Source organism: Citrus sinensis, chromosome 8, assembly GCF_022201045.2.
Source record: "Citrus sinensis cultivar Valencia sweet orange chromosome 8, DVS_A1.0, whole genome shotgun sequence".
Taxonomy (NCBI): Eukaryota; Viridiplantae; Streptophyta; class Magnoliopsida; order Sapindales; family Rutaceae; genus Citrus; species Citrus sinensis.
This window is the reverse complement of record NC_068563.1, coordinates 23384083-23451700: the sequence shown is the minus strand read 5'-3', so window position 1 is coordinate 23451700 and position 67618 is coordinate 23384083. Positions and strand designations below refer to the sequence as shown.

The window sequence follows — 67618 nt, the reverse complement described above, 5'->3', positions numbered from 1 at the left end:
TCGTCTATTCTTCAAGGAAGTCTGTAGATTGCGTGGCTTATCGAGTTCTATAATATCTAACCAGGATACACAATTTCTTAGCCATTTTTGGAAGACATTATGGAAGTTGACTAACACTCACCTGAATTTCAGAAGTGCTTATAACTCATAAATATATAGTTAAAGCGAAGTTGTCAGCTGTTATTTAGGAAACCATACACGTAGTCTAGTTGGCGATATCCTAAGGATATGAGATAAGAAGTTATACCAAGTCGAATTTGCTTATAACCAAAGATAAAAAGCATCATTGAAGAAGACTACCGAAGGTTATAAAATTGTGGCAGACAAAAAGCGTCGAATTTTAGAATTTTAAGTGGGAGATCTTATGTGGGCTGTCCTAACCAAAGATAGGTTCTCCGTTGGAGAGTATAACAAGCTTTCTGCCAAGAAAATCATATCTTTAGATATTATTGAGAAGATAAATCCTAATACATACAGACTGAAACTTCCTAGTGATATCCGCACAGTAGATGTGTTCAATATCAAGTATCTTATTCCTTACAGAGGTGATCATGATGAATAATTGAATATGAGGCTGTTGACTCTCCATCCTAGGGGGAATGATGCAGATTAGGAATCTATGTTATACTAGGATATGTTTCCTAATTGACTAATGTTAAGGACTTTTAAGTTCTTTTCCAAATTAGAATTTTGTTTCCTTTTCAATTTAGAATTTTGTTTCCTTTGTGATTTAGGTTAATTAATACTACTATAAATAGCTTCCTTTTGTAGCCTTTGAAGGCAGATTCGAGTTCAATAATATTTTTAGATTTCAAATCTTTGTGTAAGTATTTGAGTTTAGTTCATTCTCGGTTTTATACGGAATCAACGAGTTTCAACCCCTAAATTTGCGATATTCTCTTGAATTAACATTAATTTAGTTTGTTCTTTTATTCTAATATTTTTAAAAATCAACGGAATATTGAAACTATAAACTTTTGCTACATCATAGATGAAAGTTTGAATATTATTAAAATTTAAAAGAAAAAACCATGTAGCTTGTTGCATTTTGATAACATATGTATAGACTCTAGCACCGTGGCATATGAACAAGACCCAATTGAAAAGAAGGAAACTTTTTGAAATGTAAACTTACAACATGTTCTCAGTTTATTTGAGATAAATCACTAAAGAAATTAGCAAACGTCACATATTTAAACATCTTTAATAGGCTATGCATAAATCATTCATTTGTTACAACAAGCAAATTTAATTTAGTAGGAAATTATAGTTCATTTGTTACAGTGATATTACTTTTGTACTGTTACTGCACAAAGCATGCCTAGATCTCCTTATTCCTTGCTTCCATCACTCCCTTCCCCTGATTAAGTAAGCTATTTCCAAAAAGAAACCCCGTTCCTTGGAAAGCATATGTCAACAAGGCCATAAATACGAACGTTTACTCAAACCAAACAATTTCCACTCAATGAAAAGGCCAGTTACTACCTTTACGAGTAGCTATCGAGGTGGATTCAGATCCTCAACTGTGATAGGACAGACCATAAATTGTGAACCGACTTCAAATGCCCAAGTCGTCCCTCCCTCAAAGTTATCTTTTAAAAGCAAACCGCCTTCCTTGCTGATTACTGCAAGTTCAGGCAAGATGATTGCCTCAAAGCTATCTTAGACTCCTTTGTTTGTTTTAGCTTGTTAACGTGCTTTTTCACACTTTGCAAGAATTGCATGCGCTTGATGGTACTTCTAGAATTACATCTATGCTATATTGTTGAACCATACAAGGGAATAAAGAACATCATCAGCATTAAAACATGAATTACTATTGACAAAATGCAGATAAAGTTAAAATCATTAGTGAAAAAAAAAAATGCACTTACTTTTGCCCTATTTTGTAAAATTTCTTGCAACTCCTTTACGCCCTCTTAATCATCTAACGATCTTTAGGCCTTGCTCCAAGGTTCTCACCGAGTTTAAGACTTTTGCGATGTGATACAGTTGTTTCATCATTTTTCTTAGAATATGCAGTCGAGACTAGGGATGACAATGGGGCAGATATGGGTTGGATCTACTCTACTCCAGAGCCAAATTCATAATAAAAATTAAGATTCGTATCTGCTCCAGATCCGTCATGAATCCATATTTTTTGCTCTATATACAGATCCAAAAAAGAAATAAATATCTATATCTACTCCAAATCCAAAAAAATAAAATAAAATCCAAATCTGCTCTAGATCCGTCATGAATTCTAAAATTCAGTAACAAAAAAGTAATAATTTTTCTCAAAAATATAATAAATATTGTAGCTTATACTTTTACACCAAAACAACAAATAAGAAAGATAATAAAATATCATTTAGAAGTAATTACAGAAGTAAGATCAATCTCATATTATATTGTTTCCTTCATCATTCTAATATCCACGATACACCTACCCTCATTCCTACAACATTAGATAATGACATATAAATTAAATATGATTTATATTCAGTCCTTTATTATTTTTATTATGACCATATTTGACTAAATATATGAATAACTATATTCCTTAAAAATTATTTGGCCAATATAATAAAATAAATTGTCAGGTTATACTACTTGGCTTGCAATTTAAATATTGCATGTATATGCTTTGGGGCTGGCTGACCTTTAAATTTATAAAACTAACCTTTAAGTTTTAAGAGTTTAAATGCATGGTAAATACTACTAATATGCTATGAATAAAATTTATTATCATTATAATTCCACAATTATTAAGAAACTTTTAAAATTAAATTAAATTAAAAGATGAGTGGATATGAATATGGATTTAGATATTAAGATAGATCCATATTTGCTCCAGATCCATTTTGAATCCGCACATCAATATCAAAATCCGATCCAATTAGATTTGGATCACGTGGATCTTGGATCAGATCCAATCCATTGCCATCCCTAGTTCAGTAGTTTATGCTTCACACTTTGACCTTGTTGTGCCCAAGAACTGATAGGGGACCCATAAGTGGAACTATTATGGGAGCAATTTTCTCTATTATTCCTACTATAGCTAGACTGAAAAGAATTGGATACTGCAGCCCCTGCCTTGCCAAGGACTTAGTAAGGCCAAATAGCTCCACATGCATAAAGTTTCTTGCCAGACGAGGGAGAAATAGTGGGAATAGAGGAGCAACTGATTTGTGTCAACATTTTCCTGCAAGAGGCATTATCATACGAGTGCTGATTCGAGATAGTGTTAGCCCTAAAGATTATAGCTTTTAATTAAAAATGCATGGCATATTCCAGAGAAGGAAGTGCATGGAAACCTGCACTCACATCAGGAGCATTCATAAACATTGAACTACTTTCACTCATATGTTATCCATCAGCAAGCAAATTATTCCAATTTGCGTTGAGGAGTTTATTCTTAAATCCACAACCAAAATATCAAAAAAGTAGTCCACTGAAGGTGGTTCCATGCTTCTTGTTCAAAATCTAGCGAAAACTAGATTTTGAAGTCACATATTTCCATAGTCAGATGTTTGGCGGTCGTTAACAAAACCAAGCATTTGCCCACCAACGTATGTTGATCAAGTTGAGTTAGGGGGTTGTTAAGAGTTTGAAACAAATCATCATCCACCCTTCCCTTCTATGAAGCTAGATTATTTGGAGTATGATTAGCATCTCAAAAACTATGACCTTCATCACAGCCTCCTGAAAGCATGAAACTGGTGGTTGTATCCACCAGACTATACAAAGAAACCTCCTCTTCAAATGAATTAACATTTTAATCGCAAGAGCATGGGGTTTAAAATAGACTTATCTGATTACTGATCCCACCATGTAGGTCACCATTTACAGAATATTTTGTAGGAAGCAAACCTCTAACCAAGCACATAGTGGCCGTGATAAATGTCAACAAAAATTACCAGCACCAAATACATAGCACAAAGAGAAATCATGCATTTGGTACAGAGCAAATAAATGAATAAGTTTGAAAACGAACGGAGAAAAAGTTCAAGCTTTAAAGTACATTAATTTTGGCAACGATGGACTAAATTCTTAATATAAAACATTCACTAAACTAACATAATTCCCTAATTTCCAATCATAGAGAACACTAACAATACAATAGAAAGTGAACGCTAAACAAACTCTGAGAACTAATAAGAAAGTGAATTGCAAGCACCCATCACTAATTAGAAGATGTTAAAAGCTAATGCTCCTGTGAAACACAAAAATCTGAAGACAATCAGACCAGAAAATCAAATATGAAAGAGATGAAATGAGAACTAAAAAACTCGCCACTTCGAGAACAAGACTCATTAGCTGAAGTTTTCTTAATGCCAGTTAAGTTTCTGACAAACTATGACACTGATTGCTGACAGCACTCCGGCAATTATTGCCTACATTGGGTAATAAACATTCAAGCTTTCCTCAACTTTCTCAGCCGCCAAGCAAAAAAATATCCACAAAAAAAAACTCCAAAATGGAGATTAAATAAAACAACAAAACAAATAAGAAAAAAAGGACCTTTGTTCTAGAAGGGTGTTGTTGAAGCTGCGTCAATTACTGTTGCAATCCTTTCTTTGCAACTGATCTCATTTTCTTTGCACGGATGATAATAAAATGTCTTCCATAAAATAAAGTCCTGCCCCCATTAGTGTTTGAGGTCTCACATAACTACGGACAAGGGACAGATTCTTCAATAAATATGAAACATGTGTAGCGGAAAATGGAACAAATAGCCAACGACAAAAAGATGCTTAAGATAATAGGTAGTTAGAATGACTAAGTACATCCAATCCTATATAGTTAGTAACTGTTGGGAAAGGGACTACCACAAGCAGTTGTAAATTAAGCGGAAACAAACTTTTTCTTTTTTTGTGTAATTAAAAAAAAGATGTGCACCATAAATAAATAAGCAGAAAAATAAATCAATAAATCAAAAGTAAAAACCAACCACAAGAGACGCATATTTTACGTGAAAAACCCAAATCGAGAAAAATCACGAGACCGTAGTTCGATATAATCTTCCACTGTATTAATGGGATTACAGCATAAATTCTTTTCTAGATAATATTAGAAACTACCAACATCAATAATCTGACTATTTTTTACTGACAGTAATAATTTAATAATTATTTTTTTAATAAATGAGTATCTCAAATAATAGTCAAAGAGAAGATAAAATAAAAATTAAAACCAATAAAATTATAGAGGGCAATGCCAGAAATTTACCTTTAAAATTTAATAGAAAACAAAATTAATTTATCTTTAGTCGCTATTGAAATCACCATTCTTAAATAAAGGTATCCACTATCTTTTTCTCTCTCTACCGCCGCTACTTTTCACGCAGGCACACTTAGGCAGCGCCTTTCACTTGCTTTTATAAGCAAAATTTCATGGTAAATTTCATCGAAATCCAAGGCTTAGTAATAATTACAGACCAAGCAGAATTTATTTGAACTTTGAGCTTTTGGGCCCCAAATGAGGTGGATCCAACAGGAACAATATATAAAAGCAAAAAAAAAGTTCTCCATTTGAATCGAAAGATATCCTCAAAATCACTTCTGTAAAAGGAGCTATATGTGAAAGGAAAGACCCTATTTTCCATTTCATGTAAACGAAATGATGAAAAACATAATAGTCTATAGCAGGCGCAACATTATCCTGAATACAGCTCCAATTTGCAAAGCAATAAACTACAAGTAATGGTTACTTGACATTTCAGATTCTTCAGCCCCATCAACTTTGTTTGGTGCTGACCAGCTTAGCCTTGCTACTCCCAATCAACATCCTCCCACCCCTTCAGCCACTATAAATTCATAATGGAATACAATAATTGTTATTTTTTTAGGAAATTTTGAATTCAAAGAAATTAGCAAAAGAATTTCTGTGAAAACACCGACTGCATTACCTTTGGGACAACAGCATCAACATTATCTTTTAGCTTAATACCAAAACGAATTGCCAAAAAGTGACCATTTGAAACCACCACATCATGATAATAGTAAATTATGAGATAATTCTTCATGATTGGCACAAAAGTATTTATTAGAGTCATTAAGATATACTAGCATTTTATCACATAACAATATGAGTTTTTTAATTACTGCTATCTCAGTTTCACATACAAATTACAAGTATTCGATGGAGATGTATGATCTGTGTCGTCGATTATGTATTCTATGTATGCAGGCTATTTGTTACAACATGTCACTATTTTTTATTTAAATGGAACGAGTCATTCATTACATTAGTATTAATTTAACATACATAACCCGTATTAAATTTCTTCGTCAATCCCCGTGCATGGAATTTTATAGAACTAATGTTGACATTTTGTAATGAAAGTCATAGTCTTGGAAGCTAATCGTTGAAGCTAAAAGCAGCATATAATTCGAGGTCTGATTGGACAGAACAATTATATTATTAACCCCTTTAATTAGTTTAACAATAGTAAATCCATTATTATAAGTCAACAAATTACTGATGTATAATTTTTTTTTTTCGAACTATAAAAAAGGAGTACATTGATTCATCAATCAATTTTATAAATAGCAATCAAATTTAAAAAATTGAATAAGAAAATAATTTTTTAATATTTTTTAATAGTTCTTAAAATTTGTATTCTACAGTGCGCAAATCTTTGCCATTGTTTATAAGTTTCTGATACAAATAAATGACCAGCTGATGGCATGGTTCATTTATTTTACTTCACAAGTTTGTTTGTGGTTTTATGTACACAACTTGTCGGTCACTCAATCTTTCACATAATTTAAATTTGAGTCATTATTTAATAAGAAATTCTTTAAGTTATTAAGTTAAGAGATAAACTAAAAGATATATAAAATACAAATTCTAATACACTGTATTAGAGTATGTGCTTTTGTAACACCCCAAATCTAACACGTGCAGAGCACGCGATGAAGAAGTTTACTTACAAATCCAAATCCTTACACAAAAATCTTAAACTGAAATACTTCGAACTTTTAATCAACTAAAACATAAATCCACGTATCTAATACTAAATAATCTCTCCCGGAGGTATAAATATAACAAAAGTCTCAAAACTCCCAAATTATAAGTTTATAAAATAAACAAACTTAAGAGAGACATGAGTTTATTTTTTCTCTTATTCAACTAGTAAAAGGAAATAAGTCTCTAACTCAATGATAAGGACACCTCTCAACAAGGTACTTAATCTGCAAAAAGTAATGACGATGGGTGAACTGTCAACTCGATAAGTAAAATCATTCCCAACACACTAGGCTTATCGATACCAAAAATATTGCAAGCCTTCTTTTTAGTAAAACATATATTATAATTCATAAATTTCATAAAATGACATATCATGATAAGATGACAAATTTATAATAATCCAAAATATCAAAAGCATAGTTAATTATGAAAGCAAATAGTATAACAAATACGCAAAAAATAAAAGGTTAGCTCATGTCACATAATGTCACCTATACTCTTGGTAACCCGGCCAGAAAAAGAATCAAAATCAAAATCAAAATCTCACGTGCACACTCAAAATAGAAACCCACAAGTTCACATTATTTTAAAAAAAATATATAAATCAACAAGTTAGTCAGGACTCAGGATCCAATAAAAAGAGGTCAATTTGCCCATTAATTTTGATCACAAAATTAATTATATGTATCCGGAAAAGTGTTTAAGATCTTTTGGAAAATGTATAAAGGAGAAACTTTTTACGGCCAGTAAACAAGTTATTAGCTAGTCAGGATCAATCCAAAAAGGCAGAGGTCAATTTGCCCATTAATTTTGATCCCGGAATTAATTCTCTTCTAGGACTACTTAATTTTTAAGCTCTTTTGGAAAATAGATACAAGAATGAAGAATCGTTGTAGAAAAACTTCTGAGAATCAGTCAATTGTTTCATTGGAAAATCCAACCATTTTAACATGTTCTTGACTTAATGAAGACACTATCTCTTTTGTGGTTTTTATTCCGAAAAATGCTTTTTGAACATAATAGCGATAAAATTGTGACAAAAATACAATTAAAATTTTAAAAAGATCAAACAATACGATTTTTGTGTACTTGTTACCATTTTGTTCGGCGATTCATAATCTTTTAGATTTTCATTGAAGTTAAAAAGAAAGCATATATAATTCAAGGGCTGATTCGACAGAAGTCACAGAACAATACTATTACTACCCTCTCAGTTAAAATCTAAATGGCAACACATATGGACCAATTATTTTCTTTTGAATTTTGCTATTTGAACTAATAGACGACAAAGGGACGACAGAAACGGCAGCGCCCACTGCCGTTTCCTTAGGTCCCTTTGTCTGTTGCTTCATTATCCTTTGTCTGTTGCTTTTTTCATTTAAAAAATAAAATAATCAAAAGAAAATATTAAAATAATGAAAAGGAAACCAAAAGTAACAAAAAAAAAAGATGACAAAATAAGAAAGTTGACAAAAAGCTAAAATCGCCATTATCACTCAAATCCGACGAAGAAGCCAAACCAAATAAACTCAACTCAATCTGTATTTGTGTTAACAGAAGAAAACTGAAGTAAAACCAGGGGCCACAATCAGTTTAAAAAATTAAATTAAACATGGCACGTGAGTGAATATAGCATTTAACAATAGCAACACTTTTTTACAATCAATTTTTCTTCTTGTCCTCTCTCTCTCCATCTCTCACCTCTCATGTAATGTGAGCCATCTGCATTTAACAAAGAAAAATCAGTTCCCTGTCCTCTCTATCTCTCTGCATCTCGCTTATCACACAAGTAATTTCTGCATTTCCAACCGCTCGATTTCAGCAACCAAAAAAAAAAAAGCGGCCATAAGGAAGAAGTTAGATCTTGATATGCAAACAGAGGCAACTTGATAAAATTGGTACTAATTAATTGATAAGTTAGTGACTCTCATTACATTGAAATAAAATTTTTGTTGTGTTCTATATGTCGTCCGGTAACGAAGCAAATGGTTGGAAATGATGGGGATGAAGTTGCAAATCAAAAGAAAAAGAAAAGAAAAAAGAAGCGGCTGGGCGAGAACAAGAAGCGGGGATTAACGAAGTGCTACCGTTTCCAAACGAGGAAAATGAGTGGAGGGGGATTAAACTAAGGAAAATAAGTGGTTGGGGAGGGAGGAGATAACGTATAAAGAAAAGATAAAAGGAAGAAATTTGACATGCTTTCCATTTCTAAATTCTTTATTTTATTATTTATTGTGAGCCCACACAAAACTAAAGGAAGACTAAGGAAATGCATGAAACGGCAAGCCCACGCTGCGTTTCTGTCATCCTTTAATCTTCTTTTAGTTTGTTTATCATTTTCCTTTTCTTTTATAGTACTATACATTAAGCATGCGTCTAATAACTTAGATTACACTATATTGCATTGCATTAAAAAGATGATTAATGCATTGAAAGACGCAAAAAATAAATTTGGAAATAAAATTTATGTTGTATTGCATTAAATTTTTTTTTTTTTAAAGGAGAGTAAAGTTTATTAATTGAAGAGAGTGAGAGAAGAAAAAGTTAGGGCTTGTTCCTTGAAATTTGTATCCATAAAAGTAGAAGAGGGAAAAAGGCCCATAAGAAGAGACACAAAAAAAATGTATGCACTACCCATGGAATCTTTTATGAATTGGGCTTTTTAATTTGGGGTTTACTAATTAACAAAACCAAAAACAAGAGTCTCAGGCTGGCAAAAAATACACCTTATAATACCTTGATTTCATATCCTAGATGCTCTACACATTTGTTATCCACAAAACCCACCATTATGGAGCATATATGGCAAATAACCTATTCAATAATCAATTAATCATCCTAACATTCATATATACATCTCTAAAAGGAACATACATTGGAAAGTTGCTAATAAGGAGCTCACACTAAATGGAATTTTCTCTGCCCGTAAAAAAAGTGAGATTAGACATAATCTGTTTTGGGGGAGACGAGCAATAACGAGCTTGCTCTCGACATGTCCAGCGCCCAGAAAAAGTATAACTACTGGGCCTACCAGTTACTGCAATAGAAGTGGCTTGGGAAAAATTGTGATGAACCATCCCATCTGGCAGTTGGTGCGTATGGTAGGTGTAGACCGATTCCGATTGAGATCGAAAATTTGTTAGTGCGTTTGGTAGGGATAGAGATTGAAATTTTGTTGGTTCAATCAATCAGTACAATCCCAATTTTCTTGGTCAATCCTCTTTTATTTCTTGACTGAGAAATTTTGATCCAGTGCTGGAAAATGGATATCTTAAAATATGTGATGTAATGTAGAGGTGTTGACGCATTGACTAATTGACCTCTTGCAAGCTTGACTACATTCATTTGCTTTCTTGTGTATTTCTATAAATTTGGCTAAACTTTCTTATTGGTGTTCTTATCTTTAATTGTTTTCTAATGTTTCTATATCAAGTCTCAATGATGTGGTAAAATTTGGAAAATAATATACTAATTTTCTCATACGAGACTCCAGAGTCTAAACCAATTATAGATCAATATGCTGAGAATTTATAGTAATTTTCTCAGATGAACTTTGAGGCTTCGAGCCACATTATAATTGAATGATAATAAGAGTGATTTTAAATTTCTTTTTGTTTTAAAAAAAATTCATTAACTACGTACACAAAAGGAAAGATAATAGTGGAAAATTAATTGATTAATTTATTACTTTGTTTTTTTTTCTATTTTATCAGTTAATACTTGTTCCTTTTTTCATAAGAATTTACAGGATACTATTCAATTATAATCCCACATTAAAATTTAATTTTTTAATATTCTAATTATCAATAAAAGATCTTGAAAGTTAAAAAATCTTGTACAATGATTACCTATAGCTAATGCTACTTTAATACCAAAATTTAGTCATTAGAATCAATGTAAGACAAAGGACATGATACGTGTTATGCAAAATTTTCATATTTTATGTAATTATTTATAATAGTGATTGGGATTCTTACAGCTGAGTCAAATATTTATCTCAATGATGCACTGATTTTTCAAGAGTTTGCACGGGATGATATTGGGTGTATACGTGACGCTTTGCTGGTAATTGAAAATATAAAATAGTTATCTTGAAAGAACAGTTTTTTAAATTCTACAAATGATACATTGACATTTTGGAATTAATACCGTGACGGTTTACATTCTTGGTAGATATCCGCTGAAGCTAGAAGAAGCATGCAATTAAAGGCCTGATTGGATAGAAAAGTAATATTCAGTCCCCATTAATTAGTTAAGATATGTAAAATCTGAATGCCAACACAAACAGACCAATTAATGTTGCTTGCAAACTTTAGCGGGCCAGCTTTAGAGTTTTTGGCGTCTTAGGCGAAGTTTTATTATAGCCCTCTTTTTATTATGTAACTAGTAAATAGAACCGCACTTCGTGTGGCTTTAAAAAAAAAATTTAGTATTATTTTTTTTATTACTTTATACTTGATGAAATTGATAAAAAATATGAATTGATTTTTTTTTAAAGATGACGCAGCCTTATAAAACTAATGTTATTTATGAAAGTTAATTATTTTGTTGTTAACTTTAAAAATATATATTAATGTGTATAGTTAAGTGTACACAACTTTTTCATCAATAAAAATTATGTTCACACTAATAAACTCTCCATTCTTTTTTGTATTAACAGACTCCCACATCTTACAAAGTCTAACACTTATCAACCAACAATCTTTATCATTGTTTAACTCATGAAGAAAAGAATACTCCATGAAGTACACAATACAAAAAATTTAAATAAGTCAAAAAAATAAAAAAGTAAGAACATTTCTAAAGAGGATGCTAGTTAAATAATAAAAAAAAATCCAAACATAACAAATCTTAAATACTTAATATTTATAGAGTTTGAAGAAGGTAAAAGACACTAAATAAAAGGTTGCATAATTAAATATGAGATTATGGCATTAAAATTAAGTCCTAGTGGCATTGGTGAGGGAAGATGAAGGAACCTTCCTTCCTGTATTAATTAGTTGATGTATTTTAAACCACTAAAGTTTAGTTGTTGGCTTAATAAAATAAATGAATGTTTCAAAACTATAATTATTTTATTATTAATGGTTACATATTGTTAAATTTAAATAAAAGAAAAAGAGACATGTAATCTTTTATAATCTACTAATTATTTTCTATTTTTAGTATTTTGTAATGTAATTATTTTTTAATCTCAAACAATATATTAAATAATAGAGAATATAAAAAGATGAGAAATAATAATGCCACAAATCTTAACTACTTAATATTTATAGAGTTTGGAGAGGCAAAAAGACACTAAATAAAAGGTTGCATAATTAAATATGAGATTATGGCATTAAAATTAGGTCCTAGTGGCATTGGTGAGGGAAGATGAAGGAACCTTCCTTCCTATATTAATTAGTTGATGTATTTTAAACCACTAAAGTTTAGTTGTTGGCTTAATAAAATAAATGAATGTTTCAAAACTATAATTATTTTATTATTAATGGTTACATATTGTTAAATTTAAATAAAAGAAAAGGAGACATGTAATCTTTTATAATCTACTAATTATTTTCTATTTTTAGTATTTTGTAATGTAATTATTTTTTAATCTCAACCAATATATTAGATAATAGAGAATATAAAAAGATGAGAAGTAATAATGCCACAAATCTTAACTACTTAATATTTATAGAGTTTGAAGAAGCAAAAAGACACTAAATAAAAGGTTGCATAATTAAATATGAGATTATGACATTAAAATTAGGTCCTAGTGGCATTGGTGAGGGAAGATGAAGGAACCTTCCTTCCTATATTAATTATTTGATGTATTTTAAACCACTAAAGTTTAGTTGTTGGCTTAACAATATAAATGAATGTTTCAAAACTATAATTATTTTATTATTAATGGTTACACATTGTTAATTTTAAATAAAAGAAAAAGAGACATGTAATCTTTTATAATCTACTAATTATTTTCTATTTTTAGTATTTTGTAATGTAATTATTTTTTAATCTCAACCAATATATTAGATAATAGAGAATATAAAAAGATGAGAAGTAATAATGCCACAAATCTTAACTACTTAATATTTATAGAGTTTAAAGAGGCAAAAAGACACTAAATAAAAGGTTGCATAATTAAATATGAGATTATGGCATTAAAATTAGGTCCTAGTGGCATTGGTGAGGGAAGATGAAGGAACCTTCCTTCCTATATTAATTAGTTGATGTATTTTAAACCACTAAAGTTTAGTTGTTGGCTTAATAAAATAAATGAATGTTTCAAAACTATAATTATTTTATTATTAATGGTTACACATTGTTAAATTTAAATAAAAGAAAAAGAGACATGTAATCTTTTATAATCTACTAATTATTTTCTATTTTTAGTATTTTCTAACGTAATTATTTTTTAATCTCAACCAATATATTAGATAATAGAGAATATAAAAAGATGAGAAATAGTGATGCCACATCACCTCTTCTAGTCCCAACTTTATATATATATATATTTTGTAATGTAATTATTTTTTAATTTCAGCTAATATATTAGATAATAAAGAATATAAAAAGATGAGAAATAATGATGTCACAAATTTTAAATATTTAAGGGAAATTATCAGTCATATACCCTTAAATAACACCAGTATCAAACGTGTTACAACACTTTTCAAGTGTATCACTCGTATACCCTAAGTTCACAAAACACTTCTGCCGTCCACCGATCCGTTAACTGTCGTTTACGAGCGCTGACATCACAAGAGTAATTTAGTCTTTTTCTTAAAAACGACATGTCATCCCATTTACTTAGTAAAAAACGACATGTCATATGATATATTTTGATAAAAATGACATGTCATCCCATTTACTTTATTTTGAGTTTAAAGGGTAAAATAGTCATTTTACTCAAATTCTGTTAAGTTCTTAATGTTAGTAAATGGAAAGGTGGACGCTAGAACTCTTTTGTCAACTTAGGGTATACGAGTGATATAAGTGAAAAGTATTGTAATATGTTTGATAATTGTGACATTTAAGGGTATATCGGTGATAATTTCCCAATATTTAATGTTTATGGATTTGAAGAAGTTAAAAGGCACTAAACAAAAGATTGAATAATTAAATATGAGATTATGACATTAAAATTATGCTCTAATGACATTGTTGAGGGAAGATGAAGGAACATTCCTTCATATATTAATTAATTGATGTATTTTAAGCCACTAAAATTTAATTATTGGCATAATAAAATAAATGAATGTTTCAAGACTTATAATTAATTATTATTAATGGGTACATATTGTTGAATTTAAATAGAAAGAGGAAAAGACATGTAATCATTTATAATCTAATACTTATTTTTTATTTTAATATTTTGTAATGTAATTATTTTTTAATTTCAACCAATTTATTAAGTAATAGAGAATATGAGATGATGAGAAATGGTGATGTCACATTACCTCTTATAATCCCAACTTTATATATATACCAGGAAATAGAACCGCACTTCGTGCGGTTTTAAAAAAAGAATTTAGTATTTTCTTTTTTTATTACTTTGCACTTGATGAAACTAATAAAAAATATGAATTATCTTTTTTAAAGATGACGCAGCCTTATAAAACTAATGTTATTTATGAAAGTTAATTATTTTTTGTTAACATTAAAAATATATATTAATGTGTATAGTTAAGTGTACACAACCTTTTCATCAATAAAAATCATGTTCACACTAATCAACTCTCTATTTTTCTTGGTATTAACAGACTCCCACATCTTACAAAGCCTAACCCTTATCATCCAACTATCTTTATCATTATTTAACTTATGAAGAAAAGAGTACTCCATGAAGCACACAATACTAAAAATTTAAATAAGTCAAAAAAATAAAAACACAATAACATTTCTAAAGAGGATGTTGGCTAAATAATAAAAAAAAACCAAACATAACAAATCTTAAATACTTAATATTTATAGAGTTTGAAGAAGCCAAAAGACATTAAATAAAAAGTTGCATAATTAAATATGGGATTGTGACATTAAAATTAGGTTCTAATGGCATTGGTGAGGGAAGATGAAGGAACATTCCTTCCTATATTAATTAGTTGATATATTTTAAACCACTAAAAATTAATTGTTGGCTTAATAAAATAAATGAATGTTTCAAAACTTATAATTAATTTATTATTAATGGTTACATATTGTTGAATTTAAATCGAAAGAGGAAGAGACATGTAATCTTTTGTAATCTATTAATTATTCTCTATTTTTAATATTTTGTAATGTAATTATTTTTTAATCTCAACTAATATATTAGATAATAGAAAATATAAAAAGATGAGAAATAATAATGCCACAAATCTTAACTTATTAATATTTATAGAGTTTGAAGAAGCCAAAAGGCATTAAACAAAAGGTTGCATAATTAAAAATGAGATTATAGCATTAAAATTAGATCCTAATGGTATTATTGAAGGAAGATGAAGGAACATTCATTCCTATATTAATTAATTGATATATTTAAACCACTAAAGTTTAATTATTGGCATAATAAAATAGATAAATGTTTCAAGATTTATAATTAATTATTATTAATGGTTACATATTATTGAATTTAAATAGAAAGAGGAAGAGACATGTAATCTTTTATAATCTAATAATTATTTTTTATTTTTAATATTTTGTAATGTAATTATTTTTAATATCAACCAATTTATTAAATAATAGAGAATACAAGAAGATGAGAAATAGTGATGCCACATCACCTCCTCTAGTCCCAACTTTATATATATATATAATATTTTGTAATGTAATTATTTTTTAATCTCAACCAATATATTAGATAATAGAGAATAAAAAAAGATGAGAAATAATGATGCCACAAATCTTAAATATTTAATGTTTATGGAGTTTGAAGAAACCAAAAGGCACTAAACAAAAGATTGAATAATTAAATATGGGATTATGATATTAAAATTATGCTCAATGGCATTGTTGAGGGAAGATGAAAGAACCTTCCTTCTTATATTAATTAATTGATGTATTTTAAGCCACTAAAATTTAATTGTTTGCATAATAAAATAAATGAATGTTTCAAAACTTATAATTGTATATTATTAATGATTACATATTATTGAATTTAAATAGAAAGAGAAAAAGACATGTAATCATTTATAATCTAATAATTATTTTCTATTTTAATATTTTGTAATGTAATTATTTTTTAATTTCAACCAATTTATTAGATAATATAAAATATGAAATGATGAGAAATGGTGATGTCACATCACCTCTTGTAGTCTCAACTTTATATAGATATATAGATAGATTCATGTATTTTAAGCCACTAAAGTTCAATTGCTAGCATAATAAAATAAATGAATGTTTCAAAAGACTTATAATTAATTATTATTAATGATTACATATTGTTGAATTTAAATAGAAAGAGAAAAAAAAGTACAAAGAATACCCACCAATATTTTAGATATTTTAGATAATAGAAAATATAAAAATATGAGGAATGATATATATTAATAAAGTTATTATTTATTAAATGAGTTAAATACAATCAAATTAATTATGAGAAGATGAAAAGTCAAACCTAAAAAAAAATCTCTATTTATTAGATAATAGAGAATATACAAAGAAGCAAAATGGTGATGCCACATTACCTCCTCAAGTCCTAGCTTTATATATATATACTAGGAAATAGAACCGCACTTCGTGCGGCTTTAAAAAAAGAATTTAGTATTATCTTTTTTTATTACTTTGCACTTGATGAAACTGATAAAAAATATGAATTTACTTTTTAAAAATGACGCAGCCTTATAAAACTAATGTTATTTATGAAAGTTAATTATTTTTTTGTTAACATTAAAAATATATATTAATATATATAGTTAAGTGTACACAACCTTTTCATCAATAAAAATTATGTTCACACTAATCAACTCTCTATTTTTCTTGGTATTAACAGATTCCCATATCTTACAAAGCCTAATCCTTATCATCCAACTATCTTTATCATTGTTTAACTCATGAAGAAAATAATACTTAATGAAGCACACAATACAGAAAATTTAAATAAGTCAAAAAAAAAACACAAGAACATTTCTAAAGAGGATGTTGGTTAAATAATAAAAAAAATCCAAACATAACAAATCTTAAATACTTAATATTTATATAGTTTGAAGAAGCCAAAAGACACTAAATAAAAGGTTGCATAATAAAATATGAAATTATGACATTAAAATTAGGTCCTAGTGGTATTGGTGAGGGAAGATGAAAGAACCTTCTTTCCTATATTAATTAGTTGATGTATTTTAAACCACTAAAGTTTAGTTGTTGGCTTAATAAAATAAATGAATATTTCAAAACTTATAATTAATTTATTATTAATAGTTACATATTGTTGAATTTAAATAGAAAGAGGAAGAGACATGTAATCTTTTGTAATCTATTAATTATTTTCTATTTTTAATATTTTGTAATGTAATTGTTTTTTAATCTCAATCAATATATTAGATAATAGAGAATATAAAAAGATGAGAAATAATAATGCCACAAATCTTAACTACTTAATATTTATAGAGTTTGAAGAAGCCAAAAGGCACTAAACAAAAGGTTGCATAATTAAATATGAGATTATAGCATTAAAATTAGACCCTAATGATATTGTTGAGGGAAGATGAATGAACATTCATTCCTATATTAATTAATTGATATATTTAAGCCACTAAAGTTTAATTGTTGGCATAATAAAATAAATAAATGTTACAAGATTTATAATTAATTATTATTAATGGTTACATATTATTGAATTTAAATAGAAAGAGGAAGAGACATCTAATCTTTTATAATCTAATAATTATTGTTTATTTTTAATATTTTGTAATGTAATTATTTTTTTAATATCAACCAATTTATTAGATAATAGAAAATACAAGAAGATGAGAAATAGTGATACCACATCACCTCCTCTAGTCCCAACTTTATATATATATATATATATATATATATACACATAGATATAGATATAGATTTTTAATATTTTGTAATGTAATTATTTTTTAATCTCAACCAATATATTAGATTATAGAGAATATAAAAAGATGAGAAATAATAATGCCACAAATCTGAACTGCTTAATATTTATAAAGTTTGAAGAAGCCAAAAGACACTAAACAAAAGGTTGCATAATTAAATATGAAATTATGACATTAAAATTAGGTCCTAGTGGTATTGGTGAGGGAAGATGAAAGAACCTTCTTTCCTATATTAATTAGTTGATGTATTTTAAACCACTAAAGTTTAGTTGTTGGCTTAATAAAATAAATTAATGTTTGAAGACTTATAATTATTTATTATTAATCGTTACATATTATTGAATTTAAATGGAAAGAGGAAGAGACATATAATCTTTTATAATCTAATAATTATTTTTTATTTTTAATATATTGTAATGTAATTATTTTTTTAATATCAACCAATTTATTAGATAATAGAGAATACAAGAAGATGAGAAATAGTGATGCCACATCACCTCCTCTAGTCCCAACTTTATATATATATATATATATATATATAGATTTTTAATATTTTGTAATGTAATTATTTTTTAATCTCAACCAATATATTAGATAATAGAGAATATAAAAAGATGAGAAATAATGATGCCACAAATCTTAAATATTTAATGTTTATGGAGTTTGAAGAAGCCAAAATGCACTAAACAAAAGATTGAATAATTAAATATGGGATTATGACATTAAAATTAGGCTTTAATGGCATTGTTGAGGGAAGATGAAGAAACCTTCCTTCATATATTAATATTAATTAATTGATGTATTTTAAGCCACTAAAATTTAATTGTTGGCATAATAAAATAAATGAATGTTTCAAGACTTATAATTAATTATTATTAATTGTTACATATTGTTGAATTTAAATAGAAAGAGGAAAAGACATGTAATCATTTATAATATAATAATTATCTTCTATTTTAATATTTTGTAATGTAATTATTTTTTAATTTCAACCAATTTATTAGATAATAGAGAATATGAGATTATGAGAAATGGTGATGCCACATCACTTCCTCAAGTCCCAACTTTATATATATATATAGATATATAGATAGATTTTAATATTTAAATAAACATAAAAGGATTCAAAATTAATTCCATCTTTAATTCTTGAATTTGAACAAATTAAAAGGGTCATTCACATTTGATTTGATGGTCAGAGGCAAATTGAAAGTTAAGCAGTGGTAATAATAATTCAAAAGATTTCCAGAGAAAAAATAGAAATGTCTTCTATACGTTCAAAACAGTAAAAAAAATCAAGAAGATTTCTTTTTTACTTTCATTAGAATCATTACAAATAAATATGACTAATATTAATTTCAAATATAATATTTAGAATAGTAACACATAAAAAGTTGAGATGATCAGTTGATGATCAAATAATAGATGTTGACTTTTTGTTTTAAGAAATTAATTTTTTCTTTTTAAATGAACTAGTGAATTTAATAATTTTCTTTATAGAGAAAGAAGTAAGAATTTTTTTTTATCTATTGATTTTTGAGATTGTAAGATTTTTAATAAAAATTAAAAGGAATACTAAAAGTCAATGATTCTTACGTTAAATAATAAATTTTTTTTAGGAAATTGAAAAGGTGAAGAACCTAATTTTTTTCCTTGGAAAGAATAATAATGAATTAATTAATAGTTAGACAACATTATTAATCATATTTCTTAACACTAAGTTTACCAAATATTGATTTTCTATTAAATAATGATTCTTAATTGTAGGATTATTATTAATTATAAAGATGTTTAATAGGCTTTCTTACAATACATAATTAAAAAAAAATCTTTATTAATTAGAAAATTATCAACCAACTACTAAAAACAGAGGCATTCACAAAATATGGGGCTTTAAGCGACCACCTTATTAGCTTATAATTAAACTACAGTGTGTTGCTTTGATTTCTCGATTTACTAACACAGATATAATCTTTCGAGAGACAAATGCCCAGTAAACAATTTTGCTAGTCAGGATCCAGAAAACAGAGGTCGATTTCACCCATGAATGTTTGTGGAAAAAATTTTGCGAGTTGACTCTATTGAAAAGGCAAATAGCATCAGCTAGCCCCCAACCACGAAGCATAGAGCAATATTTCATTCAAATTTGTGATTTTTTCTTTTCTAACAAAAGAATAATGTATGAAAGAAAGAGTACGTTTTCCATCTTCATATAAACCAAATGATGAAAAACTTAATAGAATCTTTAGCAGGCAAAACATCGTCCCGAATACAGTTCCTTGACTTTTCCAAAAGAATAAACTACAGTGACAAGTTCTGTCCCGAAATTGAGCACTGCCTAAGTTTAAGAATTGATAGAAGAGTAAGGATCTAACAATAAAATCAGCTACTTGTCCATGAGTAAGTTCCAAATCAGCTACTTAAACTAACTGGTCTACCTGAACACCTGAACCAGCTTCAAATAAAAATCTAACAAATTAAGATATATTCTTGTGAACATTAAGCCCAAAATTTTAGCTTAATAAATATCAAAGGATCATGTGCTGTCATCATACAAATTGTACATTAACTAAGCTCTCCAGATCAGTATAGCAAAAATTTTAAACTTTCATTAATTTGAAACAAGATTAGGAGAAAATTTAAAAATTATGCAATAATAAAACCAAAAACGAAAGATTAAAAGATTTGAAGTTTTACCCTCGTTCATCTGTATGAGAAAGGAGCAGAGACAAATTGTCAATGTAATTATTATTGGCGATGTCATCGACTGATATGGCCTATCGGATAGGATTCTTATAAGTAAATTGATTGATTTGTACCTTTGATATTAACCGAATTTTTTTTTACCCCTTAAATGTCAAATATTTTGAATCGTATAGAGAAGCTTGCCGATCCAACCATGAATCTGAACTCGAGGAGATATCCCAGTTTTAGGATTCAACACTTCACATAGTGGCTTGGAAGGATAAACTCAATGCCCCAATTCCACTTCCTAATTTGACCAACTTAACTGTCTTGTATTTTTATAAAAATTCACTTTTTGATTTAATTTCGAATGAAATAGAATTTTTTTCAAATAATGATAAATATTTTAAATTTCATCTTAAATAATGTGTTATTCATTAAATAGTTAATAATTCTTTACAAGAATCAAATAAATTAATTGTATTTCCTATCAATCAATTGACAAATACTACATAATTTAAGATAATTTTTAAAATAAAAAAGTTAAAATATATAGCACTACTCGGATTTGTTTTTTTTACATCACTCGCTTGTTACAAAAGAATTAATTTAACATACGTAACCAGTATTTAATTTCTTCGTCAATCCTCGTGCATTGATTTTTTAAATCAACTGAGGTTGACATTTGGAATTTGATACCGTGACGGTTCATAATCCTGGTAGGTATCCGTCAAAGCTAAAAGAAGCATATAATTAAAGGTCTGATTAGACAGAAAGGCGTTATTTAGTCCCATTTAATTAGTTAAGATATATAAAATCTAAATGGCAACACATATGGTCCAATTAATGTAGCTGGCCAGCCTACTGTAGAAGTCTTAACACATGATGCCATGCATTGACTTTTCCACCTCCCGTGGATAACTTGTTTGCCGTGCATTACAGAAGAAGCATATACATTCAATTAATGTGGCCTCAATTGACAGATCACCCACTAGTAGCTAGGGTCTTCCTACTATGCACCCGGTGTATGCATGGTTCACTGTGACATGACATAAAGCCAATTAAATTTTGACATGTGTGCAATAAGCATTGCAAAGTAACCGGTTATTCCGGTTGAATTCACAACTGCCTTTATTCGTGTGTTTGTGTTCTAAGTTGCGTACACCATGTCACAAGTTCTCTAGTTACTCTCTTATTATCACAACTGTTGCTCAATAATGTCACAGGTAATCTACTACATGTCACAAGTACTGTAATTGTGTTTTTTCGTCTTAAGTGGCGAACTGAGGTACAAATTTTGTAAGAAACGTTTCTAATAAAATAAAATATTTAATTAATTTAATTAGAATAAAATTATTTTGTGAAAGAAATTAAAATTTAATTTTGAATGATTTTGACCAAAATTTAAGTTATTCTATGTGTTTAAGAAAATGAATTGTAATTGTTTTAATTAATTGGAAATAATTAATAAATTATGCAACCAAAAAAAAAAAAAGCAAAACGGTTAGTTTTGGATAGATTCGAATATCTCCCTCCACCAAACTGCAAAAAATTATCAAAAATCACTAAATCATTTATTTTTTAACTTAAAAAATCTGAAACTCGTATTTTTATATTTGTGCCCTTATAAATTATAAATGTTAAAACATAAATAAGATTATATATTATCATAACCTAAATTATGTTTAATAGAAATATAGAATACAACCCTTTAATATTATAAATTAGTACATGTTAATTAATTTTATTGTAGTTTATAATTTTTTTTATAAAACAATATTCATAAAAATTATGAAAATAAATAATTTTAATTTAAAAAATAAAAAGATAAAAATAATAATTGTCTAGAACTATATTATCACAAGTTATAGAAATAGGTAATAATGTTAATTATTAAATTTTATTTAGGTAAAGATAAAAATTAATTAATTAGATATGGATTTTTGGAGAATATCTTTTAATGATATTAGCTAAAAAATTAGCTTAATAACTTAATAATGACTGAAAATTTTTATTAAGTTGAAAAAACAAATGACTTAATAAATTAACTTATTGAAATTAGTCAATTAAGTCATTAAATAAAAAAATGACTCTTTACACTAATATAATCCTAATTCCAATTAAATTTTTTCCAAGTGATATTTTTTTTTCAATGGATGGCAGCTGAATTGAAATCAACGGAGATAAACAGTTTGAATCATGTGGAGTATAAGATTGTAGAGCGAGATTTGGATGCAAGAGACTTCGAAATTATATCATGAAACCTGTTGAAGAAAATCAAAGTAGTGTTAATCAAGATGCCTTAGAGGTGGTATAAAAACTTTATGCTCTAAGTTAGTGTTGGCATGAATATCATTTCTTAATTTAAACGACCATTGAAACATTGAACCTTAGTATTGTTACACACACACATATATATACATATACATACACAAATACATTTGTTGGTGTGTGTGTGTATATACTGGATGGATTCTAAACTTAAAAAATAAAAAAAATAAAATTTTTTTGGCTAATTTAAATATTATTTCTGTCACTACATGGCGAACCTATGGATTTAGATTAGGGGAGGCTTGTTTTAATTTAGTAATACATGATAATCTTGTGCAAATGATCAAATACATTTAAAAAATAAATAAATGTGGGTGTTAGGATTCGAACAAAGGTCCCAATTACTCTCAAACTAGATGAGACCCTTAGTGGTAAAGAAACTAAGCACTGTCTAAACAGTAGAGATCCAATAATTTATTAATATGTTTTAAATTATAAGACCTCTTTGTAGACTCAAAGTCATTAGGGGAAGGTAATGAACAATAAAATGGAGGACCCAAAACTTTAGATTAGTGGAAACTTGGTTCAATCTAGTAATATAAGATAATCTTGCAAAAATGATCAAATATATTCTAAAAATAATAAATGTGGTTGTTCAGATTCAAACCAAGCTCTCCATAATTACTATATTATAGCCATCATGTTTTATTTCACATATTGTTACATTTATTTTAATGTCTTTTTTAGAAGGACCTCGAGGTATGCTTAAAAGGAAAATTAATGGCCTCGAATGGGAATTTGACCATATCTTTTCAGATTTTAGATAAATTTTAAAAAAAAAACTGCCTAAATATTGTATATCACATATTCCAAAATACAATGTCCCAAATCTTTCATAATTAATATTGAGATGAAAACTATGAATAAGTTGGTGGCCGCGACATGAGAGTCGGGATGATGACGATGATGGTAACAACAATCTATCATCATTAGAATGAAAATTTTGTAGAAAAAAACTAGGTAGGTAGTTTTGGCCGCAAAAGGATGATCAATGGAACTTTTCATAAGGGTTAAGACTGTAGATTACCTGCCTAAATGTTAATTTTAGTGTTTCTATATGAATATTATTAAAGAAATAATATAAATACATAACAAATATGATTTCAAATGCAATAATAATATTAAAGTTAAAATAATATTAACATGGCTTATGTACGTCAATTTAATTAGTCAATGGTTATAATTATGATTGAATTGAAATTGAAATTGAAATTGTAATGGCAATTGTAATTGTAGTTGGAATTGAAATTGAACTTATAATTGTAATTGGAACTTGTAATTAAAATTGAAATCATAATAATAATTAAAATAATTCTATTTTGAATTAAGGATGGTAAATATTTAGAATTATCCATAATATCCACATTCATCCATATCTAATTTTAGCTGCTTAATATGGATATGGATAACTATGAATATTTGTAGATATTTATTTATTTTTCAAATTCACAAATCATACAAGATATTAATAAGTTAGTAACATGATTATTAATTTGTTTTATATTATAAAATTTTAATTATTTGTATTTCCTAAACTCATTAATATTAAAAGCTAATTAAATTTATATTTTATAAACAATAATAAATTAACATCACCGGTGTTACTATTCTACCACGATTTGCTACAGTGGTGCCGTCAGAAACAGAGATAAACATAGTAACTGGTAAAATAATCTGAGTATCTGACAACCCTTATTAGATAGGGCCCACGCTTACCTTCTCTCCCGTTGCCCGCTTCTTCTTTTTTGATTATCCAACCATTGATTTACTTTGAATTAGCATCGAACGGTGTGAAATTTTTTTATAATTTTTTATTCATCCTGATCTATCGATGCACCTGAACCATTGTAGTCGTGGCCCACTAACAAATTAATGAAAACCTATCATTTTTCCCTAACAACGACTAGTCTATTATAGAGGGGCTGACGCGTTGACTTGTTGGGCCACATCATTGATTCTATTAACTCATTTGCTCTCTTGTGTATATAGTTACTATAAATTTGGCTTTCGGTGTGTTTCTTTGTACATCCATCATTCCTGGATGTTTATTTCTATCTGCCTTGTCTAGCTAATCTTTAATTCTTGTTGTTCTCATCTTTAATTGTTCTCTTTTGTTTCTATAATTATCGAGTCTTAGTTGATCTCCCATCACGCAATGGTGTTAGCAAACTTGAAAAATGAATTCGGAATTTTCTCACTCATTTTGCTCATCCTATTTCCTGCCTTAGATTTTCCACTTATTGTTTCTTCGAATTCTACGGAAGAAGCCCACGCTCTTCTCAAATGGAAAACTAGCCTTCAAAATCATAATAATAAAGGATCTTTCCTGCCTTCATGGACTCTTAATAATGCCACCAAAATAAGCCCGTGTGCTTGGTTTGGAATTCATTGCAACCATGCTGGAAAAGTCAATAGTATTAACCTCACAAGCGCAGGTTTAATAGGTACGCTTCATGATTTCTCATTCTCATCGTTTCCTCATCTTGCGTATCTTGATCTTAGAGTCAACCAAATTTTTGGAATCATCCCTTCTCAAATTGCTAACAATTCAAAACTCAAGTACCTTGATTTATCATCCAATTCGTTTTCTGGAACCATCCCACCTCAAATTGGTAACCTTTCTATGCTCAAGATCCTTTATTTATCCACTAATCAATTTTCTGGAAGAATACCACCACAAATTGGCCACCTAAGTTATCTCAAGGCCCTTCACCTGTTCGAGAATGGCTTAAGTGGCTCAATCCCTCCTTCTTTGGGTAACTTGACCAACTTGGCTATCATGTATCTTTATAATAATTCGCTATCTGGTTCAATTCCAAGTGAAATAGGAAACTTAAAGTCTCTTTCCGGTCTAGAATTGGGCTATAATAAACTAAGCGGCTCAATGCCTCTTTCTTTGGGTAACTTGCCCAACTTAGCTACCTTGGATCTTCATGACAATTCACTTTCTGGCTCAATCCCTCTTTCTTTCGGTAACTTGACCAACTTAGATATCTTGAATCTTCCTCACAATTCACTTTCTGGTTCAATTCCAAGCGAAATGGGAAACTTGAAGTCCCTTTACGGTCTAGGCTTGAGTTTCAATAAACTCAGTGGCTCAATTCCTTCTTCTTTGGGTAACTTGACTAAATTGACTATCTTGTATCTTTCTGACAATTTACTTTTTGGTTCAATCCCAAGTGAAATAGGAAATTTAAGGTATCTTTTTGATCTAGAATTGGGAGACAATAAACTCAGTGGCTCAATCCCTCATTCTTTGGGTAACTTGACTAACTTGGCTACTTTGTATCTTTTTACAAATTTTCTTTCTGGTTCAATCCCAAGTGAAATAGGAAACTTGAACTCTCTTTCTGATCTAGGATTGAGTGAGAATGAACTCAGTGGCTCAATCCCTTATTCTTTTGGTAATTTGACCAACATGATTGTCTTGAGTATTTATAGTAATGCACTTTCTGGTGCTATTCCTAAAGAATATGGAAACCTTGTTAAATTGACTTTGTTAGTGTTAAGCTATAACCAATTACAAGGTCCAATTCCCGATTTGAGAAATTTGACAAGACTAGCAAGAGTACGCCTCGATAGAAACCATCTCACCGGTAATATATCTGAATCTTTTGGTATTCATTCAAATTTAAGTTACATAAATCTTAGCCACAAAAAATTTTATGGTGAAATCTCATTTGATTGGGGAAAATTCCCAAATTTAGGCACTTTAGATGTTTCTGCAAATAATATTACTGGCATCCTACCTCCTGAGATTGGAGACTCTCCTCAATTAAAAGTTCTTGATCTTTCTTCAAATCATATCGTTGGCGAGATTCCATCCGAACTTGGCAAGCTTAGGTCTCTAATCAAGCTCACTTTGAATAGGAATCAATTTTCTGGACAGCTACCTACAGAACTCGGGTCACTCATTCAACTTGAGCACCTTGACTTATCTTCGAATAGATTAAGCAATTCCATCCCAGGAAGTCTTGGTAACTTGGTTAAATTGTATTACTTGAATTTGAGCAACAATCAGTTCAGTGGAGAAATTCCAATCAAATTAGAAAAGTTCATTCATCTTTCAGATTTAGATTTGAGTCATAACTTTCTCGGAGAAGAAATACCATCTCAAGTCTGCAGTATGCAAAGCCTGGAAAAGCTTAATCTCGCCCACAATAACCTTTCTGGTTTCATTCCAAGATGTTTTAAGGAAATGCATGGTCTTGTATATATTGACATATCCTACAACAAGTTACACGGACCAATTCCTAATAGTGCGGCATTCAAACATGCTCCGATGGAAGCATTACAAGGGAACAAAGGCTTGTGCGGAGATATCAAAGGATTTCCATCTTGTAAAGCATCCAAGTCAGACAAACAAGCTTCGAGAAAGATTTGGGTTGTTATTGTATTCCCTCTCTTAGGGAGTTTTGCTCTTTTAATTTCTCTAATTGGATTGTTCTTTATGTTTCGAAGAAGGAGTAGTTCACAGACACAACAGAGTAGCGCTGGAAATGCTCCGGGTTTTCTTTCAGTGTTAACCTTTGATGGAAAAATCGCGTACGAAGAAATTGTTAGAGCAACAAATGATTTTGATGAGGAGCATTGCATTGGAACAGGTGGACAAGGAAGTGTTTACAGAGCTGAGCTATCATCTGGAGAAATCGTTGCAGTTAAGAAATTTCATTCGCCACTCTTAAGTGAGATGACATGTCAACAAGAGTTCTTGAATGAAGTTAAGTCATTAACAGAGATACGACATCGTAATATTGTGAAATTTTATGGTTTTTGTTCACATGCTCGGCACTCATTTATAGTTTATGAATATCTTGAAATGGGTAGCTTGGCCATGATCTTGAGCAATGCTACATCAGCAGAGGAATTAGGGTGGACACAAAGAATGAATGTGATAAAAGGTGTAGCTGATGCATTGTCTTACTTGCACAATGATTGCTTCCCTCCAATTGTTTATCGAGATATATCGAGCAAGAATGTGCTGTTAGATTTAGAGTATGAAGCTCATGTTTCAGATTTCGGAATTTCCAAGTCTCTCAAGCCAGACTCATCCAATTGGACAGAACTTGCAGGCACAATTGGATATGTTGCACCAGGTACGTATATTATTATTCAAACATGTACAATATACTAACTAATATCTGTTAACTAGATTTCAAGGTAAAATTCTTTTTTTTTAAAAGATTTTTCCCTTCCAGAGCTTGCATACACAATGAAAGTTACTGAAAAGAGCGACGTGTATAGCTTTGGAGTGTTAGCATTGGAAGCGATAAAGGGGAAGCATCCAAGAGATTTCATTTCCTCAATTTGCTCCTCATCTTCGAACCTGGACAGAACACTTGATGAAATATTGGACCCTCGGCTTCCAGCCCCATCATGCAATATTCGAGACAAACTGATATCAATCATGGAAGTCGCCATTTCTTGTTTAGATGAGAATCCAGATTCCAGACCAACCATGCAGAAAGTGTCTCAATTGTTAAAGATTTAGTCTGACTTGTGAATTATTTATGTTCCCATGTAATTAGTCTTGTCCTTTTCAATCATTTTCTGCTTTTACCACTTCACAATCGTTTTCTGGGTTTTATCAAATCACCAGGGGTAAGGCTTGTAAGTCCCCTTGATTAGATGTACCATGATTTTGTGAATAAAATCTTCCTCACATTACACAGTTTGAGGTTTAATTTTGCGATATCTCACTCCAAAACCGTTGCCTGCTTTCAAAATTTCACCCCCAATTTCTCTTCCCAGTTCAGTTAAAACCATCAATCTATTATCACCTGGATGATGAAATGCTCCATAACAAGGCGCAAAGCTTCTGTTTTATAAGAATTTCAAGCAGGTGACATTAGGCATTAGCAAATATGTCACCATATCTTCAAATTTTTTATCACATGTCCGAAGTTGTCTGATAATGCTCCTTACTCAACAATTGAATGCCATGATTTGGGACTTTTAACAAAAAAAAAAAAATACTGGAGATGTATAACTTTAAAAAAAAATGAATGAAGAAATCAAGAAACACAAGATTGCAGTTGTCATGCAATAGAATTGAAATCCATAATCCAAGAAAATACCAATTAAGAAAGTAAAACACCTTAATACCTTCATTTCATATCCCAGATACCTACTCTATTATGCAACACCTCTCAGCCTGTAAACTTAGCAGTTAAAAGTAACCTCTTCGATAATCATCTTCCACAGCTAAATAATTTAAGAAAGCATCACATAACATTCAGATATACATCTCTGAAAGAAATATAAATTTCGAAGTTCTCAAGGAGCTCACACAACTACCTAAATGAAGTCTTCCTTCACTAAAAAAGTAAGTTATTCAGAATTTGGTTTGGGGAGATGAGCAAGTTAGTTCGAACCACTCAGTTGCTGACTGGAACCATGTAAATCATGGCACGCAATGCCGTGCGAGCGAGCTCTCAACGTTTCCAGCCAAGAAAAGTATAATAATAGCTTGTGGCTCATTGTAAACTAGTGGGCCGACTTGTTGCTGCTACGGAGGTGGCTAGGGGAAAAGATTGATAATCCATCACATAGTTGTTATCCAAGGCATTTACCAATGTGCTGCCCCTCATAGTTTGCTCCAAAAGTCAAACAAGTGACATAAATATTTTCATCACTACTACTTCCCCGTTTGCCCGTTTACAAATCATACAGCAAGTGACGTGAACAAAGATTGCTGACATGGAATGGAGATTAAACAAACAGCTCAAATTAATTTTTGAAGCATATCAAATATGTTAATAGAGGGTTACAAACATAGGACAGACAGCAGCATTGATGTACAAGGAACATGACAAAAAATTCAAATCAAATGACCGCGGGTTTGACGAAATTGCAGGAGCCATTCTTTTTAAGTTCTCTTGCTTTGTTGTGCACGAGTCACACCTGTTCCTACTGCAGATAGTATACTCCTAGATAACAGCTTTGATGTATAAGATTTGAAGGGGATTTACCTAGTCTATGCCTGCTAGAAGAAAAGTTCAAATTCTATATAAAAAATCAGAATAAAATAAAATTACCATGCAGCTTGCTGCATTTTGGTAATATATCTGTAGACGATGAACCCTGGCATATGAACAAGAACCACCCATTTGGAAAGCAGGCAAGTTTTCAGTTTCTAAGAGATAAATTCCTAAAGAAATTGACAAACATCACATATTTAAGCTGCTGTACTAACCAGTGTATGAATGCATTTTCTTGCCAAGTGAAAAACGAGATCACAGAGTAATTTGAACACTCAACCAGGGCCATCTCACGGTTAAAACAAATTTATTAGGAAATCATAGTTCATTTGGTACAGCAACATTGCTTTTAAATGGTACCTCTACAGCAAAGCAAAGCGTGCCCGGATCTTGTTCCTATGTCAACAAGCCCACAATATGAACATTTATTCAAACTAAAAATTTTCTACTTGAAAGAAAATGCCAGTTACTACTTCCACGAGCAGCTGCCGAGGTGGATTCAGATCCTCAACTATAATAGAACAGACCATAGATTGTGAACCGACTTAAAATGCCCATGTCGCTCCTCCCCAAAGTTATCTTTTAAAAGCAAACTGCCTTCCTTGCTGATTATCTGCAAGTTCAGGCATGATGAAGTTTTCTCAGAAAACTTATGTGATAAATTTAAACTCGTGCGCCAAATATGATGAAAAGTACAAAAATTAGATGTCTATTATACCTTAGACAGCGTGCTTTGTCACACTCTGCAAGAACAGCATGCGCTTGATGCTACGTTCTAGAAGTCCATGTACGCTACATTGTTGAACCATACCAAGGGAATAAAGAATAGCATGAATATTAAATATAAATTACTATCAACAGAAAACAGAAAAAGTCAAAATCATTAGTGAAAATAAGTGAAATTAATTTTGTTCCTTCTGGCACAATTTCTTGCGCCTCTTTTGCACTACCTTGAATCATCTGGTGATCTTTGGGCCTTGGTCTAGGGTTCTCCCCAGGTTTAAGTCTTTTGCGATTGATTTAGTTGTTTCATCGTTTTTCTTAGAATATGCAGTCGAGACACTACCCTCAGGCTTCACACTTTCACCCTATTCTACCAGGAACTGACACGGCACCCATATATAGAAGTATTTTAACAACAATATCCTCCATCATTTTTGCTGCAGCCTGAATGAAAAGAATTGGATCCCACAGTCCCTGCCTTTTCCAAGGACCGTGTAAGGTAGCACCACTTGCACTAAAATTAGACATAGTAACCTGGCCAGAGGAGGGAAAAATAGTTGGAATAGAGGAGATACTGATTTGTGTCACTGTTGTCCTGCAAGAGACATTATCATCTGAGATCTGCTTTGAGACAGAGTTAGCTCTAGAGACCACAGCTTCTAAAAGATGCTCAGTACCCATCCCAGAGAATGAACTGCTGTCTACTTTTCCTTAACTGAATGGAAACCAGAACTCACATCAGAATCATTCATAGACATTGAACTACCCTAACTCGTATATTGTCCGTCTGCAAGCAAATTATTCCAGTTGGCATTAAGGAGCTTATTCTTAAAATCTCACCCAAAATATTAAGTGATCCCCTGAAGGTGGTCACATGCTTCCATCTTCAAATTTAGCGTCGCTAGATTTTGAAGACACATTTCCAGAGTCAGATGTTTGGCAGTCATTAATAAAATCAGGCATTTGCACACTCAAAATATGCTGATGAAGATGGGTCGGTGGGTTGTTAAGAGCGGGAAAGAAATCACCATCCACCCTTCCTTTCAATGAATGTAAATTATATGGAGTATGATTACTATCTAACAAACTATGTCCTTCATCACAGCCTTTTGAAAGCATGTGACTGGTGGCTGTATCCACCAGACTGTACAAAGGAACCTCCTCTTTAGATGAATTTGCAATTTAAGCACAGAACAAACCGGGTGTGTGGAATGCATAAAGTCTGCTAAGTTACGTGGATTTTGAAGAGAGCACGGAGTTGAAGGTAGTCTTGCCTGATTACTCATCCCACAATGTAGGTCACCATTTTCAAGATAATTTGTACAAAGCAAACCTCTGACCAAGCCAAGCCCATAGTAGGAATTAAAAATATCAGCAAAAATTTCTAGCACCGAATACACAATATAAGGAAAACTCATGCATTTGATACAAAGCGGATAAATGAACAAGTTTGACACGAATGGAGAGAAATTTCAAGCTTTAAAGGACATAAATTTCGACAGTGATGGGCTAAAATCTTAATATAAAACATTAACCAAACTAACATAATTCCCCAATTCCGATCATAGGGAACATTAACAACCCAAAAAGAAAGCAAACACAAAAAAAAAAAAAGGACTCAAGGTACTAAAAAAAAAATGAATTGCAAGCATTCATCACCAAATGAAAGATGCCGAAAGCTAATGTTATAGTGAAACACAAAAATCTGAAGACAATTATTGTCAATACAATTGTTATAGCTATCTTCAATTAAAGCAGAAAATCAAATATGTAAAAGAGATTAAATGAGAAAAAGAAACTGACCACTTGAAGAAGAAGCCTCCTTAGCTGAAGTTTCTGAGCAACTACGTCACGCATTGCTGACAGTGTTGGGTGCAGGCGGAAGTGTAGAAGAATTTTTATTTAAGAACAGAGTATTTTGCTGGAAATTACTAAAACTTTATTGCTTAATTCATTTTTTTTTTTTTTTGGTTCTTGCTTTTCATACAACTAGAGTATTTATATGCATTATAGACAACTCTAGAGATTACATTAATCATACTTTACATTTCCAAAGCCACATTGCAAACATAAATTCTACCCTTTACTTCACGTTGAAAACAAACCAAATAACCCTTCAAACTTCTTGCTCAATTTACTAAATTACTAATTACATCACAACACCCCCTCTTAATTAGTAATCTTCAATTGCTTCTTGAATTTTTCAAACTTCTCAATGATGATTGATTTGGTCAGAAAATCTGCTGGCTGCTCATTAGTGCTGATAAACTCCATGTTAATTTCTCCTTTGCTTACTAAGTCACGGATGTAGTGATAACGCAGCTCAATGTGCTTAGATTTAGCATGAAAGACAGGGTTCTTTGTTAGAGCAACGGCTGACATGTTGTCTCAATAAACTGTTGTTGCAGCTTCTTGATCGAACTGTAAATCCTTGAGAATTCTTCCAAGCCAAACAGTTTCACAAGCTGATTCAGTTGCTGCAATGTACTCTGCCTCGGCTGAGGATAAAGCTACTGACTTTTGCTTCCTTGAGCTCCATGAAATCACATTTGTACCAAGACAAAATAAATAACCTGGTGTGCTTTTTCTGTGATCAAGGGAACCAGCCCAGTCAATGTCCGTAAAACCAACAAGCTTGCAATTGTCTTCTTTTTCATACATGATTCAATTTTTCATTCAAACCCATAGGAGTAGGTGCTGGTTTGCATTTGAACATGTGGAATTTCTTCAACAAATCTTCTACGTATTTTTCTTGACAAGAGAAGATTTTTCCTCTGGCTTGCTTCACTTGAATGCCAAGAAAATACTTCATTAAGCCCAAGTCAGTAATCTCAAATTCATCTAGCATGCTTTTTTTAAACTCTTCCACCATTTTCAGATTAGTGCCGCAATAAATTAGATCGTCAACATAAAGGAAAACAATAAGGAAATCAGTACCTTCCTTTATGACATAAAGAGATGGTTCACTTGAGCTTCTGTCAAATCCATTTTTAACTAAATATCTATCAATTCTGCTATTCCACGATCGAGGGGCTTGCTTCAAGCCATAAAAGGCTTTTCAGAGTCGATAAACTTTGTTTTCTTCACCTTTCACCTCATATCCTTTAGGCTGCTCAACATAGACCTCTTCTACAATTTCACCATTCAGAAATGTCGATTTTACATCTAGTTGAAACACATTCAATTCCATTTGGGCTGCCAAGGCAAGAACAGTTCAAATAGTCTCCATTCGAGCTACGGGAGCAAACGTTTCTGTAAAATCAACTCCAGGCAGCTGAGAGTATTCTTTTGCAACGAGCCGCGCCTTGTATTTTTGAACTGAACCATCTTCATTGTACTTGATTTTGAAGATCCATTTCAGCCCATTTGTTTCTTTTCCATTTGGCAAATTAACCATCTCCCAAGTTTTATTTTTCACAATGGTGGCCATTTCCTCGTTCATTGCATTGATCCAATCTTCATTTCTTGAGGCTCATAAGAAAATAAAGCAAGTTCACATGACTCATAAATTTCTCTCATTAACTTTATCTTCCTTGGAGGGCTTTCATTATCCGAAGAACTTTCTACTGCTAAATTTGGAGAATTTTGTTCCAAATTATTTTGCTATAAAGAATTTGGTGGAGATACAGGAGCGTAAAAAAAGCTAGATGCTTGAGATTGATCTTTTTCCCACTACCAAGCTGTGCCTCATCAATAAAACGTAAACTCTACTGATCTGTACTGTTTGGTTACTAAGAAAATCTGCTATGTTTTACTGAGAAAACTTCAGAGCATATACTGGTTTTATTTCTTCTTTTATTATTTTCCAAATGAATACAAAGCACACCTTTTATACATGTTGTTAACAGAAAGGAAAACTAATCATAATAAAATCTCAGCAAGCCTTAACTAACTCTGCTGAGCTGGCATTGCTTACTTAACTAACTTCAGCTCAGCAAATTCTCCCACGTGCTAACCTTGAGCTGACTGCTTGTTGCATTATGAGCTTCCTTAACAGCCCCCCTCAAACTCAAAGGGCATGGCTGCACATTGAGTTTGTTTCGAAAGTAATTAAAATGAATGAATGTGAGAGGTTTTGTTAAGACATCAGCTATTTGTTCTTCACTTGGAATGAAGTGAATTTCCAGCTCCTCTGCTAAAACCTTATCTCTGACAAAATGCATATCCAGTTCAATGTGTTTGGTACGTGAATGGTAGACTGGATTTTTAGCTAACTTTGTTGCACTCATGTTGTCACACCAGATGATAGGTACTGAGATGCATCTTATATTCAGCTCACTGAACAAAGATTGAATCCATGCTATCTCTGCACTTGCAGAAGCCAAAGCTCTGTATTCACTTTCGGCACTAGACCTTGTCACTACAGACTGCTTCTTGGATGACCATGACACCAGATTGTTTCCAAAATAGATACAGTAGGCACCTATAGATTTTCTGTCATCAATATCGCATGCCCAATCTGCATCTGTAAAACCTGTGATTTCCATTTTTCCACCAGCTGAAAACTTTAGACCATAATCCATGGTTTCCTTTAAGTACCTTAGAACTCGTTTACAAGCCATTATGTGCTGCAAAGTTGGAGCTGTCACATATTGACTGAGTTTGTGCACAGCAAAGGCTATCTCTGGTCAGGTTAACACCAAATATTGCAAGCCTCCAACTAAACTTCTATAACTGGTTGCATCCTCAACATACTGACCTAAGTAACCTTTAACCTCTTTTTGAAGTTTCAATCCAGTCACTATAGGAGTATCACACCCTTTACAGTTCAAAATATCAGCCTTAGACAAAAGATCATTAATATACTTTCTCTGAGATAGGTACATACAACCATTAGCATAAGAGACTTCTATCCCAAGAAAGTATGATAGTATTCCTAGATCCTTTAAAGCAAATGTCTTACTGAATTCACTGATAAATTTCTCTAATTCTCCACTGTCAGGTCCTGTAATAAGTATATCATCCACATATATAAGCACAAGTATTATTGAGCCTTGAATCTCTTTGAAGAAGAGAGAAGTATCAGCTCTGGAATTTTGAAAACCCCAATTACTGATCAGACAATTTTTCAGCTTGTCATACCAAGCTCTAGGAGCTTGTTTTAAGCCATACAAAGCCTTCTTCAACTTGCATACAAAGCTGGATTTTTTATCATTAATGAAACCTGCTGGCTGATGCATATAAACATCTTCTGTCAACTCTCCATTTAAGAAGGCATTATTAACATCCACTTGCCTTATTTTCCACTTATTCATCACAGCCAAACTAAAAATAATTCTTACTGTGCAGGCCTTTACCACAGGACTAAAAGTCTCAAAGTAGTCAATACCCTCAGTTTGCTGGAAACCCTTTGCAACTAACCTAGCTTTGTATTTAGCTACACTCCCATCTGTGTTTTGTTTGATTCTGAACACCCATTTACTGTCAACAACCTTGTATGCCTCTGAAAATGGTACCAGTGACCATGTTTCATTCCTAAGCAAAGCTTCATATTCATCTCTCATGGCTTGGTGCCAATTCTGATCACTTAGAGCTTCTTGAACAGTACTAGGTTCTTTGTTGGTGAAGGTGGTTATGTAAACTTTTGGCTTGAAGATTCCAGATTTTGATCTGGTTACCATTGAATGTGATGGTTGTGAAGAAAGGTTTCTGGTTTGAGTTTGATTTATGTGCTGGGAAGTAGATAGCTGTGGTTCATTTTGTGGTTGTGATTCAGTTTGTTGTTGTGTTGGTGACAATGGTATGGTTGATGAGGAATGTTCTGATATTGTAGTTTGAGAATGCTCTTGTTGATGCAGATTATTTGTGTGTGCAGAAACAGAAGGTACCTGTTCACTGCTCCTTGAACTTGCTGATTGAAGATCTTCCAAGCTGCTGTCAGTTAAGGATAATGTGGAGAGATTATAAATTTGTTGCTGGGAAAAGTTTGACACTGATAATTCAGAATTTGAACTATTCTCAGATGAATGAAAGACTTTGTTGGTTGAGTAAGGAAATGTATTTTCATCAAAGACAACATGCCTTAGGATATGGATTTTTCCTGAACTTGTTAAACACTTGTAACCCTTGTAAGAAGGATTATAGCCAATGAAGATGCATTTGGTGGTGTGAAAATCAAATTTGTGTTTATTAAAATCTCTCATATATGGATAACATAGGCAACCAAAACACTTAAGAAAAGAATAATCTGGTTTGTGTTTATAAAGCTTTTCATAAGGAGATAAAAGCTTAAGAACAGGTGTTGGTAACCTATTAATATGATATGCTGCTGTGTGAACAGCTTCCCACCAAAACTGAAAAGGGAGACTAGCTTGAGCTAAGAGTGTCAATGCTAGTTCAATTTTGTGTCTGTGTTTCCTCTCAACAAGACCATTCTGGTGATGAGTATAAGGGCATGAATGTCTAAACTTGATCCCATTTTGATTGAGAAAATCACTGAATACTCTAAACTCTCCCCCCAGATCAGATTGCAATTCCTTAATCTTGGTATTAAACTGATTTTCAACTTGTGCCTTGAACAGTTTGAAAACTTCAAATGCTTGTGATTTAAGCTTAAGTGGATAGATCCAGGTGTATCTAGTGTAATCATCCACAAAACTAATGTAATACTTGTATCCATTTCTGGATACAGTGGGTGAGGGTCCCCACAAATCAATATGAATCAGTTCTAATACTCCTTTTGTTTTTGTTTCAGAAGCTGGAAAACTTTGCCTGTGAACTTTGCCTAACTGACATGCCTCACACAAAGAATTTGTACAATTCACAATATCTTTATGAGAGAATTTAAATTGCTTGCAAGACTTAACTAAATGCATCAGAATCATTGAACTTGGATGACCAAATTTTCGATGTAACAAAGTCATTACATCAGATTTGGTTTTGCATTTATTGGAAACAGAATGATAACAAGCTTTAGAAGAACTATCAAAGCTTTGAAAGCTAGACAACATTGAGATAGGTTTATTTAGCTTGGTATGAAGATGGGATGAAGAAAATGAAGAATAGGGATTAGAACTCAGCAGCAGCTTGTATAGACCTTTTTCAGCAAGTCCCTGCAGCAGAACTTGTCCCTTCATGTCCTTCACAAAACAAACATTCCCACAAAATTCAACAGTTATAGGGTTATCAGATGTCAGTTTAGAAATGCTTAGTAGATTTTTGGTAATTGATGGAACAAGTAATATATCCTTAAGTGCTATTCTGGAATGTGCAGATAAGGAATTTGATGCTTTTTGTGACAGAAAAGCAAAACCAACATGAGTGATAGACAAACCTTCACCATTACCAATTATGAGCTGATCAGTACCTTTAAACTCCTCACTGATCTGCAAGTTCTCCATGTTGTTGGTCAGGTGGTGAGTTGCCCCACTATCCAAGTACCATCCATCATCAGCAACTCCTTCAAAGTTAGCCATAAATGCTGCTCCAGGAGTACAAGCATCAAGACCAGAATAATAGCTACTGCCAGACATAGGATTATAAGCGGAAGACATATAGTTGAAGTTCTCATAATCTTCAAAGTTTGGATTTGGAACAGGACCATCAAAATTGGACAGATATGCTGCTCTGGGTGCTTTTCCTTTTCCAAAAGCCCTTGGCATTGGCACATAATCTTCAATAAATCTATGCCAACAGATATCAGTAGTATGACCAGATTTGAAACAAATCTGACATATTGAGTCAACTGGATTGAAAGCTCCATGTGATCCATTCTTGATAACAGATGGTGAACTCCTTGGTGCTAAAGGATTATTACCATTAAAGGATTACCAACAGGATATCCTCTACCAAAACCACCTCTAAAACCTCCATTAAACATTCTTGGAGAAAGGTTCATATTTCCTCTACCAGAGATAACATTTCTACCACCATAATAACCTCCTCTCCTAAAATTTCCTCTAGGTTGTGCATAATAAACCTTAGGATGAAATGCACTAGTATAGGCATTAGTATATGCATAGTTAGCATTGAACATACTCTTATCATCCTGATCTTGTTCCAACCTAGTTTCATGAGTAAGCAATAACGCATAAGCATCATCAAATTCCATACGTGAACCAGTTATGAAGGTAGCAATATCACGGTATCCTGATCCTAATCCATTGAGTATGGTTAGCATTAGATCCTTTTCTGTTATCGAGCTACCAGCACTAGCAAGCTTATCAGCTATTGCTTTCATTTTAACACAATAATCTTCAATACTAAGAGATTCCTTTTTAAGAGTGTTCAGTTCATATCTAAGCTGAAGAACTCGAGCTTCAGATTGAACTCCAAACTTCTTTTCTAACGTTTTCCATACACCAGATGAACTTTCACAATTAATAACAAGACTAAGGATACCTTCACTTAATGTTGACAGCAGCCAACCAAGAAGAATTTGATCATGTGATCTCCAGATCTGATACTCAGGATTCTCAATTTGTTGTGTAGATCCATCAACTCCAGCTAACAAAATATTTTCTTCAGGTGCTGATTTGATTCCAGTTATGAAGTCTTCCAGTCGATTACCTCTAATCGAAGCCAGAACCTGTGAACGCCAGAGCAGGTAGTTTGATCGATCTAGTTTAATTGGATTCGTGAAAGAGAAATTGATTTGAGTGTGTTGATTGGTATTATTGATTGCTGAATTTCTCATCATTGTTTGCTGGTTACTATTTGGCTCTGATACCATGAAATAAAACGTAAACTCTACTGATCTGTACTGTTTGGTTACTAAGAAAATCTGCTCTGTTTTACTGAAAAAACTTCAGAGCATATACTGGTTTTATTTCTTCTTTTATTATTTTCCAAATGAATACAAAGCACACCTTTTATACATGTTGTTAACAGAAAGGAAAACTAATCAGAATAAAATCTCAGCAAGCCTTAACTAACTCTGCTGAGCTGGCATTGCTTACTTAACTAACTTCAGCTCAGCAAATTCTCCCACGTGCTAACCTTGAGCTGACTGCTTGTTGCATTATGAGCTTCCTTAACAAAATACAACATCTCTTGAGATAACAAGCTTATTTGTTGTAGGATTCAACAACCGATACCCTTTAGACTCATCACTATAGCCAATAAACAAATATTTTTCACCTTTTTCATCAAACTTCTCCCTGTTTATGAGCTAGAATAAGAGCATAAGCAATACTCCCCAAAATCTTCAAGTGATCAACATTTGGCTTTCGGTTGTGCCAAGCTTCAAATGGAGTTTTGTCTCTGACAGCTTTTGTAGGAGACCTGTTGAGAATGTACACAGTTGTATGACATGCTTCTGCCCATAAGTTGTTAGGAATGCCTTGGCCTTTCAACATGCTTCTTGCTACCTCTACGATGGTATGGTTCTTCCGTTCTACGACTCTGTTTTGTTGTGGACTTCGGCTGATAGTAAGTTGTTTTTGAATTCCATTATCCCTGCAATAATTCATGAATGGAGTGTAGATAAATTCACCACCACGATCAGTTCTCAAGGTCTTCATTTTGCATCCACTTTGCCTTTCTGCAAGAGCTTTAAACCGAAGAAAAGTTGAGAAAGCTTCTGATTTTTCATTCAAAAAATAAATCCACATCATCCTTGTATAATCATCAACAAAAAGAATGAAATATCTCCTGTTATTGAGAGAGAGGGCTCTTGTAGGACCACAAATATCAGCATGCACCAACTCCAACGGAACTTTGGCTCTCCATGAATTTTTAGGAAATGGAAGTCTATGCATTTTTCCATAAATACAGCCCTCGCAAACTTTTTCACATCTTCCAACATCAGGTAAGCCAATCACCATGTTCTTTTGCTTGAGCAAATTCAGCCCTTTATAGTTTAAATGGCCGTATCTTAGATGCCATAAATTTGACAAATCTGAATTTTCAGTTTTGAGAGCAACATTCTCATCAAGTGGCATAACAAGAGGAAAAACCTTGTTCTTTGACATTTCAACAACGGCCAGTGTGTGATTATTAGTTTTATCAATAATTTTGCATTTTTCATCATCAAAATAAATTGAAAAACCCTTTTGAATTAGCTGCCTCACACTCAAGAGGTTTTGAGTTAAATTTGGAACATAAAGAACATCATAAATGAGCTTTTTGTTACCTCGCTTTGTATGGACAGCAATAGTGCCTTTTCCCACAGCTTTCTGCATCTTTCCATCTCTAAGCTTCGTGCCAATTGCACCCAGTACACCTTCATACTTCAAAAATTATCTCAATACCCTAAAATCTATTTTTGCCAAAATTTTCATCGATACCCTTTAAAAACTGATAGGAAATTACTAAGCTATCCTCATTTTAAAACATTTCAACTCAACGGACAGCCCCTCTCCCTTCTCTATTGAAGCAAACAAACACTTATCTGCTGCAATTCTCTCCATTATCAAACTCAAACAAACAAACACTGCAATTCCCTCACCGGCATCACCTCTGCAATTCCCTCACCGGCATCACCTCTGCCGAAACAAACATTCATTCTCCATACATGGTAAATCGAACTTCAACACGAGCAAACTAAGCCTGAGAAGGGGAAGCTGCCACAATTGAGAAAGTGAAGCATAGTTCGTCACTACATAATCGTTGGAGAGAGTTGATCATTTACTGCAAAATTATCAGAATGTAACTAGTTGAGACAAGTAATTCCATGTAATTAGTTTTCTTGTTAATATTCAAGGGAAAAAAACAAAAGTTAGGATTTTATATTAAAAAAATAGATTAATTAGTTGTGGGTCTCTCATAACATGTTCAAAAATAAATTTCTAGTTGTTTTGCTGCATGCAAATTGTGAAAAATTAATGGATTGTGCTAATTATAATTTTGTTATGTAACACAAGATTTGGTCGTGTAAGGTTTTGTAAGATTCAAGGTGTGTATTACACGACCTTCATGTATTGCACGATTACACGACCTTCATGTATTACACGATTACACGACCTTCATGTATTGCACGATTACACGACCTTCATGTATTACACGTTTACACGACCTTCATGTATTACATGTTTATACGACCTTCATGTATTATACAATTACACGATCTTCTTGTATTACACAATTACACGACCTTCAATTCCACATTTTGTTTCTTGTCAATAGAATCTACACATTACATTTAGTTTAATTAGGCTCACAATAAATTGGAATGGTGCATATACCTTTACCTTGTGAAATGTCATTAGTTAGAGAGATTCTTAATTTCCAATTATAAGCCATGGTAAGTCATGATATGTCTAGTTATGAGTGGAAATATTTTATCACTGCGAATGGTGTTCTTATGTGTATAACATTACATTAATTTCCTATAGTTGATATTTTTTTTTCTTAATTGATTTCATGGATTAATTATATGCAGGCATTCCTCATGTATGCTTGTATGCTTGGCCAGAGGAAGAAAACACTTTGAAAAAAAAACTTTTTAAATGGCTGTAATATGTTTAATTGCGACTTTAAAATTACACGAATTTTTCCATTAATCGTTAGATTAATTTAGTTCTTTAAAGACTTAATTTGTGCTAAGAATTTATATTTGTTGCTATGCAGAAAATGTCAACGAAAATTATTAAAAAAAAGAAGTGAAATTAAATTGGAATCTAAAAAAATTCCACATCATCATTGGTTTGAATTGTAACTGGTGGCATAGGATCAGATGTCTTGAGTTTGAACTTCATTGTGATTTCGAATTCTGAAGTATCTATATCAATAACTTTAGCTATCTTCTCCACCAATTCGGCATATGTTGTCGATCGTGGTATCATTATCCCTTTAGCCTTTGAAACTTTGAACTTATACTCGTCATTTTGCTCAATCTATTCACCATTAAAGAGAATAGGCACACGTACCAAAACCATATCCGATGATACAATAAAAACAATAATATTAAATTTCATATACAAGTAACTACATGACCTACACGACCTACACGACTATATTTCTTACATGACCTACACGACTTACACAACCTACATGACTAACTATATGACGTACACGGTATCAAAAGAATGCACGACTCGAAACATTTTCGCCATAAATAAGTTATATTGCTGAAAAAAAATAATTAAACAACCTACATTGCATATATTTCTACGTATAAGAAAAAATGGTGAAAATAAAACATTGTAATGTGAGGAAAATTTCTAAATTTTCCTAAAAATTAAAAAATTTAAAACCCAACAACATTAACATACCTTATTGGGTTGTTTAATAAACAATGCACCTTTAAAGAAAGAGTGGGTGTTAAAGAAATGAATACATAATTGTATTTGTGTAAGAAGTTATGAGAGATTTTGAGAGATTCTAAGAGATTTTGAAAGAATCGGCAACAAAAATAGATTTGGGTGAAAGAAATGAGGAAAGAAATATGAAGACAATTCATTGAGTGAATTTGATGCATTCATTAAGGGTATTTCCGACTTTGCTCACATTTGTTAGGGTATCCATGAAAACAAAAAAGGGAGGGGGTATTTAAATAATTTTGAAACTATTAAAGGGTATTTAATTAAAAACCCCCCAAGGTTCACTTGCGAATTAAAACTTTGGTCAAGGCTGATGAAAATGTCACGTTCGCCAGTCATGTGGTTGTTGCAGCCGCTATCCAAGTACCACAAATTATATGATTCACGTTCAGCACCTTTACTTGAATAAAAGAAGTAATCTCCATCACCTTCCTTTGTAAAATTTGCCTCATTTTTGCCTTTCTTATTTTGATATCAACAATCCCTTTGAGAATGGTTAGGAATGCGACACCTTGTGCATTTATAACGGCAATCTTTTGATTCAGGATTAGACCGATTACAAATAATGCACTGAGAATCTGAATTTTGTTGTGAATTCCCTCTGTCATTTTTCCACTTGTTGCGGTTGTCGTTTTGTTCTCTTTGCCCTTTGCCATGTTGTCCGTTTCTTTGAGACGAGCCTCCATTCTTCTGGTCTTTCTTGCTGCTTTTATTCTGATGTGAATTATTAATCTTTGACTGAAAAGCTTGCTCTGTAGGCTGGCTTGAGGATCGATTGATTCTTTGCTCATGAGACCGAAATGATCCTTACAAATCTGAAAAAGTCATCTCGGACAAATCCCTTGATTCTTCAATGGCTGCTGCTGCATGATTAAACTTTGGAGGAAGACATCTCAACACCTTTTCATTCACCTTCTTGTCTTCAATGGTGTCCCCGCAACCTTTAATTTGGTTCACAATCTCAATAACTCTGCTACAAAAATCCAGAACACCTTCACTGTCTTTCATTGATAAATTATCGAACTCTTTCCACAAAGTCTGCAACTTGATGGTGACTGCCTTTTTGAAACCTTGAAATTCTTGTTTTAGGATTTCCCAAGCATTTTTGGCCCTTTTGACACTAAAAATTCTGGGAAAAATTTGATTTACTAACACCTTGCTGAATATATCGAAGTGCCGTGGCATTTCTCTGTATGTTTTCTTTGTACTGCTGTTGATGTTCTCGAGTCCAATCTGAAGAACTCGCAGATTCTAGTGGTTCAGCATATCCATCTTCAACAACATCCCATAAATTTTGAGAGAGGAAAAAGGTTTCCATTTGATTACTCCAATATTCATAATGTACCCCTTCAAATATTGGAACTTGACTGGGAGCATATGAAAATAATGTGGGTAGGGTATTTGATGTCATTTTGAGGGTGTTTTGGAAAAGTTCTGATACCAAATTTGTTGGGTGCAGGCGGAAGTGTAGAAGAATTTTTATTTAAGAACAGAATATTTTGCTGGAAATTACTAAAACTTTATTGCTTAATTCTTTTTTTTTTCGTTCTTGCTTTTCATACAACTAGAGTTCTATATTTAATTATTTATATGCATTATAGACAACTCTAGAGATTACATTAATCATGCTTCACATTTCTAAAGCCACATTGTAAACATAAATTCTACCCTTTACTTCACGTTAAAAACAAACCAAATAACCCTTCAAACTTCTTGCTCAATTTACTTAGATTACTAATTACATCTCTACAGATAGAACTTCAGCATTTATTGCCTGCATCAGGTAATAAATATTCAAGCTTTTCTCAACTTTCTCAACCACCAAATAGAAACCTTTATTTCCCCAAAAAAATGAGTGAATAGATAAATAACAAAACAAATGAGAAAGAAACGACCTTTGTTCTCAAAGGGTGCTGCTGAAGCTGTGTCAAATACTGTCGGAATCCTTTCTTTGCAAGTGATCACATTTCCTGACTGAAATTTCTCCTTCTCGCAACACTAAAAAGATGGAGAGACTCTTAATAAATGTTTTCTTTTACAACAGCCCAATCTCCCTCTTTGTACTTTCTGAAGTTCACCTCTTTGCACGGACAGCAATAAAATATCTTCCATAAAATATCTTACTGAAGTCCATTTTCCATCTTCACGGAAACGGAACGATGAAAAACATAATAGTCTTTAGCAGGAGCACCTTCATTCTGGATACAGTTCCAATTTCCAAAAGAATAAACTGCAAGTAATGGTTACTTGACTATTCAGATTCTTGACCTCAGCTAATATGCACAGTAAAATTTTCTCTATGTAGAACAGACAGAACAAGAAAAAATTTAACTTAAAAAGAGTTCTGAATGGAGAAGAGCCGGTTGCAGCTGCCCCTTGTTCATAAGTCCAAAATCCAACAAGACATATTCTGATGGACATTAAGCAGAAAATTTTACATTAATAAATATCACAGGATCCTGTACTTGTGATCATACAAATTGAAGATTAAGCTCTCCAAATCATTAAAGCAAAAATTTTAAACATGCCGGCTAATTTGAAACAGTAATTAGGCAAACATTTAAAAGTTATGCAATAATAAAACCAAAAAAGAAACATAAGCAATTTCAAAATTTTACTTTTTTTCCATCTGTATGACAAAGGAGCAGGGATAAATTAGGAAATGTACCGGCTTCCAACACGGCCTGGACGGCTGCTTTCAACCCAAAAGCGGACCTGCCAAGCACTGCGGCTTTCGCCGGGAGTTTGGGTCATAACAGTTCTTTTTTTTGCTGAAATCATGGCCATTATTCATGCTATCTCTCCAGCTTTCAGTCCTAGTTGGAATTGCATTTGGTTGGAAAGAGTTAAAGAGCCGAAAATATTGTTTGGCAGCTAAGAAAATCAAAGAAAATAAGCTGGATCTGAAAGTACTTTTTTATTCAACATACTTCTAGAATAAATCTGCACATGTAACAGTCTTTATATACGAATACGGCAGCTTAGCTAAAACTAACTAATTACAATTTGCTTAACTAATCGTCGCGTGTACAAGCACCTACATAACCACCAGGAGCCAGCTGGCAGCACACGTCATTAATTTGTAACTGATTATAGAAGCCGCTGTGATCCTCTGCATTGTTGCTTGCTTTGCTGCACATGTGAGCCTCCTCAACAGAAAGTGACTCCACATTTGGATTTCTTGTTTGTTCGACTCTTCTTTTAAGCCTCCATGGTGCTTCAGGAATGAATGGTTAAATCGTCGAGCTACATTATCCAAAATTTTATTCCATTGTTCTCGTACGTACCGAAAAGGCAATCAAATAGCAAATTTCGTGGCCAAGTTGGGTTTGCATAAATGTAGGCAGTTGCCAGTTTGGGACAGTAGCCTTAAGGTTATGCTGAATCTGAATGCCGAGGGAACCCAACAGTTGGCAAGCTGACCTTGATGGCTGAGATGAGCTGGTCATAGCCATCAATAGCTATAAAGGAGTGGAGCTGGTCAATTTGGATAATTCCAGATGAATCTGTAGATAGTTCACAAATCCAATGTTCTCCGTAATCTGAAGCAGCAAGGATGGATGGATAAATGTTCGACTTGTTATGGGAGTTGATTGTATCAACAAATAATGTTCTCAATACATCAGGCTAAGGAAAAGAGTCTTCACGTACATGATCACGATTTTTTTTTTTTTCAAATACATTGAAAAATAATCATGATGCACTTCCATATAGCAATAATTATTTGTATATTCCTAAAATTTATATAATATTACATTAAGGGAAATTATCATTGCACCACCTTTATTTTACTTTATATTCATCCAACCACTTCAAAATTCTAATATGTACTTTGCACCACTTTTTTTTTTCATATTTGTATCAACTAGCCACTTTTGTATTAACATTATTAAATAATTTTAATAAAATGATAATTTTACCCCCAAATTAATAAAAAGACCATTTTATTTTATAAAAACTTTAAAAAATAAAAAATATATAATGATAAAAATATCCCTAAATTTAATAAAAATAAATCCCAAAATTAGAATTTTTATTTTTAATAAAAATTATTTTAATATAAAATTATAATTATAAAAATAATTGTAAAATTTTGGGATTTAATAAAAATCCCCTAAATTATTAAAATTTTAGGATTTATTCTTTTAAGAAATTAATTAAGTTATTTTAATAAAATTTTACAAAATTATAACTTTTTAATAAATAAATTCATTTATTTTTATTAAAAAATTTTAAAAGTATAATTTTTAATAAAAATAATTATTAAAATTTTATAAAATCTAAATTTAGTAAAAATCAGTTGAGCACCTCTATTTGGGATTTATTTTTTATTAAATTTAGGGATATTTTATGATTATAATTTTTAATTTTAAAAGTTTTTATAAGATAAAATATTCTTTTAATTTATTTAGGGGTAAAATTATTATTTTATTAAAATTATTTAATAGTGTTAATGTAAAAATTGCTAGTTGATACAAATGCGAAAAGGAAGGTGGTGCAAAGTACATGTTAGAATTTTGTAGTGATTGGATGAACATAAGGTAAAATAAAGGTGGTGCAATGATAATTTCCCTTACATTAAAGGTTCAAGATAGAACAAAATAATATTCTTAAAGTTGTTTGAGACAATAATTTATATAAATACAATGATTTATACAATGTATAGTATTTATGAAATTTATATTGAGAGAAAAACATTTAAGAAAATGCAAATGTTTAGACTTTTCAAATGACTTTACGTAACACTACATAAATATATGTACTAATTTTTTGAAATTACCTCCATATTATTTGCGCTAAGGATAATTAAGTCAAAACATTAATTTATTTAACTACACCTCTATTAAATTATCAGGTCCATATAGTAATAAAAATAATTAGTATCCATAATATGACTATATATAGAGACGTTTTACTTAATGTTATTGTAGTTTGAAGTGTTTTTTTATGTGAATTTCACAATCATTGTGAACACAACATGAATTAATATCTTGAATCCTAAAATAATTAAGTTCCTAACAGGAATTTTGTTACCATTTACCCTCCTTGAAACTAGGGCACGAGCTAGGAAGACAATAAGAAGCAAAAAGCAAACACGGCCTTAACATAAATCAGTCAACTTCATGAGACAAGAATGATCAGCATGCTCTCTGTTCATTTTCGCCCAAAAAAAAAAAAACACTTCGAACTTATTCGATTACGGGAAATCTGGAAAGAATTGCCCTCCTCCAGAAAGTGCCTGTCTAATTGTCTGTTATGAAATTCCTTAAACTTGCATATTTAAGGTAAATTTAATGAGAAAATGGTCAAAATTCTCTTATTGTTTGTTGAAATTATATATCATTTTCACCTTTATATTTCAAGATCCATTTAAAACCTCTTACTCTTAAGAAGTTGTTAATTTTTCAACTTTCAAAATCTACATTAATTCACATCTAGAAATATTAATGATAGGAATCCCAAGAGTTAAGTTCCAATGGAAGTGTTGACGTTAATATTTTAATACCATATTATAGCTATCTTGATTATTAACTAGGTATACTTTTGTAGTTATTTACCATGAGCTAGTTCAAATCTGTATTTTCGAAGTACAGCGTTCGCATCTGATAAAATATCCCTATGAATAGTTTGTCTTAAACTATGGATCACATGAAATTTAAAATATGTATCAAAACCATTAAAAATGAAACGAAACACTTGTGATGTATAATGAAAAAACTTTATCGCAGATGATCTATACATTTTTTAACCATAAAACACGCTATATGCAACCCCTCTCTGGCTTTAAATTTAGCACTTAAAAATAAAATCCAGATACACATCTCTGAAAGAAAACATACATTTGGAAGTTCTTATGGAGCTCACACAGCCACCTAACCTGAATTCCTTCCCAGAAAAGAGAGGTTAATTAGTCATAATTTGGTATGGGGAAGAAGAACAAGTTATTGGTTAGAACTTAGAACCGCCTGAGAGAGCTGACAGCGACTGGAACCATGTCAGTCATGGCAAGCAATTCCGAGCTTGCTTCACAGTTTGCTCCATGTATAAGACGAACAAGAGACATAAATAATAATTAAACATTTCCATTCTTGTTACATTTGTATTACCCTGTTTATGAAACTTAAATTAATCAAGTGACTGTATAAAGATTGATAACATGAAATAGATCTTCATTATATATCTTCTGAAGCATTGGGTATTATGTTAACATAAAAGTACAAGAGCGTGAGAAAAAAAAATATATATTTCAATTTCATGAACTGTTTTTTTAATTGCTTTTTCTGTTAATTTTCAAGATAAATTAATAAATTATCTATCCTTCCGGCTCATTGTAGCCAAGGCCTTGGTTAATATGTATATGTGCTTGCTGGCTAAGGATCAGTGATGCTTAGGTAATTGTGATCTTGAAGTTTTCTCAATTAAGTCAATTAATTATGAGACAAAAGTCATTGCTATTATTTCATGTAAATATGGCAAGTATCATGGCCGTTATAGTATTACAAATTTGGAAGAACTCTCTAAATTACTGTGATTGATTGATTTATTCCTTTTCTGTTATCACCTTTCTTGTATAAAATGGGCCTTTGAATCAGAATTTTATTTATTTAGGAATCTACGTTTTCTCTTATTCCAAAAGTTTTCGTTTTTTATACCATTGTAGTTAAATCGATGAGAGATTATTAGTTTTTCCTATTAAAATCACTATCTACCCGTACCCACCTGCCTCTATTATTTTCATAATGCTCAATAACTCACATGACATAATAATTTTATAATACTATCATTATTTTCAATAACACTTTTATTCATATATATTTCTTATAAATTAGATAAATAAAAAATTAAAATTAAAAAATATTTATTAAGAATTAAAAAATCTTATTCTTTTTTTATTCTAATCTATTTATTTATAATTTATAAACGAAATGATACGAAATAGAAATAATAAATAAAAAATTTTAAAAAGTATTTGAACCTTAAATGCATATTCACATGGATTACAACAAATACATAACATACAAACACTGCCACCCAAAAAAAAAAAAAAATCATTACGCAATAAAAACATAAGTTTGGGCGTGAATAAAAAATTAATAATAAATTTTTTTAATTTTTTAATTTTTATAAAGAAATTCTTATAATTATGTATTTTAAATTTCCATAAATATTAAATTAAATGACTCATTTACCCCTCTTTCCCTTCAAAATTTTTGCACTAATGGACAATGAAAACAATGTTTTGAAGCCATCCAATAAAGAACAATGTTTTTAATCTGAATCTTGCTATCACTCTGATATACACCAAGAATTAATCTTGAATTTAAAACAACCAAGTTTCAACAGGAATTATGCTACCATTTACAGCCAGCAGCGGCTCCGCCGGCGGCTCCGTTTACATTTTTTTTTTAAGAATGTTATTTCTAAATTTAGAACTAGCTAACATAACGAAAGAAAAATGAGCGATGAAGAAACACATGATTGCAATATTCATGCAATAGAAGCGAAATCCATAATCCAAGAAAATACCAATTAAGAAAACAAAACACCTTAATACCTTCATTTCATATCCCAGATGCTCTATACATTTTTGAACCACCAAACCCACTACTATGCAACCCCTCTGCTTGTAAACTTAGCACTTAAATGTAACCTCCTCAATAATCATCTTCCACAGCTATATAATTTAAGAAAGCATTAGATAACATTCAAATATACATCTCTGGAAGGAACACACATTTAAAAGTTCTCAAGGAGCTCACACGACTACCTAAATGAAATTTTCACTCCCTAAAAATGTGAGGTCAGTCATAATTTGTTTTGCGGGAGATGAACAAGTTAGATAAAACCACCTAAGTGCTGACTGGAACCATGTCAGTCATGGCAAGCAATGCCGCACGAGCTTGCTCTCAACAAATCCAGCCCAGAAATGTATTAATAGCAGGTGGCTCACTGTAAACTACTGGGCCTACCCGTTGCTGCTATAGAAGTGGCTTGGGGAAAAGAGTGATGAACCATCACATTGTTGTTATCCAAGGCATTTACAAATGTGCCGCTCCTCACAGTTTGCTCCAAAAGACGAACAAGTGACATAAATATTTCCATCCTTGTTACATCCCTGTTAGCCTGTTTATGAAACATGCAGTGAGCATACAAAGATTCTAATACAAAATGGAGTTTAAACAAACCTACGATATATTTTTGAAGCATACAGTATTAGTTAACACAGGGTTAAAAGCTTAGGACAGAGCAGACTCGACATCTACAGACAGGAGAATGACAAAAAATTATTCCCATTTCAACTGAGGGTAGGTTTTTCCATAAACAAAAGGCTTGTTCTTTTAATCTTAAGAACATAATCCTTGACGAGATTGACAGAAGTCAAACATTTTAAGTTCTCTTGCTTCGCTGTGCAGAAGTAACTCCTGTTCTTACTGCAGCTAGTATATTCCTAGATAACAGCTTTATGTATAAGATTTGGAGGGGATTTACCCAGTCTATACCTGCTAGAAGAAAAGTTTAAATATTATAAAAATTAAAAATAAAATAAAGTACCTATACAACTTGCTGCATTTTGATAATATATTATAAATGCCGACTCCCTAGCATACAAACAAGAACCACATTTGAAAAGAAGGAAAGTTTTTAAAATGTGGGCTAACAGCTTGTTTTCATTTTCTATGAAATAAACCCCTAAAGAAATTGACGAACATCACATATTTAAACTGCTCTAATAAGCTGTGCATAAATCATTCATTTTCTTGCTAAGTGAAAATCATCAAACAGCCATGAAAACAGACCATGAAGGGATTTGACTACTCAACCAGGGCGGGGATCTCACGGTTAGAATACATTTAGTAGGAAATCATAGTTGATTTGTTACAGCAACATTGCTTTTAAATGGTACCTCTACTGCAAAGCGTGCCCAGATCTTGTCATTCCTTGCTTCCATCAGTCCCTTCAAGATGGTTAACCCCAATCCCCTGATTAAATCAGCTATTTCCAAAAAGAAACCCCGTTCCTCACAAAGCATCTGTCAACAAGCCCAGATATATAAAAACTTATTCAAGCCAAACAATTTCTACTCGAAAAAAGAGGGCAGTTACTACCTCCACGAGTAGCTGCCGAGGTGGATTCAAATCCTCAACAATGATAGGGCAGACCATAGATTGTGAACCGACTTCAAATGCCCATGTTGCCCCTCCCTCAAAGTTATCTTTTAAAAGCAAACCGCCTTCCTTGCTGATTATCTGCAAGTTCAGGCATGATGATCACCAGCCCAAAAAACTTAAATGTAATAAATTTAAACTTGTGCGCCAAATATAATGGTAGAAGTACAAAACTTAGAGATCCCCTATACCTTAGACTCCCCCGTTTGTTTTAGCTTGTCAGCGTGCTTTGTCACACTTTGCAGGAACAGCATGTGCTTGATGGTTCGTTCTAGAAGCGCATCTATGCTACACTGTTGAACCATATCAAGGGAATAAAGAACAGCATAAGTATTAAAATTTAAACTACCATCAACAGAAAAAAGATAAAAGTTAAAATCAGTCATGAAAATAAATGCAATTACTTTTGCCCCATTCGGAACAATTTCTCGCAATTCTTTCACGCGATCTTGAATCATCTGGCGATCTTTGGGCCTTGGTCGAGGGTTCTCCCCAGGTTTAAGTCTTTTGCGATTTGATTTAGTTGTTTCATCATTTTTCTTAGAATATGCAGTTGAGACACTACCATCACGCTTCACGCTTTGACCCTGTTCTACCCACGAACTGATATGGGACCCATATACGGAAGTAGTTTGAGAGCAATTTCCTTCATTATCCTTGCTACAACCAGACTGAAAAGAGCTGGATCCCCCAGTCCATGCCTTTGTCAAGGACTTGGTAATGTCAAACAGTTCCGTTGGCACTAAGTTAGACATATTAACCTGGCCGGAGGAGGGAGAAACAGTAGGAATAGAGGAGCTACTGATCTGTGTCAATGTTGTCCTGCAAGAGACATTATCATCTGAGATCTGCTTTGAGACAGAGTTAGCCCTGGAGACCACAGCTTCTAGAAGATGCTCGGTACCCATCCCAGAGAATGAACTGCCATCTAATATCCCTTCATTAACTGAATAGAAACCAGCACTCACATCAGGAGCATTCATAGCTATTGAACTACCCTCACTTGTATGTTTCCCATCAGCAAGCAAATTATTCCAGTCGTTATTAAGGAGCTTATTCTTAAAATCCACACCCAAAATATCAAACAAGTCGTCCCCTGAAGGTGGTTGTGTGCTTCCATCTTCAAATTTAGCGTCCCTAGATTTTGAAGCCACATTTCCATAGTCAGATGTTTGGCAGTCATTAACAAAACCAGGCATTTGGCCACTCAACATATGCTGATCAAGATGAGTCAGTGGGTTGTTAAGGGCTTGAAACAAATCGTCTTCCACCCTTCCCTTCCAAGAAGCTAAATTATTCGGTCTATGCTTAGCATCTAATGAACTACGTCCTTCATCACAGCCTTTTGAAAGCAGGCGACCAGTGGTTGTGTCCACCAGACCGTATAAAGGAACCTCCTCTTTGGATGAATTTGCATTTTTAGACCCAGTACCAACCAGATGTGAGGACTGCATATTAATGTCTGCTGATTTATGTGGATTTTGAATAGTGCACGGAATTGATACCGTACTTCTTTGATTACTCATCCCACCATATAGGCCACTTCCTTCAAGATATTTTGTAGGAAGTGAACCTCCAACCAAGTCCCCATATATTTTCAATTGAGATGAAACAAAGCTATTACTGCCTGACTCATTCACCCTGTTAGGAGCATGATCTTGAACAGAACCATCTGCTAAGATCTGTTGTTCAGTTAACTTGAAGCTATTACAAACAGCACTTGATTGATGATGAAATGCAGATCCTGAACCGTACAAAGGATCAGGCTGGTCCAACCATGCATCTGAACTCAAGGGGATAACATCAGCACCCACACCTCCATTATCCTGTTGACCCCTGAAAGGTAGATTATGTTTCATTGTAGTAGACTTTTGTTCACAGCCGTCATCATGGGATTTGCCAGAAGTTTGGCTCAAGTTATGGGTTTGAAATGTTTGCACAGTAGCCTGAGCACTATGCTGAATCTGTCTACCTAGAGAACCCAACAGTTGGCAAGCTAGCCTTGATGGATGAGATGAGCTGCTTTGTTGGTTGTAACCATCAGCAGCTGAGGTCACCTTGAAAATTCCAGATGAATCTACAGAATTAAGCATTCCATTAGGAACTGGTACTCCAGGGCTGTTAGCGGATTCTTTTGCTCCGTAGTCTGGTTGAAGAGCTCCAGGGACGCACCCCAGTTGTAGGATTAAACTCTTCACATAGTTCACAAAGCCAATGTTCTCCGAAATCTGAAGCAGCAAGAATGGATGGATAAATTTTTAGGCTCAAGGGAGCTAATAAAATCAACTAATTACTTTCTCAATTAATCAAACTTTAAAAAACTTTCATAAAAAATTAGCTAGTAACTACGAGTAATTTAGAGAACAACTCAGCACGGAAGGCATTCAACTTGATACAACAATTAAAATGCTTTCAAGGACACAAAGACATAAACAATCCCCCATCAAAAGTAAATATTTAAAGGCAACTGAATAGTAATTGAGATTACTTAATTTGATCCCGGCCCTATCATTATAGATAACCAATAAAGATCCAGACTGATAATTATGCATGACTTCATTTTCACCTTCTTTTGCATTTTTAACCAATACAGAATTCAAGCCAAATAGCTCTCATTCACCCTATTGTTAACCAAACCAAGCCTGTTTCATGTTAGGCACAAGGAACTAGACATCTACATGATGTGACATTAGTTTTTGTGTATCTCAAGGGTAAAAAACAAAAACAAAAGGCTTACAGCCAAGGAAGAACCAAGCTGAACAACACCATGAGGAAGAATAGGTATAACTGCAACTGTCTGCAAACAAAATACAAGTATTTTAATCAAACAGAAAAATGCCAAACAATTTAATAACCAGAACATATGGAAAGCAATTAGACCTGCATGCCAGCAGAAAATTGGAGATGCACCTCATTTTGAACCTGAAAGCACAAAACAGGAAGTTATATAAAGTGAAACGACTATTACACCGACCTTCAAACAGCGTATCAAAGAAAAATATACACCAACTTAGGTAATAATGATGCTAAAGAATCTAAATGATGAAAAAATTGTTGGTCTCCAATGGATGAAGCATTTGATTAAAAATTTTAAACATAAATGTTACGAGAAAAAGGTACGGCTTAATCCAACTCATGTCAAACAAAATTGGTTACGCCACTTTCACTGTACAGACTCTCCATTATAGAAACTAAAATAAGCAGATTTTTTTTTCCCACAAACCTCTGGTGGATGAGCATCTCTAATATGATTGTTAGCAAGAAACCATTGGTGATTTCCTGTAAATGCAGCTCGCCCAAGTATTCTGGAAAACAAGAAAAATGAATGCATCAGCAACATTGAAACATACTCAAAATAGGAGACTAAGATTAGGAAAATGAAAAAGAAGCATACCCTTCACCTACGACATTAACCTGATTATTATTCATCATTTTGTTAATCAGCAATTGAACTCTGTCTTCTGCATGAATCCTGAGTCGAGAGAGAATTTCATAAGAACCCCAGCATCCATCCCACTCTCCAAATGGTATGTCAGGATGTGGAGTAGACTCATAGTGACATTCTTCCCAAATTAATAACCTAACAACAAAAGAACATATGTTGTTGAGAAATAAACACATACAAGGCATTAAATTACTACTGTTAACTCTCGACACAATAAACTTCAAAAAAAGAAGAAAAGGAGAACCTCAATTAGCTCAAACAGTTTCCAGGAGAATATGTTGTGAGGGTTACTATTTTTCCTTATTTTAACTATATGTAATCTAAGAAACCAAAAGGAGCATGACAAAAAAGCAACTAATCAGCACATTGATTCAGTAGCTGAAGAGCAAAAAATGTCAACTTTACTTTGCTTGAAAACAAGCAAATACAAACGAATAGAATCAAACAAAAGAAGGTAGATACTGAATCAATAGATTTTGATACACAGAAAACCAGTCGAATACAAAGAGGGTTTGTCAATCTACTACAAATCAACTTTTCTACTAAGATTCTTAAAGACAAAACAGAATAAACCAAAACGCAAAATTCCAAAAAGAGAAAGGATACATGTCAATAATCCAATACACACTCTAACAGTATCCAATCAGCCTGTAATAAGTCAATAGTATCCAAGAACCAAGCTACCCTCACAAATCCACCAAAAATAAACCCCAAAAAAATGAAATTAAAACTAAAAAACGTCAATACTAGATCTATTCTGTTTAATCACTAAGAAAACCAAATAACCAAACAATCATAATTTCATCATCCAACTTGAAGTTTGGTTAGAAATCATTTTTTTCTTTACTTTCCCTCCATTTTCTCAGCAACCAAACACAGAAAGATAAACACTTAAAAAAAAAAAAAGTTAAAAAAAATCTTTTCTGATAAAGAAAAAGAACAAAAACTCACTTAGTATTCTGGCAACCAATCTTCCAAAACACAGCATAGCACCACTGATTCCCAGCACAAAAAGCTTTCAAAACTTGTCTTAACATAGCACCCATTTTACTTTTTCGTTCTTTTTTTAACATAACAAAACAAAAAATCACAAACAAAGGCTACTCCCACATCGGAAAAATTATCTAACTTCCCCTGCATGATCCTCTTCCAGCTTGCTTCGTCCTCAAGCCTCCGCTCCTTTTCCTCTCCGGATCCAAGTTTCCCCCAATCATTCTTCTAAAACCCATATTTTTATCAAAAACCTTTTTTTTTTCTCTGAGTCAATTTACCAAACAGCTTGCCTTCAATATGGCCGCCATTTGAGTGAGTGTGAGAAAATGGTAACAAGTTCTTTGTTTTCGCTTTGTGTAGTGTGTGTGTGTTTGAGACTTTATGTGAGTTCACTTTCAGGTTTTTGGCTTTGGTTGGCCACTGTGGGATGTTTTTGATGTGCGTGTAGGGGGAAGCTTTTGTATTGCGAAAACAGGGCTTGGAGTTCGTCGAAATTACGCGGGAATGCCACTGTGGAAGTTTTTGTCGGTTTCTGGTCAGAGAGAGAGAGATAGAAGTGTTGGTCAGTTGGTGAGTCTGAACAGGTGACGAGAAGATAGTGCGGGTTTGCTGTCGTGATCGCGTCATCGGTGACACTGCCCTTGCTTTCCAATACAATTACGGAAATGCCCCGACGGGAAAGTGATTTCAAATCTATTGGATGCTAGAAAGCCTAAATTCTTGTGAGAAGTACACGCCGAAAACGATGTCGTGTCGATAACCCCGCACGATCGTGTTCGTTAATCGTTAATCATTTTCAAAAGGTAATTGTGAGCTTGTAAGGTTACTAAACCTTCTCTATTCCAAATCTTTTATATATATATATATATGAAAAATTCATACGACTTAACTTGATATAAGATTAATTAAATCACATCGTTTTGCTGTTTTTTTTAAAAGGTAAAACGACAATATTTTGAGCTTGATTACATTAGATCTGTGCTAGGGCTTTACCTCCCTATCAAGCTTCTATGGTCTATATATTTGTACACAGAAATTTTACGGGCAAGAAAGAAACAATGCGTGTAAATTGAAATTGTTTGAAGGCATGATGAAGCAGTTCTTCACTGCATGATTTTCACATGTAAGAATTGTCATCTTCATGCCAATATGTAGTTGAATTAGATCATCTAAATTTGGAATTTTGATGTCTCTTAATGTAAGACATAAGGTGGACATGTCCTTTTCTGCACCACCTTGGATTCTTAGCTAGACAAAGATGTTCCCGTTTCAAGGTTTTGTATGAACTTGAAATGTGTAATAACAGTTGTGGTGTTTCATGCAAAGACCAATTGTGTTTTTGCCCGTCGTCCAAAATGGAAATGAAAGCATGGGCTAAAAAAGATATGAGCGGCAAGAGGAAAAAGTACCGGTAGGTTTAATGCTACACATTCTTTTTTTCTTTTCTTTTCTTTTTTTTTGTTTTAATGCTATCGTTTTAATTTCAATGAGTGATGTTATTGATCTTTTATTCGACAAGTGTTGTCTCATTAACTCATAAATGATGTTGTATCGTTAATTAGCTTATTGCTGAAAGATCAATGTAAAGTAATAGAATCTAAAAATAGAATAGGGGCGAATGCATAAATTTATACGCGAATTATGTTGCAGTTTGAGTAGAACTCACTTAGAGGTGAGTTTGTCATCTGACTAAAGATGGCTACTCGTAAATTGTTTCTTCTCGCTCTCACAACATTTGATGTGATTATTATATTAGGAATAATTTCGAATGAGAAAATATAATCATTTTATCATAATAAGATCCAACCTAAAAACATATAAAAAAAAATTCAAAATAATTTATTATCCTTTAATATAATCGAGTTCATATTTTTCTATATTTTCGTTACTCAGTATTTCAGTACGCCATTTATATATCTCCAAAGTTGTGAATTACTAATCTACGTTACACTTAAAATTCTCCATGATAAAGTCATGACTTGTGTTGAGCCCATAACCTCCATCCTACCTAGAAGTGCTTTTTGACCACTAACGGCTAGTTAGCAGTTAAGAGAAGCCAAAAGCAATTTACCGGCCCTCAACACATTGTTTTCTTCAATTTATCAAACTTCGAAGTTCGAGGGCATTGGCATTTGGCATCCTCTACAGCTACATCAAGGACAAAATGCAGAGAGCCCATTCTTGATTCTTTGAATGCTCTCAGCCTCCAGGCACTCACATTGATGATTATGCGCCTTTCATGCTCCAATTAACTGCGTGCACATCATGCTCCTATAACCTAGCTCCACATAGCCTAACATGGGATAAGATTGAATTTATAATTGTTGTTATTATTATTATTATTATCTGCATTTTGCTGATTAATATTATATTTTTCTTTCTTATAGTTTTTCTATAAGGTTTGGAAATACTAAATAATAATTCTTCCATTGATAGTTGATGTAGTTTTATATTTCCCTGCTCATGTGTGTAAGTGTGTTCTATTCTTTTCTTGCTCTTCCGGAGGATGATAATATATGTTGCGGTTGGCTGACATGCCAGTCATTGTCCTTACTTTTCTCATTCATTGTCCTTACTTTTCTCATTAATTTATCAGATAATCTTCTTAATTATCATAATAAATTACATAATTTTAAAAAATTATTTAAACTTTCTTGGGTGGTTATGAATCTGTGACTGTGATGCTTCTATTCTGTACTCCTTCATTATAATAACTAATTATCAATTATTAATCCTTTACTAGTTGAATTAATAATACTCCACATGGTGGGTGGCACATTAGCTAGGCTAATGACACATACTTTTGTGTAAGATTTAGGTTTTGATGATGAATCATTAGCCATAGATTAAAACAAACCTCAACAAATCCGACGGCTGGAATAGATTGATTTCATATATTGCATTAAAAAAAAAAAAATTGCTGGTGAGAGTTAAGCTTGTTGAATATTTTAGCTAGGGTTGGTCACTGTGGAAATTATAAAGAACATGGGGAAGAGGCATAAAAAGGTGGAGCAATAGTTGGAGACACATGAGGGTACGTTTTCTTTTCTTTTCCTTTTTGTGTTTGTTGTTACTTTATTTTATTTCAAGTAACAGTAAAAAAAATTCTTTTGGGAAAAAGAGTAAAAGATTCCTATTCAAAGGGCCTTGTTATAGGGAAAAAAATATTATATTGGATTTCATTTTTCCCGAATTTTAACTACTTTTTGCTCGTGTCTATGTAATGAAGGAAGAGTGTGACTTACTCTATCAGATATGCAGCAGAATGATATCATGATCAAATGTTTTCCTCTGTGAAACAAATATTTAACTTAGAGATTTTTTTTTTTAAGTTTTTGGTTTTTACTTATTAAGCAACCTAAAAAAATAATTATAATACAATTTCTCTTTAAAAATTTTAAATAAAATTTTAACATTTTCAAATTAGAAAACAAATCTAGTGCTTAGTTGAGCTTGTGCTGAGCACCGGATCAACATTCGATAATTGCTCTATGTGGACTCTAAACAATTGCTGAACGTTGACTCGATTCTCTACACAAGTTCAGCTGAATACCGGATCATACTCCTGTCAAATTAGGGAATTTACCAATTGATTATATGTCAGTTAGTTCAACTAATAAAATCTCATAGATGATATAAAAGATTTGGTGTTCAAAACTCAGTTAAAATTATTATAATATTGTTAGATTATAATGAACTTTGAATAATACAAAAACAGAACTCAACCGAAAATCTCATACAATGCCAAGTTGGCACTATTCCATTCAAGCTTTAGCTCAATTTAGACCTCTATGTGTGAACACCCCTTTTTGAAGCCATTAAAGCATTAATCCAATTTTAGAAAACTCATAGGTCCACCATTAATAAAGTATATATATCTTTAATTAATTTTGAGAAGCATACTAGGTTTTGGATCAATCCTAGGTTTTACCCTCTTATTATGTTAATTAAAGTTGGAAACCTTATCATTACAACGCTAATTTCTGCAAATTCAACATTGGAACACCTTCCGTCCAAAAATTTACCCAAAAAGAAGATGTATATCATTTGACCAACTGTTCGCATAAATAGTGATTCAAATGGGCAATTTGGTAAAGATAACAAGAAAAGTTATTGAAATTAGATTTGCATATCTTTTTTCACACTAAAATCTTGGCCCACCATGGATTTAGTTGTCTACATAATAATCAACCCATAATGATCTACAAAACTACTTAAGCCCACACCACTCAACTTGACCAAATGCTTCAATAAAAAAGTTTTTCAAAAAGGGCGATGATATGACGGTCCAAATGTTAAAATTGCACTGACCCACAAAGTTAGACAAAGTCAATCACCCTCTGGAAATGCAAAATAATAATAAACTTTGATCATCACTAGGGTTTCTTTTTTTGTGCATCAGATTGCCAAGCGTTTGTTTTAATGCTCGTGTGGAAAAATGGTAAAGCGTGGGAAGTGCTAGTGCTCCACCACATCAGTATTTATACGGATGATATGACGGAAAGCAATTGGTAATTAATTCGATAAGAGCCAAGTGTATATATGTGTTATGTGTAGGGAAGAGATAAGCTACAAAATGGGACCAATGAGCATGAGAATCTTGACTCCAGGACATGGCAATTTGTATATGTGCTATTCATTTACTAAATCCAATTTCGATTTTCCATCTTCGTTCTGTCTACAATCAAGATTACAAGTATGTTGTATATCCCAACAATTTTCTTGGCTTATTAGTGTAAAACTAAGTTGTAAAAGACTATAATTTGCCACGATTTCCTTGCCATATTTGGCCGACATTTGTCACCTTATTATTTGTCTATGCTCCAACCCCAGTGGAGCCTCGATAGCCATCATAATTTCGGCCGGCCAGGGTCACATCATTCGTCTCTTAATCAAGCTATCGATTTTGCAGCACATAATACTATACATTTTTTTCTTTCAAAAAAAATATATATATATACATTTTTTAAGTAATTTTTTTTTAACTCTAAACGATGTGATGATATTGACAAAATAATTTATCACATAGTACAGTAAAAATTATAACATTGAAAACTAATCATTAAATAAATGAATGTCGCATAAATATTAGTAATTAAAAAAAAAGTTAAGGTACTATTTAAGAATTGAAATATATTATTTTTATAGATTATAAGATGTTGATATGTTACTAGAATCTTTTGCTTGACCCGTCATCCGATAACTCCAATTTTTAATCAAATCGGTGTAGCTTTATTGTCAATTTTTATTAAAAAAAAGGAAAAAGAAAATTCAAAGAAATTGATGGTAAAAATGTCAAATAATGCTTTGTTGACCTATTTAAAGTCTTTCATATCGAATAGAGAATGGTATAGCATGCGATGCACAATGAGGTTCATTTTTATATAGATTAAAATTTCAAATTTTGTGTTAAAACTTTTGCTAAGGCAGGGTTTCAACTCTATTTCTCATTAGAAGTTTCATTTCTTTATTCATTTATTTATTTTTTTGGTGTTAGAAATCTTGAAACGTAACATCACAAATCCATTAGTATAGCAATTCTCTCGTACGACAATTTAATAGAAAAATAATAGGTGCGTGTGCGCGTGTACACACACATATATAGGAAAAAAATTTATTTAGAATTTTAAAGTGCTTGAAAGTTTGTAAAATTTAAAATCGTGTTGTTTTAAAACTTAATTTTATAATACTTTTAAACCCTATAATTTTAAAATTTTATCGGATTTTAAAATTCCAAACAAAAAATTATTCTCTCTCTCTCTCTCTATATATATATATATATATTCCTAAATAGAAAGTAGAAACCAATCATATTCGATAGTAAGGGATGGAATTAAAATAATAAAGTTATGTGAGGCGTGAAAGAAAAAGAGGGGTTTTTTTACTAATGGCAAATGATATGATTATATATATCGTGCATTGTTATGCACATAATGAATTATCTTCTATGTAGGGTTAATTAATTGAATTGATTGTTAAGAATAAATCGTAATGTCCATGTCAGCAGCTAAGTCAGCAGCCACGTCAGCTTACAGTTACTTATGTCAAAACAGATTTCAGAGTTTGTTATTGTTTTCCCACTAATAATTTGTTAAAGGTTGTTAAGCTGATTCACATGCATCTGGTGTTGTAGAATCTTCCAGACTTGTGTATATAAAGTTTTGTAATCCGTCATTTCATTTTTACATATTAATAATAATGAATTCAGTCTGAAATATTTTCTCTCTGTAGTTTAAGAAAGTTTCCTGTCAACCAAACATTTTATAATCTTCAACTTGGTATCAGAGCCACGTGATGGCTTCTTCAAGCTTTAATTCTTCAACTCATGTCTCGTCTGGAACATCCTTTACCTTTACCACACCAATCAAACTTGATCGCACAAATTACACGATCTGGAAACAACAAGTACTCTCTTCAATTCGTGGGAATGGTCTTGAGAGCTACATCGATGAATCAAAACTCTGTCCAGAGCAATTTCTTCCTAATAGATCTGGATCTGGTGAAGCAAGTGGAGAAGGTCGTGAAAATCCAGATCTTGTTGCATGGAAACGTCAAGATCAGCTTCTGCTCAGCTGGATAATGTCCTCAATGAGTCTTGAGATTCTAAGTCTCGTGGTAAGCTCACAAACTACTCTTGAGTTATGGAAGAATCTGGAAAAACAATTTGGATCAGAATCAATGGCTAAAAAGGTTCACCTTAAAATGCTTCTTAGTAATCTAAGAAAAGGATCTCTGTCTATGACTGAATACTTCACAAAACTTAGAACAATTTCTGATGGTCTTGCTTTGGCTGGAAGTCCTTTAAGTAACATTGATCTAATCACTCATCTTATCACTGGCTTAGATCACTCCCACTATCCTGTAGTTGTTTACATTGAAGCAAACATGTTGACTATGGATCTAAGTGAAGCCTATGCTATGTTATTGACACATGAGGCTAGACTTGAAAACAGTAAGATTGTTGACAATAAAGAAGCTAAAAGCAACTATATGGCTAATGTAGCTCAAACTGGAAATTTTCAAAAGAAAGGTAATGGTAATAATCAGAATAATTGGAATAAAAATGGAGGTGGAAACTGGAATCAAAACTGGAATCAAAACTTTGCTGGTAGAGGTGGAGGATATCAAGGTCAAGGAAGAGGTAGTTGGAATGGAAATCCTAATGCTGGAAGAGGCTTTGCTGGTGGTTTTAATAATGGTGGTGGTAACTTTAACAGTGGAGGTTTAGCTGGTAATTTTAATAATGGAAACTCTAATGCTGGTGGCTTTGGCAGAGGTGGTTTTGGGGGTAATAGAAAGAATTTTGCTCAAGGAGGAGTTATGTGTCAGATTTGCTTCAGGTATAACCACACTGCTGCTGATTGTAGAGACAGATTTAATAGAAATTTTGCTCCCAACTTTCCAGCTCAGGGCTACCATCCAAATCAGGGACCAAAATCAGCCTACATGGCAACATCTGAGGGAGTTGCTGATCAGGGTTGGTATCTTGACAGTGGGGCTACTCACCACCTTACCAACTCAGCCCAGAACTTAACTGATGGTAAAATTTATTTTGGCACAAATTCTTTACTTGTAGGCAATGGACAAGGTCTTCAAATCACACATATTGGGAATGCATGCTTACATACTTCTGTTGGTTCATGCATTTATCTTCATAATACCCTATGTGTTCCAAAAATTACCAAAAACCTTATAAGTGTTTCCAAGCTTCTTGTTGACAGTAACATCACAATTGAATTTACATCTGATGTCTGTTTTCTAAAGGACAAGGTGAAGGGAACACTGCTGGCTCAGGGGATTGTTGAAGGAGGGTTGTATAAGCTGCTGTCATATGAAGAGTCATTTCTTCCTTTTGATTCAAAAGTTCAACAACCAAGTTCTATGGTGTCAGTTTTTTCTTCTCATCAAACCTGTGTTAACCCTTTGTCTGTGCAAATAAAGTCTGGTTTTCCAGTAAGCTTTCATGCTTCCAGCAATGTTTCAGTTAGTCTTTTACATAATAGACTTGGTCATCCAAGTAAGCATGTTGTTCAAACTCTTTTGAGAAACAGCTGTATCAACATTTCTTCTGATAATAAACAACAACTTGAATTCTGCAATGCTTGTCAACTTGGTAAACTACATCAATTTCATTTTTCAGCAACTGAAATCAAATCGAAAAATCCTCTTGAGTTAATCCATACAGACCTCTGGGGACCAGCCTCTGTACTTTCTATGGAAGGCTATAAGTATTACATCTCCTTTGTTGATGACTATACTAGGTACTGTTGGATCTTTCCTCTTGTGCTAAAATCAGATGCCTTAGGTACCTTCAAAAACTTCAAAGCCCTGGTAGAAAAACAATTTAGTCTCCCTATCAAAACATTACAATCTGACATGGGGGGAGAGTTTAAAGCCTTTACTTCTTTTCTTCACCAAGAAGGTATCCAACTTAGGTACAGCTGTCCTCACACACATCATCAAAATGGTGTGGTTGAGAGGAAGCATAGACATATTGTTGAAACAGGGTTAACTCTTCTTGCTCAAGCTCATATGCCTGTCACTTTCTGGTGGGAAGCCTTTCACACAGCCTCTTACCTCATTAATCGAATGCCAACCACAGTTTTAAACAATCAATCACCTTATCAAAAGTTGTTTCAGCAGTCACCAAATTATGATTTCCTTAGAGTGTTTGGCAGTGCTTGTTATCCTTTACTTAGACCATATAATCAACACAAACTTGATTTTCATTCTCAAAAGTGTTTGTTTATAGGTTATAGTCCTCTTCACAAGGGTTACAAATGTCTGGATAAAACAGGGAGAGTTTTCATTGCTGTTCATGTTAAATTCAATGAACATGAATTTCCTTATTCCAAATTGTTTCTTTCTTCTAGCTCAATGTCAGAGTCAGTCCAAATTTCTTCTCCTTCATTCTGTATTCTTCATGACAGTAGCTCAATACAGCAATCTCCATCATCATCAGCAGTTCCAGCAGTGCCACCATCTCCAAATTCTCTTTCCTTGCCCCAAATAAACACTCATTCTTCACCTATTTCCTCAAGTGATCACTCTCACACATCTATCCAACATTCATCAGTAGCCTTTCCTCAACCATCCTTATCAACAGTTCCTACTCATCCAATGCTTACAAGAGCCAAAGCAGGAATCTTCAAACCCAAAACTTACCTTACAGCTATTCAAGATATTGAACCAACTAGTGTCAAAATAGCTTTATCAGATCAAAAGTGGTCTATGGCTATGACAGAAGAGTTTCATGCCTTGAAGAATAATGAAACCTGGACTCTTGTGCCAGCTGACTTAGCCACCAAGATTGTTGGAAATAAATGGGTGTTTCGAGTTAAATATAACCCAGATGGAAGTATCTCTAAGTATAAGGCACGATTAGTTGCAAAAGGTTTTCATCAAACCTATGGTGTGGATTTCTTTGAGACTTTCAGCCCTGTTGTCAAGCCTTGTACCATTAGAATTATTCTGAGCCTTGCTGTGATGAATCATTGGACCATTAGACAGCTGGATGTCAATAATGCATTCCTGAATGGTGTCCTAACTGAAGAAGTCTTCATGCATCAGCCTGAGGGATTTATTGATTCTCAACATCCAACTTATGTCTGCAAGTTAAATAAAGCCTTGTATGGTCTTAAGCAAGCACCTCGTGCTTGGTATGATAGATTAAAGGGTTCTCTATTACAGTGGGGGTTTCAAACTTCTAGATCAGATACCTCTCTGTTTCTTAAGCACACTGGTTCAGATGTTTTAGCTGTTCTCATCTATGTAGATGATATCTTAGTCACTGGTTCTAGCAATGCACAAATAGAAGAAATTATTACACTGCTTGGTTCTGAGTTTGCCCTTAAAGACTTGGGTGACTTCAACTATTTCCTTGGGTTAGAGGTTACTCCATCAAGTGCTGGGTTACACCTTTCACAAACCAAGTACATTGGAGACATCTTACAGAAGGCTCATATGCTTGGCAGCAAAGGCTGTACTACTCCAATGAGTGCTGCTGACAAATTGTATAAAGATAAGGGTACTAAGTTTGAGAATCCTTCTCTTTACAGAAGTGTTATTGGATCTCTTCAGTATGTAACTCTAACAAGGCCTGATATAGCCTTTACTGTAAACAAGCTGAGTCAATTCTTAGCTGCTCCTACTGTGCTTCACTGGCAAGCCTGTAAAAGGGTTCTGAGGTATCTTCAGTGTACAGCTGATTATGGGATTCAATTCTATAATTCAAAATCTCTTTCTCTCACAGCCTTCTCAGATGCAGACTGGGGTTCTGACCCTGATGACAGAAGATCTGTAGGTGGTTACTGCATTTTTCTTGGGTCAAATCTTGTGTCCTGGTCATCTAAGAAACAGAATGTTGTTTCTCGGTCTTCAGCTGAGTCAGAATATAGGGCATTAGCCTTGACATCTTCAGAAGTGCTATGGATTTCATATCTGTTGCAGGAACTCAAAGTGCAGCTCACCAACACACCTATTTTATACTGTGATAATAAAAGTGCAGAAGCTCTGGCAAGTAACCCCAAATACCATTCACGCACCAAACACATTGAGCTAGACTTACACTTTGTGAGAGAACACATTGCAAAGAAGGAATTTGTTGTTGAACATGTATCAAGCTCAGATCAGTTGGCAGATGTACTCACTAAACCACTTAGCTTTGATCATTTTGCTTATATGAGAGCTAAGCTCAATGTCTGTCCCAGACCTTGAGCTTAAGGGGGAATGTTAAGAATAAATCGTAATGTCCATGTCAGCAGCTAAGTCAGCAGCCACGTCAGCTTACAGTTACTTATGTCAAAACAGATTTCAGAGTTTGTTATTGTTTTCCCACTAATAATTTGTTAAAGGTTGTTAAGCTGATTCACATGCATCTGGTGTTGTAGAATCTTCCAGACTTGTGTATATAAAGTTTTGTAATCCGTCATTTCATTTTTACATATTAATAATAATGAATTCAGTCTGAAATATTTTCTCTCTGTAGTTTAAGAAAGTTTCCTGTTAACCAAACATTTTATAATCTTCAACTACCAAGTTGACAAGCATTGCAGAATTCAAGTTGTTGTTTATTATCAGAAGAAATGTTGATACAGCTGTTTCTCAAAAGAGT

General features: G+C 32.5%; 2 protein-coding genes and 1 long non-coding RNA gene across 7 annotated transcripts; 1 reads left to right on the top strand and 2 right to left on the bottom strand.

Moving 5' to 3' along the window:
• The first annotated feature begins 25020 nt into the window (after nt 1–25020).
• LOC102608414 (probable leucine-rich repeat receptor-like protein kinase At1g35710) lies at nt 25021–28689 on the top strand. Its single transcript, XM_006494835.4, has 2 exons — nt 25021–28093; nt 28196–28689. Exons 1-2 carry the CDS (start codon nt 25153–25155, stop codon nt 28486–28488), a joined length of 3234 nt encoding a protein of 1077 aa, XP_006494898.1. The 5' UTR covers nt 25021–25152; the 3' UTR covers nt 28489–28689.
• Nucleotides 28690–28852: 163 nt separating this feature from the next.
• On the bottom strand, nt 28853–45840 carry LOC127899050 (uncharacterized). 4 transcript variants are annotated; one of them, XR_008050842.1, is made up of 7 exons: nt 45569–45840; nt 44627–45310; nt 32504–32837; nt 31541–32035; nt 30928–31415; nt 30696–30769; nt 28853–30590 (listed from the first exon to the last, which is right to left on the bottom strand). It is a non-coding gene; the product is annotated as an uncharacterized LOC127899050 (long non-coding RNA). The 4 variants fall into 4 exon arrangements; XR_008050840.1 differs by having other exon boundaries at nt 28856–30590; nt 30928–32035; nt 44627–45130; nt 45233–45310; XR_008050839.1 differs by having other exon boundaries at nt 28855–30590; nt 30928–32035.
• A 4590-nt stretch (nt 45841–50430) lies between these two features.
• LOC102607826 (transcription factor LHW-like) lies at nt 50431–57232 on the bottom strand. 2 transcript variants are annotated; one of them, XM_006494833.4, is made up of 10 exons: nt 56464–57232; nt 55462–55647; nt 55291–55372; nt 54948–54989; nt 54805–54864; nt 52472–54295; nt 52259–52360; nt 52008–52148; nt 51806–51931; nt 50431–51024 (listed from the first exon to the last, which is right to left on the bottom strand). In XM_006494833.4, the coding sequence occupies exons 1-10, from the start codon at nt 56583–56585 to the stop codon at nt 50848–50850; spliced, it is 2862 nt and encodes a 953-aa protein (XP_006494896.1). In that variant the 5' UTR covers nt 56586–57232; the 3' UTR covers nt 50431–50847. The 2 variants fall into 2 exon arrangements, with proteins under 2 accessions (XP_006494896.1, XP_015381893.1); XM_015526407.3 differs by having other exon boundaries at nt 55482–55647; nt 56464–57229.
• Between the last annotated feature and the right edge of the window lie 10386 nt (nt 57233–67618).

Excerpts from the sequence above, each read along its gene's own strand:
- LOC102608414 (XM_006494835.4), top strand. The coding sequence starts at position 25,153 with ATGGTGTTAGCAAACTTGAAAAATGAATTCGGAATTTTCTCACTCATT. Across the intron at positions 28,094-28,195 it reads AATTGGATATGTTGCACCAG|AGCTTGCATACACAATGAAA; the intron begins GTACGTATATTA and ends TTTCCCTTCCAG.
- LOC102607826 (XM_006494833.4), bottom strand. The coding sequence starts at position 56,585 with ATGTTAAAAAAAGAACGAAAAAGTAAAATGGGTGCTATGTTAAGACAA. Across the intron at positions 54,990-55,290 it reads GAGATGCTCATCCACCAGAG|GTTCAAAATGAGGTGCATCT; the intron begins GTTTGTGGGAAA and ends TTGTGCTTTCAG. Across the intron at positions 54,865-54,947 it reads AATTTTCTGCTGGCATGCAG|ACAGTTGCAGTTATACCTAT; the intron begins GTCTAATTGCTT and ends TTTTGTTTGCAG.